The sequence below is a fragment of the Dipodomys spectabilis genome, unplaced genomic scaffold (assembly GCF_019054845.1).
Source record: "Dipodomys spectabilis isolate Male_0828 unplaced genomic scaffold, ASM1905484v1 ptg000351l, whole genome shotgun sequence".
Classification (NCBI taxonomy): Eukaryota; Metazoa; Chordata; class Mammalia; order Rodentia; family Heteromyidae; genus Dipodomys; species Dipodomys spectabilis.
Window position 1 is genome coordinate 3,484,160 of NW_024871028.1, and position 72,089 is coordinate 3,556,248.

At 37.4% G+C, this 72,089-nt stretch overlaps 1 pseudogene; it reads right to left on the reverse strand.

Moving 5' to 3' along the window:
- Positions 1-35,594: 35,594 nt before the first annotated feature.
- On the reverse strand, positions 35,595-40,176 carry LOC122095431 (annotated as a pseudogene).
- Positions 40,177-72,089: the final 31,913 nt, after the last annotated feature.

The following is a 72,089-nucleotide window of genomic DNA, read 5'->3' on the forward strand; positions in this document are numbered from 1 at the left end:
CATTATAGTAAAATAATCGAATCTAATTATTACTTAATGCCTCATTGGTAAGCATTACAGCTGAAGAAAGTTTCTATACTCTTCTTGCCACTGAAATAAGTCTTGGATTAATTCTTCCATGAATTTGCAAGTTCAATACATAATCAAATCATAGTATACGTAAGATCAAAAAGCACAGTAATTTGGTCTGGTTTATAAAATAATAACACTCCTATATTCTTATCTCTTTTCAATAAATTTATTGTAGTTCTTGGGGTTTAAATTCAAGGCCTCATGTTCATTCCTCGTGTTATCTCCACTGGTGCTCTTCTTCAGCCACAGCTTCAGGCCTGCTTTTAGCTGGGCATAGTGTACAATCTCCCAGGAGTCTTTGGCTAGGCCAGTTCCCAACAGTAATCCTCAAGATCTCATAATTCTCTGGTGTCCAGAATTAATAATTTTTTTCTTCCTCATTTGGAAATTAAAATTTTATGGAGGTAGAAGGAAAAATAAGCAAGTGTGTGTGTGGGCGGGGAGTTAGGAAATGGTAATATTAGTGACAATTGATGCAAAGAAAAAGAATTAAAACAAACTTAAAATAGACTTTTTAGATGACGGAAAATGAAATTTTAAGGGGGATTTATACTACCAGGGAAAAAATGTTTGAGCTGAGATTTTCAGTAGAAACACAATTTGCATGAATTATATTAGGAAAAGGACCCCACACAAGGAGAATAGAAATAGGGCTAAGTCAAGAGACTGTTATACATTACAAAGGATGAGCCAGAGATAGCAAATAGTTGGAACTTAGGTAGGCTAGAAATGAAGGGCAAGGTTCTGCACGACTCTAACTCATTTTAAAGTTTGTATTCATCTCTGGATAATATGAGACATAAACTTCTAGCAAGTGAAGATTAAAATTGGGAAAATATTCAGTTTAGTTTTAGTAAACCAAGGCAAAGTGCTTTACAAGGAGGTAATTTTGGATATAGTAAAACACGGTCATTTTCTGGCTATATTTTGAAAATTGGTAACTGACCAGCAGTTGAAAAAAATGCTATTTGAAAACACTAGTAAAATATTTATGAAATTTCCATGGAAAGAATTTTAAGTGACTTCTGTATGCATAGTTTTCCTTCTAATATTTAAAACTATGCAAAAACAAATGAGGTAAATGACATAAATTGCTAATGTGTTTTATTAAATTCTTAGAATCTACCTAAACAGACTTGTTACTTAAGGAAATAGGTGCCAATATGCATTAAAACACGTATATTTAAAAGCTAGTGTATAATAATACAACATGTGTACTTTGAAAAATATCAAATTCAATTTGCCATCTTTCTGAAGTTTGACTTTTCTTAACATTTGTCTATAAGATACAGACTTTACTTCTCATAAGTGAACTGAATATCCATAAAGTTTGAAATGCTTAAAAGTATATTCAAATAAATTTTCTCACTTGAAAAAATGTAAATAAACCCTAATCTTTTATCTTCAACAAGAAGAGTTCCTGAAAAAAAAGAAATACCTGGCTCTTATTTCTAGACTTTATTTCATGCCTTCTAGAGTTAGTACTCATCTGTACTTCAAAATATTACCATGTAATATGTAAAATGACATAAGTTTTAAGGACACAAAATCTTCAGAACACGTTTAAGTGAACATATAAATGAAGAATGGACCTTTCTGTAAGTTGAAGATTAAAGTATCTTGTGATACCCTGGAGTAAAAATGACCAGATTTCAAAATACAAGTTTCTTTAATATCAAATGATTTTCACATGGGTAGCTCATGTATGTAATCCTAGCTAATCAGGAAGCTGAAATCTGAAGACAGTCATTCAATTCCGGCCAGACTAAAAAAGACTCTGAGACTCTTATGTCCAATTAACCAATAGAGACTTAGGTATAGCTCAAGTGGTAGGGTGTCAGCCTTTATCACAAAACCAGGGGTGAGTATAAGGATATGAGTTCAAGCCACAATACTGTCACAAATGTAAATATATATATATATATATATATATATATATATATATATATATATATATATATATAAGAAAATAGATAAAACAGTTTTCATGCTAATAAAATAATACCACATAAGCAATCATATTATTACAGAATTGCTTGTATATTAGTGTAAAATAAAAGAGTGTAGATTATAATACATCAAAATTACAGTCAGCAATTGTTACAAAATTCGACTATTCTAAAGATTCGTTAATTACACCAGGCACCTGAGCCTAAAGCCTGTAATCCAAGCTGCACAGAAGGCTGAGATCCCAGAATCACAGTTTGAAGCCTCCCCTTGTATTTCTTCTTTCTTGAGCCTTCCATTTATTCACTAGATTTTTTTAATCCCTCCTGGGCTTGGCTTCTTTCCAAGAACTTAAAAATCTTCTTGCTACAATACAACTTTGATGGTGGACATACTTTTCTCAGCAAGTATTTTTTTCCCTTAGATATATGACTGGCTTTGCATCTCATTTTCATGGCTATCTTCTACTCACAACATGAAGTCTTCCCTCTCTTTACATGGGCAACCTTTCTCCACATCGTGTTAGTTTTCTAACACCTATCACTATTTGTGAGGAGTTCTACTTGTTTAAATTATTTTTTATCCTCCATGAGAGGAGCAGTGACCTTTTGCTTTCCTGTTTAGTTTCATCTTCTTGCCCTCTCCCACGGTTGGCCACCCTGTAAGTGCGTAGTATATACCTGCTGAAATGAACTGGAATGAACTGGATTAGTAAAGTGGTTTCATGGAGATTACAGGGACAGACTCCATGAAGAGTGACGGCCAATATCTCTGTTTTCTAAAAATGCTTTAAACAAGTGCTCTAAACTTGAGTGTTGTAGAGAAGCAATAGTGACTAATGGAGATTGGTGATATTTGAAACTAAAATCAAGAGTGACTGAGATACAGATGCCTTTAAAAGGATCAATTATTACTTTGAAGATACATTTTTTGCTAACTAAAACCAGAACAATACTAACTGGAAAGCATATTGTTGGTATGCTTCTCTATGGCCATTTCAATAAATTTTCAGTTCACTAATAATTTTCCTTTTACTTCTGGTCCTCCTTCCCCTCCTATTTTACCTTTTTATTAAACTTATAGCAATTCTATCATTAGAAACCTTCAAATTGATAGTTTCAGTTCAATAGGTTAATGAAAACCTCTTCCTTATGTCATATGGTAGATAGTTGCACATACTTCTGACATATTTATTTAGTTGTCAACAAAATCTATAGTATTATTTAAGTCTGTATGTGAAAGGAAATTCTGTCTAGTTAAGGGTCATAAGACATAATCTTGATCTGAATTCCTCTAGCATTGATCTACTACAACTCTGAAAGAGTATTTCTGATTTAAAAAAGAAACAATTGCTGTACAAATTAAAGCCTATAAATGGTTGCAAATGTCATTGATAGTAGACAAATGCACTTTTATATTGACTATAAAAATGATTCATTCCTTTGACCTCTTAATTTTCACTGGTTCCTAGGGAAATGGTTCAAAAATGCAAAATGGATGTCATATCTTTCACCTCCTTCATTTTCTAGTTACCAGATAAAGAATAGAGACTAGTACTCAATATTTTACTCAATATTCCTATAGATGGATTCATCTATTAGATAAATAACTAGGAAAAATTAGAACAAGAAAGATAGGTTGCATTTAAAACTAATGATTTGATCGCTGATATACACATAGCTTTTTAATACAGCGTAAGCTGCTAGCATTAGACAATCCTGACACCACTAGTTGGGAGAAAAAGCCACAGATAAAGTGAACTTCACAGAAGAACAGAATTGCTTATCATAAAATAACTGTAGCAAGAGTGTAGCCATTTAATTTAAAATCTAAATTCTGGTCTTTGGGACCAATGTAAGTGTGTCTGCCCCCAAAGAACCGGTGTTATCAGCTCTTCACAGCCTTCATCATGGTCAGGTGCTGGAGGCTATGTGGATGTTCTATTCTTGCAGCCTGTCTCCTCCAAACATACGCTGTCTTACTTGTTGCTATTTTATTTTTTTCTAGTTATTTATCTATCAGAGCAATGCTGCTTGGGCTCCAATAGGAAGGGTTGAATTAAACCAATACCTTGATAACTGCAATCTGTCTCCTATTAACATTTTACTCTCCAAGGGTATTCATTGTGGAATAGGTAAGAAGCCTACAGGGGAAAATAAAGAAGAGATTTGTTTAGTCACTGTTGGTGTGTAAGCTAGGTAAATTCTACCATCCCCTGAGAGTTACACAGAACTGTATAATGCGATATGGCTTCACTTAGCCATATCACAAATACCAAATCTTTGACTGTATTCCTTTCTTCTCATTACTATATTTCAATTTGTTGTGTAATGAAGTATGAAAAAATGTAAGAACACATTTAAAACATCTTTAAAGAACACCTTTAAAACAATAGGAAAGTTCTGTTTATGAAATGAAAACTAAGGGAAAGCTACAGGACAGTTTATTCATTTTGATTTTGATTTTTTTATTATCTTTTGTGCAGATGACTTTTATTTCTTGCTTTTACATTGTTTCCAAATTATATGTAGTTACAGTGATGGTAGTCAAATATCTGCTAAAAATATGTGGAAAAATGATGTTGTTTTGCGAAATTAAGGATTGTGTATGTGTGTGTGTGTGTGTGTGTGTGTGTGTGTGTGTGTGTGTGTGTGTGTGTGTGTGTCTGTAAATACAGAATCATTTACGTTAAGAAATTGGTCCTCATGATTGGAAAGTCTTGGTAATAGGAAACCTGCAAGGTACACAGCATTTCAGAGACCCCAGGAAAAGCCATGTTTAATTACTTTATATTCTGTGGCTATTTCAGTTTAATGCAACTAAATTACACATACACCCACAGCAATATAAGAGGAAGTATGAGTTAACTTCTGATTACTAAGGAGATGTCTTTTTCTTATAATTTTCTACAATATTCTGAATTATTAAACGCATCAAAAATTCTGAGATATTTGTAAAAGTCCTCAATTCACTTAAACCTACTAACTTTACCCAGATCTAAATTAACAAAGGTGAAGTATATTCCTGAATTAATTTACATTCGCACCAATAATGAAAAAGAGCTCTTTTTTCACCCCACATTCTAATCTACAATTGTTACTTTTTTTGATGCTTAAATGACAGCCATTCTGACTGAGATGTGATGGGATCTCAATGTAGCTTTGATTTGCCCATTTTTACTGATGGCTAATGACATTGTACATTTCTTTGTGTATTTACTGGCCATTTGTACTTTTTTCATTTGAAAGTACATTGATTATTTACCCATTTATAATTTTTGGTATTTAATTTTTTGGTTCTTCATATATGCAGGATGTTAAATTGCCCTTCACCCTTTTCAGTCACTTACAAACTATCATCTCTCTTCTTCTTTATTCAATAGCATAGCAATTACATTTTTTCTCCTCGGGTATTATTCTCATTTCATTTTTTGTTGATTCTAATATCCTAATATTTCCAATACTGTCTACCTTCTCAGTTTAGAGTATTAATAAAATGCCAAATAATATGATCTGCTTGGATGTTTATTTGGTTGATCTTTAATAACTTCTCACTGACTTCTATTTTCCCATGGTTATTCACACACATTACTTGGTTTGTATTGGCTTATACTAAATGAATTACCTTTTAATGGAGGAGAAATGTCTTCATAATTTTTATTAGCAAAAGTGTTTAATTGTGATATTTACGACATAAATATAGTGTACTTCAAATAGTTGGGAGGTTATTACTATTTTTTATCCATAACTGATGCAACCATGAACTTATCACTCTAGCTAGCTCATAGGTTCTTTTAAACTCCCAAGTTTGTAGAGCTGATTCAAAACTTTGGATACAAAATTAACCTTCAAAAATCAATGGATTTCCTGTATGCCAATAATGAGAAGAGCAACTCCTTTTGTAATAGCCCCACAAAAATAAAATACCTATGAGTTAATGTAGAGAATGGAAGGAACTCTATGATGAAAACTTTAGAAACTTTAGAAAGAAAATTAAAGCAAAACTAAGGAAGTGGGAAAACCTTCCATGATCCTGGATTGGAAAAATTAACATCATGAAAATTGCAATACTGCCAAAGACTATTGACAAATTCAATGATATACCTATCAATATTCCAACCTCATTCTTCAAGGAAATTAAAGAAGCAATCCAAAAATTATTATGGAACAATAAAAGAACCCAAAGAGCAGAAAAATTTCTTAGAAGAAATAACAGTGCTGGACGAATATCAATACCAAATTTCAAACTCTACTACAAAGCCATAGTAACCAAAACAGCTTGGTACTGGCACAAGAACAGACCTCAGGACCAATGGATTAGAACTGAAGACCCAGAAATAAACCCAAAGACCTATAGCCGTCTCATCCTCAATAAGGGAACTAAAAACATAGAATGGAAGAAAGACAGCCTCTTCAGTAAATGGTGCTGGCAAAATTGGTTTAACACCTGTAGAAAACTAAATCTATATATCACCCTCACCAGAATCAACTGCACATGCATCAAAGATCTCAAAGTCAAAGTAGACACCCTGAAAACATTACAGGAAGGAATAGGAGAAACTCTAGGACTCCTTGGCATGAGCCAAAATTTTCTTAATAATGACCCCAAAACAAAACAAATCAAAAAAAAAGTTGAACAAATGGGACTGAACAAAATTGCAGAGCTTCTGCATGGCAAAGGACCTAACTAGCAAGATCAATAGATAGCCCACGGATTGGTGGAAGATTTTCACTAGCCATACAACAGACCAGGGCTTCATATCTAAAATATACTGAGAACTCCAAAAAAATAAATCTCCCAACAACAAATCCTCAAAGAAACAACTGCCTCCTTAATAAGTGGGCTAAAGACTTAACAGAGAAACTTCTCTGAAGAGGAAATAAAAAGTAGCCAAATGGCCACATGAAGAACTGTTCAACTTCTCTACCCACAAAAGAAATGCAAATTAAGACAACATTGAGATTCCACCTCACCCCAATTAGAATGGCGATAATCAAGAAATATAATAACAACAGATGCTGGAGTGTGTGTGGCCAAAAGGGGATCCTACGACATTGTTATTGGGAGTGTAAACTTGTTCAACTACTTTACAAAGCAGTATGGAGGTTCCTCAAAAGACTCCACATAGAGCTCCCCTATGACCCAGCAATACAACTTTTGGGCATTTACCCAAATATTCACAAATAAGGCTATACTAAAGCTACCAGAATAACTATGTTTATTGCAGCAATATTTACCATAGCTAAGATATGGAACCAACCCAGATGCCCCTCAGTAGATGAATAGATCAAGAAAATGTGGTGTAGATATAGATATAGATATACACATATATGAATATATATCTATATATATATACACATACAATGGAATTATATTCCTCCATCAAAAAGATTGACATCACCCCATTTGTTAGGAAATGGAAATACTTGGAAAAAATTATCTTAAGTGAAGTAAGCTAGGCCGAAAGAAACATAGGTCCCATGGTTTCCCTTTTTTGCAATAACTAGAATATGTCTAGGACAAGCAGAAAAGGTCAAAAGCTATGTACTTATGATCATATAAGATGATTCTAAGTGAAATGAACCGCAGGATAGGGAAAGAAGAGGTTTTATCTTTCTCACTGTTTGTTTTAATGTACTTATAATGTACTATGTGATTTTTTTGTTTCTTTTATGTTCTTCCCCCATGGTATAACCTCTATTGTCACTGAATTTAATTGTGGTGTCCTGTATCTTGTATATACATTTTTCTAATTTAGGGAGGGGAAGGGAAATAAAATGCTGAAATGAAATAAGTATACAGGATGATCCATTGTAACAATGAGGTGTACAAGAAACTATTTTGAAAATGTAGTTTACAACTTTGTGGGGGGTAGGTGGAGGGAGGAGTGGGGGAGGTAGGGAGGAAAGGGATGGTAGGGGAAAAACAAATTAGAGGGTAACAATGCTTGATTGGAAATGGACTGATTATGTTACTCATGTAACTGTAACCCCTCTGTACAATATCTTTGAATAAAAATATATTTTAAAAAGTGAAGATGTACTCATTTCCTTAATGTGTAACTATAACTCCTCTGTACATCACCTTGACAATACAATTTTAAAAAATGTAGAGGTAGGTATAAGTTTTCAACTTCATTGACTATTAACAATTTATGGTGATAATCACTGAGTTAAATATTCTCTTGGTTGAAGTATAACTTAATGACTGCTTTTATCCAGCCAGAGAATCTTCCTAATCCCTATTTTGTACCTCCTCCTCCTCAGACATCATATTATTGTCCTTAATTCTCAGACAAGATGATGATGATGATGATGATGATGATGATAAGGAGGAGGAGGAGGAGGAGGAGGAGGAGGAGGAGGAGGAGAATTTTTATTATTATTGTCCATACTTGTGTTATAGCTCACGACCTTACACCCTTGCTTTGCTTTTTCCTCACAACTTTCACTCTCCCACTGGAGCCACACCTGCTCTTCCAGCTTCTTGCTGTTTATTCCGAGATAAGAGTCCTATCCATGGATTTCTCTGCCTGGGCTTGTTCTGAGTCAGAGTTCTCTAATCTCAACCTCCCAATTAGCTAGAGTTGTAGGTGTAAACTACTGGTGCCCAGCAGAACACTCAGCATTCTCACCAAGAAAGCTAGCAACTGCCCTATATCTGGAATACCATATTGATCAAAAAAGTAAAGGTTGAAGGAAGTGCCAGCACATCTGTGTGTAGCCATGTTTGCTCCTGGGCACTGGGTATCCTTTCCTAGCATCTGCTCATTAACTCTACCTGCAGTTGTCTGTCCTGCTTCTCAGGATATTAATTAGTCCCTTGCTGTCATCAGCGTGCACCTAAGGAGGTTCTTACCTCATTTTCACATTATTTTCAGCATCTCACAAATGTCCTTCAGAGAGCTCTCATACTAAAATAGTTTGCTATTTCTTTTAATAAGTAGTTTAATCTAAACAAATTAATTTATCTTCATATCCCAAATTTATAACACCCTATAGAATGATGACTGCAATTTTGCCTAGTGTCCATACCCCCAATTCTGACCTATCTCTGCAAGATTTCACATGCAAACTACCAGTAAATACCACTGACAGTTGTTCACCAGTCTCACTCCTACCTACCAACTTCCATCCAAAAATTCATTTCAATCAGATAATTGTGTTAATATACCTTCAAAAATTCTCTCAAGGAAATATGTCTTTAAAATCTGCACTAGACACTGGGTCTTAAACTTGGGACTTGGTTCTTGTCCTTGAGTCATCTACTACTTGAGCCACAGACGCACACCTGACTTTTACCTAATTAACTCAAGTAACTTGTGGACTTGTATTTTTAATTTTTTGCAGAGCTAATTTTTAACCTCAGTCCTCAGACCTGACTCAGCCTCTTGAGTGGCTATGTTTACATCAGATATGAGCCACCATGTATAATTCTGCTTTAGATTTTGACATTCTTCTCTTTAAGACATTCTAATGGTTTCTCTTTCATGTAAACTACAATAAAAACTCTATGGGAAGCTACCTAATGCTTCTTTATCACTTCACAGTTGTGTTTTTTTTTCCTTCTAACTGGATTGCTCTTCTTTCCAATAGAACCTTAACTCACTTTATTTACTAACACATGTAAATTAGTACCCTATTCTCCACATACAATCTTACTCTGATTATTTTTACTCATCCCCCATTATCACTGCATGAACTAATAAATGTGAATGAATGTGTGTGAGTACTGATCACCTGTTGTTCTTTATCTGAAAATAATAGTTTGATTTTCCTATTATGAAACTAGCTCTGGTTCATACTAAGGTTTCAGTATGTATCTCATTGTATAAATCAAAGCACTCATTCATGAACCTATTGAAAAACATCCTAATGTTACATTATAATTTAGCAGAAAAGTTAATGGGAATTGGTTAGAAATTTTTGTCAACTATAACTTATGTTAGAGAGAGGAAGGCTGACACTTTGAAGATACTACTTAAAAAAGTAGTTAATCCAAGTATACTGCAAGATCATTTCAGTTGTGTTATTTACTACAGCCTGTGTTAGAGATTTCATGCTGATTTGTCTACATTAGTGGAGAATAAAGAGAAAGGTGAGAAGTAACTAAGTTTGAAGGTGTAAAACAGATCCAGTTCACACAAAGCTGTGTAAATTGGACCATGTTCTATGTCAATGGCTTTAAGCCATCTGAGGCCATCTAATTCTCACTTGTGCAGGAAGCAATTCATAATGCCAAATTCTTTGACTAATTAGATGGAATGGAATTACTTTTTTAATATGTTTAATGCTTCTATAGATGTTTCCTCAGTGAACTTTCGGAATTTGCTTTCTAATATTGTTATGAAAAACTACCATGCTAACAATTTTTCTGATGAGAGTAACTAAGCTTTCTATTCTCATAATTAACAACCATAACATTCTTAGCAATGTGCTTTCATGCTTGTGGATAATTGCATCCATCTGTTGATTTTTAACGTATTTGACTTCATGTATGCAGAAATTAATTGGCAATAAAACACATAAATATATTAGTTGAATTCAATTCAACTCTATTAACTAAATGAGTTTACTGTGCAAATATATTTAAAACATAGTGATGATTGCTATTTTACCTACAGGTAGGTTCATTCACCTTCATATTTCAAAGTAATATAGCCAAGAATATATCTAATTAATGGTTATTAATTGTAGTCTACATAGCATCTAACAACAAGAGCAATAAGTAAATTAAATAGTCCATTTAGAAATGTAACGTTATGCTATTCACATAGTGTGTAATGAGGAGAAGGAAATATATAGGACCATTTTATAGAAATGTGAAGTTGTTCATTTCATCAAACCTGCTATAGAGAGGAGAGAACTGGAGGTCACCTGATGATCTACCTAGGGAGATAATGCTTTTGTTGTTCTTGTTTTGTTTTGTTTTTGTTTTTCCTCTGGGACAATGGTTTTGATTTAGGAACACCCCTTCTTTTTTTTGTGGAAATACCATACTGAGGGCTTACAATTACATGGGCAAGATAATGAGTGCATTTCTTATCAAGCATTGTTGCCTCATCCTTTGTTGCCCCTTACTATCCCTTCCCATCTCACACCCCACCCCAAAGTTGTAAAGTTCATTTTCGACATAACATCCTGTACATCTCATTGTTGCCATGGGTCCAACTGTATCTTTATTTAAACAATTGGATCGTACTCTGCCATCTTGAGCCACAGGTCCACTTGTATTTTTCCAGTGTTTAGTTGGAAATAATAATCTCTCAGACTGTCGTGCCCAGACTGGCTTTAAACTTTGATCCTCAGATCTCAGCCTTTTGAATAGCAAGGATTATATGAACAATCCATCAGAAATCTGCCAGGATAAAAACTTATACAAACTGGCTATTTGAAATGATGGATGCCCTAACAATATCAAAGCACATATCAATATTTAAAACTGTTTTTCATTTTAGCACTTGCATGCATAGGTTGTTATGCAATGATGTGTGTATGAAAGATTGTTTGTAGTTCCAGGAAGATGGCAGAGGAGAAGCTGGAATCTGAACAAGCTCTCGCATAGAAAGCAGTTTTAGAGTTCCAGTGAACAGTCCTAAGCCAGAGAATCACACGAAATGTGCAATCATAGGACAGAGAGTTAGGCACGAGAGGGGAAGCCAAGGCAAGGAGACACATCTGAGCGCTTGTCAGCCACCACCACGGCGGCCGCAGCGGTCGCAATGGCGACTGCAGGGCACCATACCTGAGCCACAGAGAGTCCGGGACGAAGGAGCCAGACGCAGCGGGTGAGCAGATTCTACTCAACACCAGCAAGAACTGACAAGGAGCGGACATCTTCATCCTGCAGTTTGCAGACCAGAGACGACCCAGGAACCAAGACTCGGCATGAGTAGAGGCCCGACGTCTTCACTCCTTCTCAGGGAGCAGAGGAGGGAAGGCCACCCCTCCCCCCCCAGTACTGGAGATCTCCATCTTGAATAACGACAAAGCTCGGAGGAGCTGCTAGCTCCAACTCAGGCCTTGGAATAAAACGAGTCATTTAGCAGATCACAAGAACTTAATGGCAGCGTGACCTGCCAGACTCAGCTCCATCCAGGGAAAGGTCCCTCAGCTCAGGTGCCAGCCATAGGAGTGGCATTCCTCATTGGGTAATCAGAGCAAGAGGCTGCCCTCCCTCTAGCAGCCTCGACAATCAATTGAAAAACAGAAACCTGAGAATGGCTCCAGGCTGGGCTCTGTGAGTTTTTCACAAAATAGGCCCAGGGAAAAGCTACTGTTTGTTGAAAGGCCTCAACTCTACCCAGAACTTAGCCTCATCACTGCATCCCCCTCTTTTGTGATTCTCAAAGCAGATCACCCTCCCGTTAAACTAACCTGGGAGGGGGATCTCAAGATCTTGGGTAAAGCAGAACATTTTTCTGCCTGTTCGAACAATCTGACTTAAGAAACCAATCAAGCCACAGGACCTCAAGCAGACCAGAGAATCCCACAAGAGACTGGTTACAGACACAAGGGAGATACAGGATTTTTCCGACCCCTCCCAAAAAAAATTCAAAAAAAAAAATCAAAGAACTTTTTTTCTTCTTGTTTTTTTTTTTCTTCTTCTTTTTTTTTTTTTTTTGGTACCTTATACATAAAAATTTTTTTTTTCTTTTTTAAAACTTTTATTAATCTTTAAGTTTTGCCTTTTTTGAAAAAAAAAATGTTTTCCAGTAACTTTTTTTTTCCTCTTATAATTTTTATTTTAGGGATACATGAATGTGCGTTTTTCTTTTTTTTCTTGTCTTCTTTCTATTGTTTTTTTCTTTTTTAATCATTTTTTTGTTTTTTGTTTAGCTCTACTGAACTTCTGATCTTTTTTTCTCCCTTTCTTATGTTTTTCACCTTTTCCTCTCTTTTGTTCTTCTTTATGTAACTTAACTCTTGTCCTGCACATCCTCAGATAAACCTGTAGTTAACTAGTAGACCCTATACCCCATTGTGTACACATTTAATCCACAAATTTATTACTCAATTCAAAACCTCTGAGACTTAAATTCCTTAATAGCAGTACTACCTCTTTATACCTATATAATATTTTAAGCATGTTTATTTTTAAATTTTTCACATCTCCTCTATGTCCCTCCCCTTCTCTCACTATATACACGTTCTTCTCTAAATAGATTGTTTTTGATAACCAATAACATTATTAATTTTTACTTTTCTATTTTTTCTGGTCGCTTTTCTTTTCCCTTTCCCTTTCTTCATTTTTTCTCTCTCTCTACTTTCATCCTACCCAACCCATTACCTACATTGAGATTAGGACTTATTTAACTCTCCCTGTGCCTCCCCACACCAATCTATTCCTATTTTTTACCCACATCTCTCCCTAACCCTAATATTTTCTGGTTTTCCAAATTCTTCTCTGAGGTTCGAAGCCCATTAACATATAGTTGTATGATGTTGAATAGATGTATATGTTGAACTAGATTGTATCTGTAGACTATTGACAGTACAAATTCAGACTTTGGTTGATGGCTGCCTTAAGATAGTGTTTGAGCACAAAACTGGTGCTATTTTCATCTCAAACGGGCAGAGTAAGCCGGAAAAACACAAGAAAAATGGCAAATGCGGGTATCTCATTTCCCAATCTTGTTAATCAGGGGACAGAACAGATAATGAATAATCCAGAGGAGAGTACCCAAATAGCTCTACAAACACTGCTGGTAAACATGATAAATGAAAAGATAGAAAACATACAAAGGACTCTGTATGAGAATGATAGGGAGAGAGAGGAGGCAATCCAAAAATTTATACAGGAATATCATAAGCATGAGGAAGCTACTCAAAAATTGATACAGGATTTGCATGAGCAGCTTGAGAATACTCAAAGAGAAAGGCAGGAATGGCGTGAGCAGGCTGAGAACACTCAAAGAGAACTGCAGGAATCCCACAAACGGGAGGAAGCTAATCAAAGAGTAATACAGGAATTGAGAGAGCAAGAAGAGAGTACACAAAGATCACTAAAGGCATTCATGGAATCCATTAACAAAGAGCTGAAGGAAGTCAGGGAGACCACAAAGGGAATGCTGAATGGAACCCAACAGAAGGAATGGGATTCCAAAGAAACCATAACCAATCAACTAAGTGAGTTGAGAATAAACACTGAACACCAAATTAAGGAAGTAAAGAAATTCATACAAGATCGGAAACAGAGCTTCAACAAAGAATTTGAAGCCATCAAAGCTGACCAATTAGAAGGAAAAGAGATAAAAAAACAAAGTAGAAAGTCTTGACAGCAGGTTAGACCATGCAAAAGATCGAATCTCGGGGATTGAAGACAGCCTAGATATTATAGAGAAAGAACATACAACCATCCAAGCCAAGTCCAAGAAATATGATAGATCTATCCATCACTTCGAAGACACCATCAGAAGGCCTAATCTAAGGATAATGGGTGTAGAAGAGCACCTAGAAACAGAAGTTAATGGTCTAGGAAATTTGTTAACATGATCCTAGCAGAGAACTTCCTAAACATACAAAAAGGTAGGCCTATTAAGATACAAGAAGCTTTTAGAACCCCAAATAGACCAGACCAGAGTAGGACATCCCACCGTCACATTGTAATCCACACAGGATCAACTCAAACCAAGGAAAAGATTCTTAAAGCTGTCAAGGAGAAAAGATTAATCACCTATAAAGGGAAAACAATTAGAATCACCTCAGATTTCTCAGCAGAGACAATCAAAGCAAGAAGAGCCTGGAATGATGTATGCCATGCCCTAAAAGCAAACAACTATCAACCAAAAATACTGTACCCAGCTAAATTCTCCTTCATAACTGAAGGCCAAATAAAAAGCTTCCATAGCAAAGAAAAATTGAAACAATATATCTACACCAAACCAGCCCTACAAAAGATTCTTAAAGATGTCCTACACATAGAAAACCAACAAGAGCACAATAAAGGCCAAGAAACTGCACCCAAACTGAGAATCCAAGAACCATAGGAAGAACCCAGTTTTCGCTACCCCCAAGAAGGTGGATAACATGGCAGGAACTCCCAAATACCTCTAAGTCATCTCTTAACATTAACGGACTGAACTCTCCAATTAAGTGAAATAGATTGTCTGGTTGGATTAAAAAACAAGACCCTTCTATCTGCTGCCTTCAGGAGTCACATCTTGCCCGTAAAAACAAACATAGTTTCAATCTTAAAGGCTGGAACAAAATCTACAAAGCGAACGGCCACCATAAACAGGCGGGATTTGCAATCCTAATATCAGATAAAATAGACTTCAAATTAAAATTCGTGAGAATTGATAAATAAGGTCGCTACATACTAATTAAGGGATCTCTCCTTCAGGAGGATATTACAATTCTAAATATCTATTCACCAAACAATGGAGCACCCACATTTATCCAAGAAACACTCCTTTCCCTCAATTCCCATATAGATCCAAAGACATTAATTTTTGGGGATTTTAACACACCACTCTCCCCACTAGAAAGATCAACTCGGCAAAAACTCAACAGAGAAATCGCAGATCTAAACAACAGCATAGATCAACTAGACTTAAAAGACATCTACCGAACATTTCATCCAGCAGCATCAAAATACAAGTTTTAATCAGCAGCACATGGAACATTTTCTAAAATAGACTACATTTTAGGCCACAAATCAAACTTGTCTAAATTCAGAAACATTGAAGTTAAACCTTGCATTCGCTCTGACCACAAGGGAATAAAATTAGAACTCAACATCAAAAGCCACCAAAGAATATCCGGTATTACATGGAGGCTGAACAAAACACTGCTGAATCAAGAGTGGGTCATGGAAGAGATTAGAAAGGAAATTCAAATGTTCATGCTATTCAACAAAAATAAACACACAAATTACCAGCTCCTCTGGGACACAGCAAAGGCACTGAGTACTCTGAGTACTCAGAGGCAAGTTGATAGCTCTGAGCTCCTACATCAACAAATTAGAGAGATCTGAAACCAACAATTTAATGACACATCTAAACCTCCTTGAAAAAGAGCAGCAAGATAAACCCCAATCCAGTAGATGGAAAGAATTAATTAAAATTAAATCAGAATTAAATGAATTAGAATCCAAAAAAACTATAGAAAGAATCAACAAAACAAAGAGTTGGTTCTTCGAAAAGATTAACAAAATTGACAGACCCTTAGCAAATCTTATCAGGAAAAGAAGAGAACACACCCAAATTAATAAACTCAGAGATGAGAATGGAAACATCACCATGGAAACAACCAAGATTCAGAACATTATAAGGGAATACTTCTCAAAACTTTATGCTAATAAGTTTGAGAACTTGAAAGAAATGGATCTTTTCCTAGCAAATATTGACATGCCAAAACTAAACCAAGATGAGTTAAACCAGCTTAACAGGCCCATATCAAGCATTGAAATAGAAACAGCAATAAGAGACCTCCCAGCTAAGAAAAGTCCAGGACCAGATGGTTTTACAGCGGAATTCTACAAGGCCTTCAAAGCAGAGCTCACACCAATACTCCTCCAACTCTTCAATGAAATTGAAAGAGAAAGGTCACTATCGAACACATTCTATGAAGCCATCATAACCCTCATCCCAAAACCAGGCAGGGACTCATCAAAGAAAGAGAACTATAGACCCATTTCTTTGATGAACATTGATGCAAAACTTCTCAACAAAATTTTGGCCAATCGACTTCAACAATTCATCCAAAAAATCATACACCACGATCAAACAGGATTCATTTCAGGGATGCAAAGCTGGTTCAATATACGCAAATCAATTAATATTATTCATCACATGAACAGGAGCAAGAATAAGAACCACATGGTTATCTCAATAGATGCAGAAAAAGCATTCGACAAGATCCAACACCCCTTTATGATGAAGGTTTTGGAATAACTAGGAATCCATGGAACATTCCTCAATACAATAAAGGCTGTATATGACAAACCGACAGCCAGCTTTATACTTAATGGTGAAAAACTAAAGCCATTTCCTCTTAACTCAGGAACAAGACAAGGATGTCCACTGTCTCCACTGCTCTTCAATCTAGTATTATAATGCCTATCTACAGCAATAAGACAAGATGCAGCCGGGCGCTGGTGGCTCACGCCTGTAATCCTAGCTACTCAGGAGGCTGAGATCTGAGGATCGCGGTTCAAAGCCAGGCGGGGCAGGAAATACCATGAGAATCCTATCTCCAATAAACCACCAGAAAACCAGAAGTGTCGCTGTAGCTCAAGTGGTAGAGCACTTGCCTTGAGCTGAAGAGCTGAGGGACAGCGCCCAGGCCCAGATTTCTAGCCCCACGACTGAAAAAAAAAAAAAAGACAAGATCCAGACATAAAGGGTATCCAAATATGAAAAGAATAAATAAAACTCTCCCTCTTTGCAGACGACATGATCTTGTATTTAAAGAATCCCTTAGAATCCACTCCCAAATTACTCAAGGTGATTCAAAACTTTGGCAAAGTAGCAGGATATAAAATTAACCCCCAAGAATCAATGCCTTTTCTGTATGCCAACTATGAGAAAAGTGTGGCTGAAATTAGGAAAGAAACTCCATTTGTATTAGCCCCACAAAAAATAAAATACCTAGGAATTAACTTAACCAAAGAAGTGAAGGACCTCTATGATGAAAACTTAAAAATCTTGAAAAAGGAAATCAACACAGAACTTAAAAAATGGTAAAACCTCCCATGCTCCTAGATTGGAAACATTAACATCGTGAAAATGGCAATACTTCCCAAGGCTATCTACAAATTCAACATGATACCTATCAAAATTCCAACCTCATTCTTCAAGGAAATAGAAGAGGCAATCCAAAAATTCATATGGGACAATAAAAACCCCGAATAGCAAAAACGCTCCTCAACAGAAAGAACACTGCTGGAGGAATATCAATACCAAATTTCAAACTCTACTATAAAGCTATAGTAATCAAAACAGCTTGGTATTGGCATAAGAACAGACCTCAGGACCAATGGAATAGAATTGAAATTCCAGAAATGAACCTACAGACCTATAACCATCTAATCTTTGATAAGGGATCTAAAAGAATAGAATGGAAGAAAGACAGCCTCTTCAGTAAATGGTGCTGGCAAAATTGGTTAACTACTTGTAGAAAACTAAAGCTAGATCCTTATACATCACCCTGCACCAGAATTAACTCCAAATGGATTAAAGACCTCGAAGTCAAAGCAGAGAGTGTGAAAACATTACAGGACGGAATAAGCGAAATCCTAGGTCTCCTTGGCTCAGGCCAAAATTTTCTGAATAGAGACCCGGAAACACAACAAATCAAAGAAAGGTTGGACAAATGGGATTGCATAAAGTTGCAGAGCTTCTGCATGGCAAAGGACATAGCTAGCAAGATCAATAGAAAGCCCACGGACTGGGAGAAGATCGTCACTAGCCAAATAACGGACAAGGGCCTCATATCTAAAATATACTTGGAACTCAAAAAATTACATCCCCCAACATCAAATCCTCAAAGAAACAACTGCTCAATAAATAAGTGGGCTAAAGACTTGAAGAGAAACTTATCTGAAGAAGAAAGAAGTATGGCAAATAGACACATGAAGACATGCTCAACCTCCCTAGCCATAAAAGAAATGCAAATCAAAACAACATTGAGATACTACCTCACTCCAGTTAGAATGGCAAAAATCAAGAACTCTAACAACAGATGCTTGAGGGGATGTGGACAGAAGGGAACCTTACTTCATTGTTGGTGGGAGTGTGAACTTGTTCAACCACTTTGGAAATCAGTATGGAGGTTCCTGAAAAGACTTCACATAGCGCTCCCCTATGCCCCTGCAATCCCACTTTTGGGCATTTACCCAAATGTTTACAAACAAGACCACACTAAAGCTACCAGCACAACTATGTTTATTGCAGCATTATTTACCATAGCTAAGATATGGAACCAACCCAGATACCCCTCAGTATATGAAGAAAATGTGGTATATATACACAATGGAATTCTATGCCTCCTTCAGAAAGAATGACTTTGCCCCATTTGTTAGGTAATGGAAAAATTTGGAAAAAATTATATTAAGTGAAGTAATCCAGGCCCAAAGAAATATAGGTCCCATGGTTTCCCTTATTTGCAATATCTAGTATATGTATGGGTCAAGCGGAAAAGGTCAGATAATGTGATGTTAGGAAAATGAACCCTTAGATATGTATTTTAATGTTTTTTTTCTTTCATGCATGTGTTTCTAATGCATTTATAAGATTATTTATTTGTTGCTTTGTATGTCTCTCCCCCACAGTATAACCCTGCTTTCACTATATTTGATATCAGTATACCTTGTGGAGGAGATGGGGAAAAACAAGTCGTTTAAGGATACAGGTATACCTGTTGCATCAATGAGAAGTACAAGTTGTCATGTCAAAAACGAGCTTTACAAGGTCGGTGCGGGGGGTGTGGGAGAAGGGTTGGGTGGGATGGGAGTGGGGAGGCTGGGAAGGGATGTGAAGGGTAAACAAAGGAGGAGGCTGCAATGCTTGGTAAGAAATGTATGCATTATCCTGCCCATGTAATTGTAACCCCTCTGTACAGTATGTTCACAAATAAAATAAAATAAAATAAATCTGAGGTGATTCTGATTGGTTTCCCTTTATAGATTGTTAATCTTTTCTCCTTGACAGCTTTAAGGATCTTTTAGTCGGTCTTAATTGATCTTGTATGGATTATAATGTGACAGTGGGATGGCCTCTTCTGGTCTGGTTTACCTGGAGTTCTAAAAGCTTCTTGTATCTGAATAGGCCTATCTTTTTGCATGTTTGGGAAGTTCTTTGCTACGATCCTGTTAAAAAAAATTTCCTAGACCATTAATTTCTGTCTAAAGGTGCTCCTCTTCAACAATTATGCTTATGATGGTGTCTTCCGAATGTTGAATAGATCTATCATACATCTTGGATTTGTCTTCGATGGTTTTAGGTTCTTAATCTATAATATCCAGGCTGTCTTCAATCCCCAAGATTCAATCTTCTGAATGGTCTCACCTACAGTCAAAAATTTCTACTTTTTTTTTGTCTATTCCTTCTAATTGGTCGCCTTTTATGGCTTCAAGTTCCTTGTTGGAGCTTTGTTATAGAACTTGTATGAACCATTTTACTTCCTTAATTTGGTGTTCAGTGTTTATTCTCAAATCACTTAGTTGATTGGTTATGGTTTCCTTGGACTCCTATTCATTCTGTTGGGTTCCATTCAGCATTCCCTTTGTAGTCTCCCTGACTTCTTTGAGCTCTCTGTTTATGGATTCCATGGATGCCTCTATTGATCTTCGTCTATTCTCGTCCCACTCTCTCAATTCCTGTATTACTCTGATTAGCTTCCTCACATGCACCCAATTCCTGTAGTTCTCTTTAAGTGTTCTCAGCATGCTCACTCCATTCCTGATTTTCTCTTTTTCTGTTCTCAGCCTGCTCACACAATTCCTTTATTTCTCTTTTAGTCTTCTCAATCTACTCATGTAATTCCTGTATCAGTCTTTGAGTAACATCCTAATGCTAATGAGATTCCTCTATTGATCTTTGGCTTGCCTTCTCTTTCTCCGTATCATGCTCTCACTGAGTCCTTTGCAGGTTTTCAATCTTTTCATTTACCATGCTTACCATTAGTATTTGTAGAGTTTTTTTGTGGATTATTCATTATCTGTTCTGCTCCCTGATTATAATGAGTGGGAGTTGAGCTCCCTGGACTTGCCATTTTTCTTGTTTTTTTTCCAGCTTGTTCTGCCCATTTGGGATAAGAGTAACACCAGCTTTGTGGTAGAACACTATTTTAAGGCAACCATCAACCAATGTCCTTAGTTGCACAGTCAAAATTCTGCAGATACAATCTAATTCAACAGATACAATTTATTCAATATCAAACAGTTATGTATTAATGGTCCACAAACAGCAAAGAAGAATTTGGCAGAAATTAGGGAGAAATGTGGGTAAAAATAGGATTAGAGATGTGGAAAGGTAAAGGGAGAGTGAAATTAACCAAGTACTTATCTCAAAGAGGAAAATGGATTGGACAGGATGATAGTAGAGAGAAAACAAGAAGAAAAAGAAAAAAAAGACAAGAAAAAATGGAAAAACAAAAATTTAAAATTAAAAAGTGAAACACTTAAAATTATGCAAGTTTAAAGAAGTAGTATTCTGAGAACGGGGATAGGAAGAGAGGAGGTGAGGGATAGAAAGGAGACATGAAAAACTAAAAAATAAAAAATGTTTAAAATATTTTATAGGTATTAAGAGGTAATACTGCTACTAAGGAATTTAAATCTAAGAAGTTTTGAATTGAGTAATAAATTTTTGGATTATGTGTGTACACAACATGGGATAAGGTCTAATAATCAATGTCGGGTATATCTGGGGATGAGCAGAACAGCAATTAAGTCATGCAAAAAAGAACGAAAAAGAAGAAAAAATGAAAACAATGAGAAAGAAAGAAAAAAGGATAAAAAAAAATTTCAGCCTTCAGGTGATCTATTGAGTGTTTTCCTGTCCTCTTTTGTGAAAATACACACCCCCCTGGCATCAAAGGTAAAAGAACAACTTAAAAGTTGTTATAATACTCCCAACCCAAAGAAGATACCTGATATACTTGATTTAAGTGTTAAGATATAAAATTTGGATTTGTGGAAAAACTGAGTCTCTTTAGTGTCATTTTGGGAAAAGTGAATCAAATATTCATAGCATTCCTAGATAAAGGGAATAAAGTAAACCTCTTTTCATGAGGAGTATTAATGAGAAGAAGAGTAGTTTTTGTCATTAGTTTAGCTTACTTGAAACAGTTTCAAAGTACAGATACTCAAGTATATTTTCTGTGTAATAATCACTGAATTCTAAAATTATTTGTTTTCCTTAGCATTTCCTGTTTGTCCTCATCTTCTATCTCATTTGAGACATACACCTTGTACAAGGGCCTTCTGTAGTCAGTTTACATTTTATAAATAAATAATTTTAGGTTTTTAAAATTATAAATAATTTTAGGTTTTCAAGAATTAGAAAAGCTAATAATAATAATAATCATTTTCTGATGTCCTTCACATTTCTCCACATTTCATTATATTGGTTTCATATGCTATCAGTATATTTATAGGCTATGAAGTATGATTTTGGTTTCAGTTTTTGTGCTGGTATTGGGGCTTGAAATCAGTACATTGGTCTGTCACTCATGCCAGCATTGATGGCGCACATTCCTGTGATTCAGGCTAATCAGGAGGCTGAGATCTGAGGATAAAGGTTCAAATCCATCCTGGCCAGGAGAGATTTTGTTGCTCTTGTCTTCAATTAATGACTAAAAAGCCAAAAGTTGAGTGTGGCTCAAGTGGTAGAGCACCAGGATTGAGCAAAGAAGCTAAAGTGTAGTAATGTGTAGTTCCTAAAGGATAGTTTCCAAGTCCTGATTTTAAGTACCAGTACCAACACACAAGCACACACAAGCACACAAGCACACACACACACACCCACACACACACACACATGTTTTCTTTGTCCCCAAAACACTATGGTTCTCTTTATGTGCCCCTGAAATCCACTTTGCTTTATTTTTCATTCGGTTGGTGATGTTTCCACAGGGAGAGCAAAGAAATGGCTGTTACCTGAGTCTTGGCTGTCTGTGCTTTTGCTGGGATGACCGAGGTCTGCCTTATTGAGCATTGAGTCCCAGAGAAAACTCCATGAAGCACATTGAGGGAAATATATGAGAAGACATTCATTCAGGTAATTCTTCAGTCTATCTTTCTCCTGCCAAGGGTTTTTCTCTCTGTGTAGGGTGAGTTCCTTTTTTTCCACGTAAAGCTGAACATTGTATAGCTTTCTGTGTGTGCCCACATGCAAATAAGGCTTTTGTAAAATATCAGCCATTGAAAACTTGCTCTTTTTTCTCCTCTCACCATTAGTGAGTTTCTTGGCAGCCTTCATTGTTCTGAGAAAAATGGAATGATCTAGAAATTGTCATGGGATGTTTATAGTTGTAAGTTAGAATTTATAGTTCTTTTGCTCTAGTGAATTGAGCAACATCTATGTGAATTTATAGACAGCCTTTAGGGAACTTATTTATATGGTATGGATGAAGTTTTGGATATGATATCTCTATGGAAGTCCAAAGATATCTTTAAATACTTTGTCCAAATTAAACAGAAATTGAAAACACTTAAAATTTTTTTTGTTTTAACCAGAGTCTTCTATTAATTTGGGATGTAGGATTTTTAAGTGCTGGAATCAATTAATTTTCATTTGTAGGAAAAGTGGCAGAAAGGAATATACCTGAAGATACAGTATAAGTTTTCCCTTTTGATGAGTTACGAAGTTTAAGTTTGATTTCAGATAAAGTATTGTGAGAAGTATCAATATACAAATCCAGTTTCTGACATTAAAATTAGATTAAATTAGTAGGAAAGGTACTTTGTTTGCAGTAACAATTACAATATGCTATATTGAAAAGTGTGTGACCAACATGTTTGTGTAGTTGTGTAGTTAGATATCATTAAGGTGGTGTTATAGATTTTAATAAATTTCTTCAAGCACAAGAAAAAGTGTGAGAGATGTTAGAGTTTTACACAGAGCAGAGAAAATACCAAATGGTCTTCAATAAATGCTCTCATTTTTCCATTCTTTTTTGTGTATGTGCTGGTATTGGAGTTTCAACTTAGGGTCTTGGGTTTTACTTAGCTTTTCCCTTAAGGCTGGTGCCGTACTACTTAATCCATACTACCATTTCCAGTATTTTTGATTTTTATTGGCAATATGAATATCACAGATATTGCTGCTTGCTGCTTGAGATCTCTTCGAATCTGAATCCTCAGATCTCCGCCTCCTATGTAGCTGGGATTACAGGTGTGAGGCACCAGTACTCTGAGAAATGCATTCATTTAGTCATGATATGTGGCAAATCACCACAAATGTATTTGTTTGTCCATTAAATACCAACAATAGTAGGACATAATTTTGGTAGCTTGAGTGTAGTTTGTCTCTAGCAGCTGCTCACTTTCTACCAAGGGCCACCAGGCTATAGTCTCTCATGGAATGTAGGGATCTCTTCCAAGCTTAAGGGATGCCTGGTATGCTTTAGGTTCTGTGGTTGTGAGTCTGTGTTTCTGGTCCCCTATCATACAACCACTTTTGTCAGCTCCTAGACACCTCCATACTTTATTGACAAACATATTCTCCTTACTGTTTGATTCATTCTGTTGACGTCACTGACTTCTAGAAAGGCCTTATTTTGCACTCACTCCTTGGAAGTAACTCACACCCAAATCTTGTGGGAACTAATTACATTTGTAGAATCTCTTTAATTTTGCTGTCTAGCAGGGCATATTGTGGGGTTAGATCCTTCCCAGACTGGAAGATAAAAGATATCCCAAGGTTCTGACTTGTGTATCACCTGATACACATAAAAAGCTATTTATTAGCTGGGCAGGGGTGGCTCATTCCTGTTATCCTAGCTACTCTGGAGGATGAGATCTGAGGCTCCCGGTTCAAAGCCAGCCATGGCAAGAAAGGCTGAGAGACTATTATCTCCCATAAACAACTTAGAAAACTGGAAATGGCACTGTGGCTCAAGTGGTGGAGCACTCGCCTTGAGCTGAAGAGCTGATGGACAGTGCCCAGGCCCAGAGTTGAAGCTCCACGGCTTAAAACCTACGTAGAAAAAGCTATTTACTATTCTAAGTGTCCTCAATTTCAGACACTGGTAATGTTGAGTTATTCTTTGATTTTTAGCCAATGAAGTGTGAAACTTAAGAAAAGGAAAGATAGTTCCTTTGGTGGAGTGGAAAACAATTCAGCAGTTATAGGGAATGAAAGGCAGTTAGGAGTAAAACTGAGGATAGATTAAAGAGCAGTGGCAGTGACTTCAGAGATGGGACAGAGGTAAACATGACAGATATATTTTAAAAAGAGATTATGTGGCTGAGAATGTGGTTTAGTGGTAGAGTGTTTGTCCAGCATGCATGAAGCTCTGGGTTAAATTACATACTACCACATAAAAAGAAAAAGCCATAAGTGGCACTGTGGCTCAAGTCATAGGGTGCTAGTCTTGTGCAAAAAAGAAGCTCAGTGACAATGCCCAGGCCCTGAGTTCCTGCCCCACGATTGTCAAAAAATAAAAAGAGAGAACATGTTAATAATGGATGAGAGAGGGATGCAGAGAACAAATTCATCACTGAATTTTTCCTCTATTTCAAAATCAAGACATCATTGCAGAGACAAAAATGGAGCATAAAGATGGTCCAGAGAGAACATATCTTATGGAGAAATACAAGAATTTTACTGCAACTGTCCTGTACAGATAATCCATTAGACATAATTGCGACTCTAAATAGCACAAGAGCTCATTGTAATAGCACAAGTGTTATCTGTAGATTTTGTATGGGTGCTGGTCCTTAACCTTGATAAGAGTCTAGGTGCTATTCCTATTTTTTCCTCGAGAATATTACTGTATTACTTAAGCCACAGCTCCTCTTCTGACATATTTGGTGATTAAGTGGACATAAGCGTGTCATGGACTTTTCTTGACTCACCTGGCTTAACAGTGTTATCTCAAAATCTCAGCATTCTGAAGAGCTAGGATTACAGTTGTGAGCCACTAGCACGCAGAGAACCATTTCTTTTTCAGTGAAAGGAATTAGAATGCAGAATCATCAGAAGGATTCACCCTCAGTACAAAATAAATCATCAAGACCAGTTCACGAATACACACACACACACAAGCACACAAACACACATAAGCTTCTCAGGGGTCTGTATCTCTTTCCCCAAAGGAATAGTATATTCTAAGGGTTAAATTGTGGTGTCACAGGCTCTAATCCCAGATATTGAGAGTTAGAGGTATAGGAGGATGGGGTAATGAGGGGGGCTTGAGTGAAGTTAGCACAAGACTATATGAAAAGCCAACTGAAAAAGAAAAAAAAAATGGTTGGGGGAATGCAGGCACAAATGGTAGCGCATTTGCCTAGTAAGTGTAAGGCTTTCAGTTTATTCCTCAGTTCCATGAAAAAGACAAAAAGAATAGCATCTCAGTCCATTTTGTCATGGTTTAACAAAATCCTTGAAGCTGTATACTTCATACGGAAAAAAGGTCTATTTCAATCACAATAATAGTGGATGCAATGTCTAAATAGCATGCTAGCACATGGGCTATGGCCCCCTAGGTGCATCATATCACAGAGGACCTTGGCATCATGCATGTGCTAGAATGACGATGATGCTAGTCCCTTCAGAGTTGATGAGATGACATTAATCTATTTATGACTGAAACCTCTCTTAAAGGTTCCACCTCCTGACACTGCTACATTGAGAAGTTAAGCTTCAGTGTGAGATTTGATGGTGACAGACCATCAACAGGCTTCTGACAGAGGCAGGTGCGACCATTGGAAGCCGAAGTCATTCATAAACTAGGAACCTTGGACAACTGCTTCAATCTCTTTGATTCTGATATTTTCTGTATTTGGGACCATCTCACAGCTAGGATCCATCGAGTTCATGTCTGTTCCATGTGCCAGCTTGTTATGCTGAGTGTGATATAAGCTGTTAAACAATAGGGAGAACAAGGACGGAGATGGACACAAAAATGGAGGTTTGGCATTCTTCATGACACTTAATTAACCTTAATAGAATTTATAGGTAAGTCATTAGAAAGCTGTATGTCATTATACAATACTTACATAGAGCCATGTAATACCTACTGTATGACATGGAAAGATACCTTGTAGAGCAGCCTGTTTACACATAATACAGACAATCCTATGAACACAAAGGATGGGGAAAAAATAAGTTCTGGCCTACAAAATTAATTGTCAACCTCAGAGTCAAAGCACACACCCTGAAAACATTACTGGAAGGAATAGGAGAAACCCTAGTTCTCCTTGGCACAGGCTGAAATTTTCTTAACAGAGACCCAGAAACAGAACAAATCAAAGAAAGGTTGCACAAATGGGGATTGCATGAAAGTGCAGAGCTTGTGCATGGCATAGGACATAGCTGGCAAAATCAATAGAAATCTCGTGGATTAGGAGAAAATCTTCACTAGCCATACAACAAACAAGGGTCCCATATCTAAAACATGCTTGGAACTCAAAAAATTAAATACCCCTACAACAAATCCTCAAATAAACAACTGCCTGATAAATAAGTGGGCTAAAGACTTAAAGAGAAAATTCTCTGAAGAGGAAATAACAATGGCCAATAGCCACATGAAGAAATGTTCAACTTCTCTAGCCATAAAAGAAATGCAAATCAAAACAACATTGAGATTCCACCTTTCCCCTGTTAGAATAGCTATAAATAAGAAATATAATAATAGATGCTGGAAGGGATGTGGCCAAAAGGGAACTCTACTGCATTGTTGGTGGGAGTATAAATTTGTTCAATCACTTTCGAAAACAGTATGGAGGTTCCTCAAAAGATTCCACATAGAGCTCCCCTATGACCCAGCCATCCCACTTTCGGTCATTTACCCAACTGATCACAAATAAGGCCATACTAAAGCTACCAGCACAGCTATGTTTATTGCAACATTATTTAATGGAACCAACCCAGATACCTTTCAGTAGAGGAATGGATCAAGAAAATGTCATATATATATATATATATATAAATTCTATGCCTCCATCAGAAAAAATGACATCGCCCAATTTGTTAGAAAATGGAAAGTCTTGAGATAAAAATATATTAAGTGAAGTAAGGCATGTCCAGTGAAACATAGGTCCCATGGTTTCCCTTATTTGCAATAACTAGTACATGTCTAGGACAAGCAGAAAAGGTCAAAATCTATGTACATATGACCAGATAAGATGAAGTTAAGTGAAATAAACCTCAAGATAGGGAAGCAAGGAGTTTTTCCTTTCTTGCTATTGTTTCTAACCTATTTATAAGGTATCATGTGATTTTTGGTTGCTTTGTATATTCCTCCCCTATGGTATAAACCCTGTTTTCACTATATTTGATTCTGGTAACCTGCATCTTGTACATATACTTCTCTAATTCGGGGACGGTAAGGGAAAACACAAAATAGTTAATTAAGGATACAGGTTGACCCATTGTAAAAATTTGATGTACAAGACACTACCTTGAAAATGACCTTTACAACTTTGTAAGTGGTAGTTGTTTAGGTGGGAGGGAAGGGATGGTAGGGGAAAAAAAAAGGAGGAGGCAACAATGCTTGATAGGAAATGTACTCATTACCTTGCTCATGTAACTGAAACACCTCTGTACAGTATTTTTATAATAAAACACATTGAAAATTAATTTTATATATGGTAATGGGTCAGTACTAGGACTTGAATTTATGGGCCTTCCACTTACTTTCACACTTCCACCTGGGATCTGTATCTGTGTTTAAGTTTTTATTAATCTTTTTGTAAACGATAAATCTAGTAACACTGTCCCCTAATGTTTGTATGAAATAAGTTTTGGAACTTTTGCAAGGACTTAAGTCTTTTATGTTACATTCATCATTCTACTATCTTTCACTTTCTAATGTTCCTTGGAAGTTAAAGACAGGCTCTCTGTTGCATTTATTAGGAAATGTTTTGCCTGGCCCCAGTCTAATATCCTAGCACCTAAGGAGGCTCAGATGAGGAGAATGTTGGCTTGAAGCAAAAGCAGAGAATTCCATGAAAGTCCATCTCCAAAATTATGTATATTTACGCATATATAATTACATATAACATATTTAATATGTAATATATTTGTGAGATATATACATATGTACATACTATATATCTGCAGAAAATGGGCACACTGAAACAATTGAAGGCACTGATTTAATTTCACTGCTGTCATTCTACTTTAATGATTTCCTTGAATGTCCTGTCCAATATAGATTTGTACATATCAGGCAGGCTGTACCCCATCACATATGAGTGCAAGAATAATAGGGTTTAGCTTATTACATAGTAGCTCATCAGGACAGAGGAAATATTCCTCAACTTGGTTGAGCCAATCTTTATTGTTTGTTCCATACTGTGCCTCTCCTTTGGGTCTGCAGTTTTCAGTTTCAAGATAATATTTTGTTCTTTTGGAGACAAGTGAATGGAGAAATGTATGTGACCTCCAAGACAATTACCTCTATCTGGCTAAAATTCATATATTCAAATGGGAAATGTGCCATCCCCATAGAATACAAATGAGGACTGCCAAACATCAGATGTCTCCATTGCAACCATTGTAATTTCCATGCAGGAATATTTTATAGGGACAAAATTAAGGTACCAAATATGTCCTTCAGCAACTACCCTTGGGAAATCCTCATGCTCATGCTAAAGTCATTGACCTTCACATTGCCTTTGTCATCCAAAACGATGTTATTGGGTTTAATGTCTCAGTGTTCATTTATATATTCATTAAAGTAATGCACAGTACTCTCAATCTGAACAATCTCGTGACTTCGTTCTTGAATAGGTGTTATGATTTTCACATATATGTCAGGAGGTCTCTAGATGGTCAGTTCCACTGCCAGGTATTGATGCTCATCCTTTTCCCTCACCTGGTATGACCTAATCATGTGTGAGTGATGGAAAAACGTAATAATATCCATCTAATTTTTTTATTTTTTTGTGGGTCTTAGGGCTTGAAGTCTGGGCCTAGGCACTGTGGCTGATCTCCTCAGCTTAAGTCTAGAGCTCTACCACTTGAGCGACAGCACCACTTCCAGCTTTTTCTGTTCTTGTGGATGCGAGGCAATCATCTACCACTGATCCACAATCCCGGCCTGTCCATCGCATATTTGATCTGACAATTGTTGAACTCTCCTTTTAGGATTATTTTCATTACCACCTTAGTGTCTATGAGGTGGTGCTAGGCCAACTTTACATATCCATAGCTACCATAGTCAATGATCTCCTCCTTCACACTGTATTGTTCAGGGAAAATCTCCTGCTGTAGCCAATAATCTCCTTCATACTGTCTTGTTCAGTGACAATCTCCTTTTCCTAAGAGCTTGAGGATAATTCAATGTGTTCCCCCATCTTTTGCTAGGATGGCAAGAAGTAAATCTACCTAAATTTAGCTAAGCAAATAACAACACCAGAGCAATAACCAAAAGGAAATACTCAAACCCAAACAAAACATAGCCCCCCTCCAAATAAAAAAAAATACCACACACTCAATGTAGAACTGAGTCCAGCAGGTCACCAGGAAATCTCAGCACTTTAATGGACTGCAGAGACCACCTACAATGGCTGCAATGGACCAATCACAGGTTGGCATGAACCCACTGGCTCTTTTAGTCTTGAGCCTTTAGGACTGTTGCCAAGGTTTCTACAGGTATGCGAGGCGCAATTGCTATAGCCATGGCAGTGTTGCAGGAACTACAAGGGCATCAGCCAATGCCTTCTGTCCTTAGTGGCTGCCAGGTCCTAGTGTTTGATCCCAAAATTTTGTCCTTCAGTACTATCCATGTCCTCATGTGTGATCCTGTTAGAACGCTGGCTATGTGCAGGAGCCAAACATACACCAGTGGCTTCCATTCAACATATGTGCAGGTCTTGGAACTTGCTCCAACAATTTAAAAACAAAGTGAATTCTTATGTATTTTTAGGTGCAGAGGGCACATGACAAAGGGTCCAATTGGAAATTTTCACTAAAGTGGATCCAGATTTTTTTTAACTTGACAATAAAGAGAAAATTCAAAGAATTAGTTAAGGCATATGAGGTTTCCGTATTTGTTGAATTATAACCCCCTTACACAACTGCTTAAAATAACATTAAAGTCTTTATTTGTTATGGACTTTATGTATTGTTGGAAACATACAATAGATCATTTTTGGTCTTTAAAAATCGTAATATCAGAGCCAGCCACTGGTGGCTCACGTCTGCAATACTAGCTACTCAGGAGGCTGATACCTGAAAATCACGGTTCAAAGCCAGAATATGCAGGAAAGTCCGTGAGACTCTTTTCTCCAATAACCCACCAAAAAACCGGAAGTGGCACTGCGGATCAAGTGGTAGAGTGTTTGCCTTGAGCTGAAGAGCTGAAGGATAGCTCTTAAGCCCAGAGTTCAAGCCCCATGACCAACAAAAAAATAAATAAAAAGTTATAATATCAGTATGCACTTTGGTGTTTTCTTAATGGAATCCAAGATTAGCCCTATAGCTCTTGAGAGGAACTAAAACAATAACACACGTTTGAATAATAACATATAACAATAACATGCGTTTGAAAGAAGGCAGGAAGGATCAGCCTACTGCAAAGTGACTATTGCCAGAATGAATCCCCTATAGAAATACTTTTTTTCCTTTTCAATATTTACTAATAAAATCCATCCTTGTATTAATGGCAATACATTACTACTTTAATATAAATTAAGCACGTTCTCTATTCAACTCAGTAAATTTTGACAACTATTTAATTATGTAATCCTGAGTCCCTTATAAAGTCAATAAGTTGGCACTTTTGTCATTTACCTTAAAATGCAATGTAACTAAGACCAAGAAAGTTTTATAGTTAGGTGGGTCATGAAAGCAGCTGTTTTCTCACTTAAAAATTAAATCCAGTAGGATACTTCATGGAATCCAAAATCTGAACAGCTGCTCTAATTTTTGGATTTTAAAGACCTCATCAATTTACTCAAGATATTCAAGGTCTTTTTCTTTAAATCTAGAATGATTGATGTTAAAAGAATAGTGATATCACTTCAGAATCATCTGATACTGTAGCAAAATGCCTTATGCCATACAGCTCCATGAAACGGGTTATTAACATCTATAAGAGTGAGAGAAAAGAGAGCATCATCCTTTCCAAAGACAGTTTCTTAACAGATAGTTTACATCTGCATTCTTGAAATCCATAAGGCAGTGTGCTGATATGCTCAAAGTGAAGAACAAAGGTTGGAGTAGGGAACTTATGTAATAGAACCTCTGCCTAGAATATTGGAGGTCATCAGCTTGAACTCTCCTACGGCCAAATCCATCAGTATTCCTTTAGAGAAAGAGTTATAGCTGTGTATTTCAATTTCATTGTGATGTTATAAAAAATTCCTTAAGCCGTAAGAAAGCCCCCATTTGACCACAGGTGTGCATTGTAGTAAAAAAGATAAATCAATAAAAGCAAATTCAAGTATTTTGAGACACTTACAAAAGTTCTGGACATCATTTTCTCTTGGGCTGCTGCTGTGCAGGCCCAATATTTGATCTGAAGTGAAACTTGGAATTACAAAAGTTAAAACCCAAAGTCTAGTAACCTGTAAATGCCCTGTGTAACTCCTTAGTTCTCATACCTGACACTGTGACTTAGTGGGAAAGGCAGAGAGCAGATTTCCAGCTATTGCAGACTTCTTCCATAGTGAACAATGAGCTACCAACTTCAGTCATGTGGTTCCAGCACAGACTTGGTTCAGGTCTTTGAACCTGAGTGTAGAAGTTTGACTCTCCATAGTGTGAATTGGAAATTTGGCCTCTTAGTAAGATAGGTTTGGAGGACCTTGGGTAACTGTGGGCTAGTCTATTTTTAATAGCTTCTCCTTTGTGCACATTTGGTTTAAATGCAGAGATACATAACTAACTAGTAGGAGTGGTCAACCTAGAGTAGAGCAAGAGAGCCACAGAAGAGGGACAGAGATCAAACTCATGCCGTCTGCCATTTTATGCTGCTTGAATTGACATGTTCTGCATGAATTTTAGTAATTCAAGAATAAAAACTATGGGTTGGGAAGGTGGCTCAGTGGTAGAGTGCCTGCCTTGCATGCATGAGGCCCTGGGTTCCATTCCTCAGCACCATATAAGCAGAAAAGTGCCCGAAAGTGGCTCTGTGGCTCAAGTGGTAGAGATCTAGCTTTGAGGTGAAGAGCTGAGGGACATCGTCCAGGGCCGGAGTTCAAGCCCACGACTTCCCCCTCCAAAAAAAGAATAAAAATTAACATTACATATAGATTTTTTTAATTGCCTCTTTGCTTCTGACAAAAATTAAAAGTAAAAATGAATTTAAATGGAAAGGCAGTATGGTAAGAGCAGGGAAAAGTAATGGAGAAATGATTGTGGATAGTTCCTGAAGTCCAATCAGGAGGCTTTATTTACCAACAATGGGAAATAAAATGAAACTATGTAACAAGAGAGGGCCTGCCTGCCTTTTCTCAGCAACAATGCAGCCCTGTCTGCTTTCCTTAGCAACAGCCCTGCCTGTCTTTCCTCATTTATGCCAGAGCCAAAGGGCTCAGTATACCATGACTAAGGGAAGATGTTAGAGCTGTCTTTGTAAGATGAAAAAGAACAAGCCCTGGATCCCTGGATATGTCTGGAAACCAAAACAGAATCACACACGACCTTAAGTCCAACAACATCCTATTGGACACCAAAGGCAATATCAAGGTCAGTGGTTTGAGTCTGAGCATCTGGCTCACCCCGGGCCAATTCCTAACAAATGTATGTGGTGCTGTGCTATTCTATCCTCCTGAAATATTCCTCGAAGGAAGAAATGATGCCAGGTGCAAGGGAGACTGAGATCTGAGGATCAGGGTTCAAAGCCAGCCCAGGTTGGCTCTACCATCTGAGCAGATTCATACTGATACCAAAGACTAATTTGAGGAGGAGATGGCAGAGGACAGAGTTGGCTAGCAAAATAGCTACAACTCTTCTCAGAACAAGCTGCTGAATTTGGGCCTAGGAACAGAGCAGTTCCAGCCAAGAGTGGAGAGCCCTAAGAGATATCAAAGATAACCTCACTTGAAAGCCAGGAGGCTGTTATTGGGATGGGAGAGAATTGTTGGGGGTCTACTAAAAAAAGATTTGTAAGTGGGACCCAAGAATGGAGATCAAAATATAGTTTGCCCAGCAACGCCCTCAGTCTATCCCAGAAGACAGGTGGACCAACTGTCTTAGGATGGATTCCAGACAAGGGGCCCCTTGTACTGCACTGATAAACTGACATTGTAGTTATTAAAGCATATAATTTTTGTGCATTATATCAGTTCCTTGCACATGCAAAACGATTTGAATTATATTTAAATACACCTTAGTCTTTAAAAATGTAGTTTGATTTATTTTATTCTATGTTATTCAAGATGAGTCTCATTATGTAGCCAAGACTGTTCTTAACTTCATAATTCTACTGCCTTGGTACAGATGTGTACCTCCATGTCATCCATCATACTATAATATGCACCTTTTCTTAAGTGTTAATATTTTATTTATCCCTTGGCAGTACTGGGGTTTTGATTCAGAGGCTGCTTGGTAAGCAAGTGCTCTACTCCTGCCCCAGTCCTTGCTCTTCATTTTACTTTAGATGAGCTCTTATTGTGTTATTTCGCTTGGGTCTTTATCAGACTGTGATTGTAATGTATTTTTCTGCTGGGAAGCTGACATCTAACTCAGATAGTTCAAAACCTTTTTGTCTTTTTATAGTTTTAGTAAATATATTTTTTATAATAAAGATGGTACACAGAGTCATTACAATTATATGTCATTTTAAAATTCAAAACCTTATTTTAAAAGAGTTAACATGCATATAATCACTAAAATTTATCTCTAGAAAAAATGACTACCAGAATAAATGTTTTTGGAGGCTGGGTCAGTGGCATTTGGTATTGTTCTCACTTCAGCTCTAGACAATGCTACATAGTTCAAGACCTGCATGGCCTAAATAAAACCAAGTAAAAAGTAAAAAAAAAGATCCTTTAGGGCACAGCTGTGGAAGATTTGAAATACTTTTGTACATTTTACTGACCATTTGTACATTTCTGTGGTGATGAAAGTGATATAGCAATTATGTTAGAATTTGACACATTCTTCTAACATAGCATAGCATTACCACATGATCCAGCAATTCCGTTGCTCATTGTATACCCAAAAGAACTGCAAACAAAAACCAATAGCTCACATGCCAACGATAACATCAGCAATGTTTACAATAGTCAGGAGTTGTAAACGCCTGGAGTGTCTATCAGATGAATAGGTTTATAAAACGTGAGGTATGCATAAATGATGACTCATCCACAAAAGGCTGCAATTAATATATATCTGTCATCGATGGACACAAAAATAATCTATTGTGTGAAATATATTGACTAAACCATTTCATAAGAGAAAAATGGAAGATTAAAAGTTTCTGGGGCAGGTCATTGGGGGTGATTAATACTCAATGATTGTGTGGATTCCATCATTATTGAAAAGAAAGTTCACGAACAGAGGTAATGGTTACAAAGTAGTGTGGATATAATTAATATCACTGAATTGTAGTCCTTCCAGGCAATCATAAGGCCCTGTTTTCAACCCCTGCACATCCAAAAAAAGAAATGCCAAATCTTCCTTCTGTTACCTGCCTTGAATGGTCGGTGCTCTTCTACTGTTATGATTGTATTCCTCAGAGGATCTCTGGTGGATCTCTGATGTTTATTCATTCTTTTACATATGACCAATCATTTGAATATTGAGGTTGAGTTTTAAAGGATTTGTGAATTAAAATGAGGGCAGTGGCTGTAGTTTAACTCGAGGCTAAAGAAGGAAGATCCCTATTCAGACAAGGCTGCATAGAAAGGTCATTTCCAAATCACCATACTAGTGCTGAAACTGGAGGGACAATTGCTTGTAAGCATTTACAAGTGAGAGAAAAGTAAGAGATAAGTTTCTGATAACATTAGATTTTGGTCCTGTCAGTTTAGATTTAATATTTGCATGAATTTTAAAAATTTTCCTTTCCCCTTACTTTCAGTATATTATTTTGAAATTTTGTAGTGTGTTCTTGTTTGCTGCATTTAAAAGAAACATAGTTTTCCTTTGCATCATATTAACATTTTTTGTATTACATTGTGTTATTTATTTTTGAAAGTTTTTATGGTTTTTTTTTCTCAATCTAGAGACTGGCCACTGCCTCAGAGATTTTGCTCAGTTCTGCCAACTGAGTCACAGCGCAACTTCCAGCTTCTTTCTTTTTGAAAAGTCTCAGGCAAAGCCCAGCACAACTAAGGAAGTTGAAATCTGATGCTCTTGGTTTGAAGCCAGTCTGAGCAGCAAAGTCTGAGGTTCTTTTATTTTCCATTGGTTGTGGGGCCTGAACTCTAGGCCTAGGCATTGTCCCTCAGCATTCCAGCTTAAGGTTAGCGCTATATCAATTGAGCTGCAACACCATTTCCGGCTTTTTTTGTATATGTGGTTCTGAGGAAACAAATCCACGTCTCATGCATGCAAGGCAAGCACTCAACCACTGAGCCAACTTCCCAGCCGGAGTCTGAGATTCTTATCTCCAATTAATCAACAAAATGCTGGAGTGGTAGGACTCTAGCCTTGAGTAAAACAGGGCAAGTTCAATTCCTCGTACTGGTAATTACATGCACAAGTCTCATGGACATTTGGTAGGTCTAGCTTTGAACTGCAGCCCTTAGATTTCAGCCTCCTGGGTAGCTAGGATTTACAGGCATAAGCAACCAGCCTCTGCCTTATTTTAATATTTTTATCCAGCTCTTCCCTTCAACCTCAATGCTTTTTTATTGCGGTCAGTAGACCTAATCTTTGGGCCTCATTGCTGTTTCTTACCTATTTTTACGGAGGTTAGGGTTTGAACTCTTGGCCTGAGTGCTGTCTTTGAGCTCTTCAGCTTAAGGTGAATGCTCGAGTTCTTCACCCACAGTGTCACTTAAGGTTTTCTGGTGGTTAATTGGACATAAGAGTCTCATGAACTTTCCTTCCCAGGAAGGCTTTGAACAGTGATCTTCATACCTCAGCCTCCTGAGTAGCTAGGATTACAAGACAGAACCACAAGTGTCCTTGTGTTTGTTAGCTTTTTGGCTCAAGGATGATATTTTACAACTTCCACAGCTCAGCTTTTAGCTTTTTTTCTGGCTTATGGACATAAGATTCTAATGTACTTTTCTGTGTAGTCTGGCTACACAGAAAATCTGATCCTCAGATTTCAGATTCCTGAGGTACTCCAATTATACACATGAACCATAAAACCATTGCTCATTTTTAAAATGTTAATATGTTCTTTTTTCCACTTAAAATTTTTTTTTGCATTTTTTAAAAATTTTTATTGTATATGTGCTAGTCATGGGGCTACAAATCAGAGATTGGATACAATGCCAGAGCTTTACCTTCAAGACTAGTGGCTTACCAAATGAGCCAAAGGAAAGCTTGTAGATATACTTGTTTTGTCTTGGTGCTTGAACTAAGGCCCTAGGTGCTGTCCTAAAAAGTGATTACCCAGTTTGCCATTTAAGTCACAGCTCAACTCCATTTTTTTTTAATTCTTGGTAGTTAATAGGAGATGAGCCTTCTGCGAAGCCCCGAATGAATCAGTTGCCTGAAATCTGAGGATCATGGTTCAAAGCCACCCAGGGCAGGAAAGTCCATGAGACTTTTAGCTCCAATTAATCAATGAAAAGTTGGGAGTGGTGGAGCTCTATCTTTGAACAAAACATTCTCAAGCCATAGGATAGCACACAGATGCACACAGAGAGAAAGCCTTATGGACTTTCTTGTATGGGCTAACTTTGACGGATGCTCCTCAGATTTCATCCTCTATTCATCCTCAATCCGTTTAAAATTTTATTGATCCTGCGGCTTCACCTCTGACTCTGTGACCTATATCTTAGCTTTCACAATCAATGCTGGTGTTTTTAACACCTCTGCTACAGCTCAAGGTTTTGTGCTGTGTAACTGGAGATAAGAGTCTCAAGCAGGTTCCTCCCCTGGCTGACTTGACACTGCAATCCTCACATGTCAGCCTCTTGTGTAGTAAGGATTACACACATGACCAGCAACATTTGGGTCATTTTAAAACTTTAATATGTGCTTGCTTCCACCTCCTTTAATTTTTATTATTTTTTTCATTTTTGCTTGGCCTGGGAGTAGAAATTGAATTTCAGATGCTCTCTCAGTGCATACATGGGACTAACCATAACGTTTGGCATTTGTGGGAAAGTTAATTGGAGAGAAGAGCTATGCCAGATTCAGGAGGCTGAAAATTGAAGAAAGTCCTTAATGCTCTCTTCTCTAATTAACCACTAAAGGCTAACTTGGACTTCCTATCACTGTACAATCACTCACGACTCACTTGGTCATCTACAGACACTTTCTTGTAAATGTCATCCTTTGAAAGCATGTACAATTCTATTTGTTCCTCATCTTAAGATCTAAACCTACATAGCGCTGATCTCAATTAGTCATGGAATACCAAAAACGATAGGAAGACAAACCTGAGAGAGAGACATGCAATACAAAAGCAGTGCTTGCTCAGTTCCTCAGCACTCAAAGAGGGGAGGATGTGGAAGGGGGGGAGAACTTCATGAGCCTTTCTACTCTTTATTTTAGCAGTGGGTTTGTGGGAAATGTGTGGTTTTATTTCAACATGAAAATATCTCAATGCATGGCGATCTTGCCTGATGGGTTTATATATTCTGCATAAATGTTATGGAAACTCATACATAACTCTCTTTTCATCCTGCAGTAAAGGTCAAAGCAGCAGCAAATGGAGATGAAAACAGATGATCGCCAGAGTCACAACTTAAGAAGGTTTCAGAGGATGGGGATTTCCCCTTGACTCCTTTTCCACTTTCTTCTGATAGCTCGTAACTGTAGGGGTGATGTTGACAGTTGTTTGTAGGAATGTTTGTTTTTCTCCAGATTCAAGTCTTATCTCTGCTTAGTTTGCTTCTCTATACAGTATTTGACTTGCTCAGCTCCTGCCTGATTGCATCAACGAACTCCTCTTTCAGCTTGGTTAGTTCTTTTCTCATCTCATCTAAAATATCCTGCTTCAGTCTGTCACAGTCAAGGCTTTCTGTCTGGACCCGGTCAGCACTGGGCTGGGACAAGGGTGTGGACTTATAATGGCTCATAGGACCTGTTGTCAAAAACAATCTGATTTTTCCTTGGAGAATCTCATCTGGAGATGACGGGTGACTTGCTGCCATTCATTGTATTTGTTCTTTCCCAAGGTTTCCTGGTTGGTTCAGGTGTACTTGTTGATGAGACCTTAGAAGTTACAGGTTCTGATTCTTCATTTTTTGCTTCTATTGTTGATCCCTTTTCGTCCATTCTCCTCCTTCTGGCCATCAGGAGAGTCATTTCCTCCATTAAGCTGCTACCTGCCAAGGGAACGGGTCCATTTCCACCACCCATGTCTGTTTTAGCTGGCACGGAGTTCACATCTGTGAACACCGTGCAAAGAGGCATCTTCCACCCGTGACAATTTCCTAAGCTTGGCTCCAGCAATCACAGCTGCAAGTCCAGTTAAAGGACGATTATCTTCTGAAAAGGATCCTTAAAAAAAAATCCGGATGCAGGAAGGGAGGGGCAGGAGGTGGTACAGGAGAGGGGCTTGATTAGGAAGAGGGCGTGGGGGAGGAGGGCCAGAGGATAGCAGTGGGGGTGAAGGAGGAGGTTCTGGGGGAGGAGAGAATACAGAGCCCTGGGCTGGACCTGGTGGGAGTGTTGGAGGAGATGGAGGTGCAGGTGGTCCCAAGATAACACCCTGCGGGGCTGGAGCCTCTGACAGCTGAGAGGCTTCCTGAAAGCCTGGCTCAGAAGCAGAGGGGTCTCCCAGCTCAGAGTTTACAGGGGCCTCCACAAAGGCAGAGGTGGCATTACTCGGCACTCTGCTCTCTTGACCCCATTCCACTTGCTCCAGGTGCTCCATCTGCTCCCGCTCCAGCTGCTCCACCTCTCTCTTTCCAACCTCTCTCCAGCCTCTCTCTCTCTACCTTTCTCTCTCTGGTCTTTCCCTCTCCATTCTTTCTCTCTCCAGCCTGTCCCTCTCCAGCTCCTTCTGACGTTTCTGTTCTTGCAGTTGTCTTCTTTGGATGTCCAACTCTTCTTGGGATGGGCCATTTTGAACTTGATCAGGCAGTTGTGAATTTTATCTAGGCAATTTTGGTCCTGCCTCCTGTGAATTCAGCACTTCTAAGGCATGCATCATTGCACTTGCGAAGACATTAGCATCCTCTTTGCTGCCATAGTTAAGACTGTACACCTGCCTGGCATCTCGCCACTGGTGGAAGGTCTGTGTTGCTTGATTATACTTTAATCCTTTGGGGATGGCACAGCTGATCACCAACTGATGATCCTGGATCTTCCTGCCCAGCACTCTGAATGTGTTGTTGCCTGTATGGTGATAGATATGAACTCTGCTGAACCCAGTTGAACCACAGCTGGCACCCACTTTTATTGGCATCATCACAAACCAATGCAGCAGCTCTTCCCTGACAGATACTCTGTTCACTCATTGAGCCGGCGGGCCTGATGGATGCGGCACTGGAGTGAGCTCCTCTGGGACGGCAGGGTTGGCTCATTCAGTGCTTCTCTGCTACACTGGCGGCCAGCTACTCCATCACCTGCTGTCGCGCCGGCCAGGCCTGGGTTGCAGGGTAGGTGGGCCGCTTTGGCTGCCTGCTGCTGCCGCTGCTCCTGCACAGGCCCCTGAGGACCGCGAGGACCAAGAAGACTGCAGCCGTCCCAGCCATGGGAGGAGAGTGGGGCGTGCCACTAGGCGCTGGTGCGGGATGTGTGGAACACTCAGGCTCTGCCCTCGCCCTCGCCCTCCCCTACCGCTGTCGCCCTCCCCCTTTCTTCCCCTGTATAAGTAAACTTTTATATCTTACAAAAATAACTTTTAGCTGGGGACTGGTGGCTCATGCCTGTATCCTACTCAAGAGGCTGACATCGAGGATCACAGTTTGAAGCTAACATAGGTAGAAAAGTGGGTGAAATTCTTATCTCCACTACACTACCAAATATACTAGAAGTGTGGCTATGACTTAAGTAGTAAAGTGCTAGGCTTCATCAAATGATCTCAGAGCCCAGGCCACGAGTTCAAGCCCCTGGACTGGTACAAAAAGAAAAGTTTCATTAGTTTACATTATACTAGGATTATGGTGTGAGATACCAGTGCTGAGATTAAGAAACAACTTTTGTAGTAGCTGCCACTTTTGATCTTTTCCCTAGGAGTTTTTATGATTGTTTTTATCCATGCCTTATATTTACATTCCACTAATGGAATTATTTTTTTGGTTGGAGGCACATTTCAATAATTCAATAACATATCAAAAACACATTTTTCATTATTTTAAATAGAGAAGGGAAACATATGATGAGTCTGAGCCCAGCAAAGAATGAATGATGGTTTGATTGCAGATATGTGGAATGTATTCCAAGATGTGGGAACCTACCAATTTGGGTGCTTCAGTTATCAGGTCTTCCTGAAGCTTCACAATAAATTTCTATGATGTCATAGCTACCTTTGCTATCACAACCGATAGGTGTCAGGCACTGATCTCACCCTTAGGTGGACTTAGATACACAAGGAGAAAAACATAATATTTAGAAGAAATGATGATTTACCATAAGACCATAGCTTGATGAGCTTTCCTGATTGAACTTTGAGATTTCATGAGCAGAACAGGCTTATCTCCACACAAGACTACTAAGCACTGAGGACCAGGCACTATTGTAGGCAACTAGAGAGAAAGATGTGAATACAGATGTGAATGGCCTGCCTCCATGCACATGTCATACTGTTGGAGAAAACCATAAATCAAAAAGTCAATGTCAATAAATCAGAAGGATGGTCATGTGGGGAGACAGCTTCACTTTGAGGATTGGAGGAAAAGACATGATATAATAGTAGGAGGCATCATCCATGCAATTATTGCTTTTCCAGGCTGGCTCCAATCTCAATCACAGATCGCATCCTCCTGAGTTGCACACTATAGGTGTCAGGCACCTGCAGTGGGCTCTTTGATATAAATATCTATAACAAATGTGTGTTAAGTTTCTTGGGATTTTTTTGTGAGAAAGGTTAAAAATTAAACATATTATGCACCCTAAACTTTCTTTTCACTATCTTCTAATTATTTCAATATGAGCCGTCTTACTCACTTTTTGGAAAAGTCAAGACATTTTTTTTCATTGTTCAAATCCTGCGGAGGGAATAAAAATGACAGCTTCTTTGCCAAAGTACTAGAATGTACTAGTCATTTTAACTGACCAGTTTTGCCAAATAATATGTTTTGCCCTTCATGGATTTTTTTATTTTCAATAATGTTAGATGAATAAAACTATAAATAGGAGAAAAGCAACCACATAGTAGCAAATTTATCACAATGACATATATAAGCTGTCCACTTTTTACCAAATGAAAACAGTTACCACAAGCATTAAAAATTTGAATAAAAACTTGGAGATTATTCCTCTTCATACAGTTGGTTTTTTTCTTTTTTTCTTCTTGTTTTGTTTGTTTTGGTTGGTTGTTGGCCTTGACCTTTTGGTCTGGGGGCAGTCCCTCAGTTATTCAGCTCAAGGAGAGCACTCTACCACTTGAACCACAGCACCACTTCTGGTTTTCTGGTGGTTTTTTGGAAGTAGGTCTCACAGAGTTTCTTGAAGACTGGCTTTCAACTGAAATCCTCAGATCTCAGCTTCCTCAGTAGTAGGATTGCAGATGTTAGCCACCAGCAACTGGTCAAAATAGTATTTTTTTAATTTGGCTAGCTTGAACGATTGCCAAGGAAATAAATAGAACGTAAAATTGTTAATTTGTGCTAAAATTTGCAATAGTTTTACCTTGAAGAGTAGTGAAATATTTAGAATTACATATTTTGAGAAAATGTAGCTGATTAGCTTTTATTGATTTAAAATACTAATATACATCTCTTTTTTATTTAAAATACTAAAATATATCTCTCTTTGTAGACACTGAATTCTGAGTTCAAAACTTGTACTTGTTGGCAGTCACTCTGAGAGTTAATTCTGTCAGCTCATTTTTAAATCAATCATAGATTAAATAACTTGAAGTTTAGAAGGTGTCTTTTGGTAAGAATAAGTGAAATAAGCCTAAACTCCTGCCTTTCGAGTAACAGAAGAAATCCTAACGTCTAGAATGTATAGACTCAAAATATGAAACACACAAAGAACATTAAGGGAAAAGAACAAATAATCTTATCAATAAATAGGTAAGTGAATTGACTAGATAGGTCCCAAATTAAATATAGATGTCTACAGAATACACGAAAAATATTCAATGTCTTTAGCAATCAAGGAAATGCAAATCAAATATATGTTGAAGTTCCATCTCTGCATAATGAGAATGCCTATTATCAAAGAAAACACAAATACTGGCAAAGAGGTGGGGAAAGACACTCTATACAGTGTTGGCAATTAAGTGAATCAATGTAAACACAACAGAAATCAGTGTGGAAATTCCACCCAGGAAATCCTACATATACACCTGAAGAAATTTAAGTCAGCGTTATAGTAGAGCTGTGTGCACACACATTTTTTACAGCAGGATTCAAAATAGTCATGTTTTAGAATAAGCCACCACAGGCAGGAAAGTATGTACAACTGTTATCTCCAATTAACAATAAAAACAAATCTGGGAATAGAGCTTTAGATCAAGTGGCAGAATACCAGCCTTGATGGATAAAAAGCCAAGCAAGAGATGAAAACCCTAGGGTCAAGCCTCAGGACTGCCAAATGTGCATGTACACACGCATTGCCCCCCTCCCCCGCACAATGCTGCCTATATTTTTTAGCCAAGCTTCTTATTCCCCTTTGATTCATGCACCTATGACAGAGCTAAATATAATGGGAAAGTGATATTTAAAATGGTAAACTTATACTGAATACCCAGGTATATTTCTCATTTTTTTTGTAGTCACTGGGCTTGATCTCACAACCTGAGTGCTTTCCTTGAGCTTTTTCACTGAGGTTGGCTCTCTACAACTTGGAGCTATAGTTCAACTTCCAGTTTTGTGATGGTTCATTGTAGATAAAGAGTCTTAAGGACTCAGTCCTCCACACACTTTCTAACGGCAATTCTCAGATTTCAGCTTCCTGAATTGATAGAATTACAGGCTTGATCCACCAACACTGGGCTAGAACCTGAGTATTTTCACCATTGCTCATTGGAAGAATTCAATTCTTTTTCCTCCGGAATGCTTGCCATGCACATTTCTCTCTGGATAACAATTGAGCAAAGAGAGAGGTTCCAGTAGCTCACACCTATACATAATACCTACAGAAAAGTCTGATATCTGAGGATAGTCTTTCAAAGCAAGCCCAGACAGCAAAATCTGGTAGACTTTTCATCCCAATTAACTACAAAAAAGCTGTATGCTGAGCTGTGCCTCAATCAGTAGAGCTCTATGTTGATCAAATACCTCAGGGATAGACCTCAGTCACTGAGTTCAAACCCCAAGATCAGTGAACACGGGTACACACATGATGTGCATACACACACACACACACACACACACACACACACAATTTTATAACAGAGTTCTCAAACCTAACAAGGTGCCATTCTAATCCCTTGATGTCATGCTTTGCCTGGGCTGCAATCCATGGGGGTAAACAGCATCTACAGGGATTAAGAAGCTCAGAGCCAATCTGGACCCACCCAGACCAGAAGCAGGAGTGAAGTAACACAAGCATGAGGCCCCAACTCACTCACACTGGAAGGAGGAGTGAGGTGACACAGGCATGCACCCCCCACTCATCCAGAGGGAACATAGGAGTAAGGTGACACAGACAATGGCAACTACCCAGCCAGACCAGAAGCAGGAGTGTTGTGGTGAAAGCCCACAGCCCCCACTCACCAAGACCAGAAGCAGGAGTGAGGTGGTGCAGTCAAATGGCCTTACCCCCCCAGACCGGAAGTGGGAGTGAAGTGACACAGGCATGTGGTCAGACTTATCCTTCCAGGAAGCAGAAGTGAGGTGACGGTAGCATGCCACACCAAAGGAGCCTCACGAACCATGGTGGCCCCCTGAGAAGGAAGGTATGGTTCTATGTCAATCCAGCCTTCTCTCCTGGCCTTTTGTGAAGGGCTGCTGGGTTCAATGGTGCACTCAGTAGGTCATAGGGCTCAAGCTATGGAGCCTGCTGTCCTCTCCCAACTGGTACTGCACCTGCTGCAGCTTTGGCAGCAAACTTAATAAGTTCTAATTCACAGAATGTATACCATGAACCATTAGTGTCTTCAGGTACCATGTGACACTTGCTAGTCACTTAATATTACAGTTGCCAATGTCTTAAGTGCTTTCTGAAGAGAGGGAGAAGGGGTCATAGATCCAACTGTTCAAAAATGCCTTTGGATGACACTGTATTGGCCCAAGAATGAGTCGACACAGCTGGTATCCAGGTATTTTGGGAAATTCTTTTTGGCCATGCTTTCTGTTTGGCCTTGGAGAGTCTTAGGCTTTTCTTTGTTGACACAGAAGATGGGAAAGTAATTGCTAAGGCTTATATAGTCAGGAGCCATTTCCTTTCTGCCCTTCTGAGATGGCATCTCACTACATAGCCAAGACAGCCTTGAACTTAATGTGTTTCTGCCTCAGCCTCCCAAGTGATGGAATTACAAGCTTACACCACCATGCCCAACTATCTGTCATGGGCCATTTGAAATAGAAAAATCATGACATGTGTTCTATATCTACTAACACTCTCGTGCAAAGATCAAATAACTTACAGCCTGGTTGTTAAGAATATAGACTCAGATTCAACTGAATTTCAAATAAAATTCTGGTTTCTTACCTGCTTTTGGTTAAAGAGGAAGACACTATATCACTGAGCTTTATTCACTTGTATACAAATGTGAATGGAGCCAAGAACAAGTGGCTCATGCCTACACTCTTACTCAGGAGGCTGAGATGGAAGGATTGTGTTTCAAAGCCAGCCCAGGCAGAAAAGGTCATATCAGAGTCTTAGTTCCAATTAATCCCTCAAAAACCATAAGTGGGCTGAGAAGGTGGCTTAGTAGAAGTGTGCTTTCCTTGCATGCATGAGGCCCTCGGTTGGAATCCTCAGAATCACATAAGAAGAAAAAGCCTGAATTACACTATGGCTCAAATGGTAGGATGCTAGCCTTAACCTGAAGAGATGAGACACAGCACCCAGTCCCAGAGTTCAGGCCCCATGACTAGCAAGAATAACAACAACAACAAAATAAAACAGAAATGGAGCTGTGGCTCAAGTGGTGGAGTGCTAGAAAGTGGATCAGGGAGAGCCCCCAGGCACTGAGTTCAAGCTCCATGACCAACTAAACAAAAACAAAAACAGAAATGGAGCTGTGGTTCAAGAAGTAGAGTTCTAGAAAGTGAATCAGGAACAGGACCTGAGTTCAAGCACCACAATATACAATTGGATACTGGTATTTCCCATCTCCTAAGGTTGTCATGATTATTCAATGAACAGAATTTTTTGAGCATTTCCTATTGAAAAGAGGGGTTTTTAATGACCAGCAAGTGATTTATGATGCTGCAGAGCATGCAATGGATACCCTCTACTTCAGTGGAGAATTGAATGTTAATTTTGTGAGTCCAGAAGCCAAACTGATGAGCCAGATACTTTTTTGGAAAATGGTTTCATATGGTAGACACAGTTTCCCACATGTCAGTTTGCTGTTCTGCTTCTAGTCAGAAGATCTCTAAGACTCAGGAAAGGATTCAAGCTCTCTGTTAAACCATGCTGTAGCCATTTTATTTTTATTAAAGGAATAAGTAATCTAGATATTGGTGGCTCATGCCTATTATCCTCGCTGCTTAGGAACCTGAGATCTGAGGATCATGATTTCAGACCAGCCCACGCAACAAAGTCCATGAGACTTGTTTCCAATTAAGCAGTGATAAACCCAGAAGAAGAGGTAAGGGTTAATAGAATATCTTTCCTAAGAAAAAGCTCTATTTAAGCTGTCCCTTATGTTGGGACATTGCCACCTACAATACTTCCGGACCATGTCTTCCTTTAGTGTGTTGGCCTATGGCTTGGCTTTCACTCCTGTGGATATAGGCTGTTTGGCCATCCACCTTGGGGGTGGAATGATCCGTTTATCGAAAATACTGCCCAGAAAAAACAACTATGATATAAACAATGTTTGACAAGTTGTTAAGTCCAAAGTTACAGTGGTAAGGATGATTATTGTTTAGCTTTTTTCATTAAATAGTTAATTACTTTTTAAAGTTTATCTGCTTATTTAATGCTATGTAGGAAACCAAAAGTTAATATTTGGGTTTTTTGGTGAAATTTGAAAATAGGCAAGTAAAAGTACTCATTGTCCCCAAATTCAACATTTAAAAATATTAAAACATTGTTCATATGTTTTAGTCATCAGAAATTTGGGACAGGCATGGTAGCTCACACTTGAATTGCTAGCTGCAGAGAGGATTATTAGGATTTGAGGCTAGCCTAGGCAAACATTCACATTATTGGATCTCAGTCAATATCTGGACCAAAATCATTGTGCTTTTAATTTCATCTACTCAGAAAGGGTAAAGAGGATTGTGATCCATTCTTGCCTGCTCATAAACAGAAAACCCTGCCATAAAAATGGCTAAAGCAGAGCTGGCCACAGGTGGTTCATGCCTGTACTTTTATTTACTCAGGAGGCTGAGGTCTGAAGATCACAGCTCAAAGCCAGTCTAGGCAGGAAAGTTTGTGAGACTCCTGCCTCCAATATACCAATAGAAAACCAGAAGTGGAATTGTGGCTCAAACAGTAGTGCACTCGCCTTTAGCTGAAGAGTGAAGGTACAGTGTCCTGGCCCAGAGTTCAAGCCACATGACTAACAAACCAGAAGTAACCAAAGCAAAAAGCGCAGGTGTATGGTTCAGCTTGTAGAGCACCTACCTAAAATGCATGAGGCCCTGAGTTTAATTGCTAGGATAGAAAGGAGGAAAGGATGTGAAGGAATGGAATGAAGAAAAGAAAGAAGGGAGGAGTTATGATATAATCAAATACTAGACTGACCTGAAGTATTAAAGGGATTACAAGTAGTTTATATAAAAATATACTGATTGTTTACTAAAAGGCAAATTTTAAAATGTGGAATTCAGGTTAAAATACATGTACAACTTTTGTTTTTCTGTACAACGATACTTATGTGCTCCTTTAGTTTAAAAGTAGTAAATGAGTTTAAAACAATACAAGAGTGGTTAGAATGAATAATTATTTCTTATCACTTTCTCTGCTACATCCACTACTTATAAAATCAAAACAATGTTGATCATTTTAATTATTAATTCATTCATATAATCTTTCATCTTTAGTGTATAGTCTATTGCACACATCATTTAAATGTTTGAACACTTTTTGTTGTTTGTTTGTCTTTTGTGGGTCATGGTTCCTAAACTCTTGGCCTGGGCACTATCCCTCAGCTCTTCAGCTAAAGGCTAGCACTCTACCACTTGAGCCACAGTGCCACTTCTGGCTTTTTCTGCTCATGTGGTACTGAGGAATTAAACCCAGAGGCTCGTACATGCAAGTCAAGAACTCTACCACTGAGCCACCTTCCCAGCACTGAACTCTTTTTTTTTCCTTCAGATATGGGGCTTGAATACAGGGCATGGGTGCTGTCCCAGAGCTCCTTTGCTCAAGGTTAGGAGTATAGCATACCAGTTTAAAACACTGTGCCATTTCTTGTTTTTTAGGGATTAATTGGTAATAGGAGTCTCATGGGAACTTTTCTGCCCAGGCTGGCTTTGAAACACCATCATCATTTCTCAGCCTCCTGAGAAGGTAGGATTACAGGCGTGAGCCACCTGCACACAGCTGCTCATTTTTTTCTTTTAACAGTTATACAAGTTTAGTTACACTCCGAATAAGTGCAAACTGAGATGCAAATTGGCTTTAAATAAACCACGAATTGAGGATGTTGAGATCACAAGTGATTGCAAATTCGTTTTTACTTATTTTTTTTATGTGGTGCTTGAACTCAGGGCCTGGTTGCAGTCCCTGCTCTTTTGTGCTCAAGGCTATCACTCTACCAGTTTGAATCTTAGTGCTCCTTCTGGTTTTTTGGTTAGGGTTAGGGTTAGGGTTAGGGTTAGGGTTAGGGTTAGGGTTAGGGTTAGGGTTAGGGTTAGGGTTAGGGTTAGGGTTAGGGTTAGGGTTAGGGTTAGGGTAAGGGTTAGGGTTAGGGTAAGGGTTAGGGTTAGGGTTAGGGTTAGGGTTAGGGTTAGGGTTAGGGTTAGGGTTAGGGTTAGGGTTAGGGTTAGGGTTAGGGTTTAGGGTTAGGGTTAGGGTTAGGGTTAGGGTTAGGGTTAGGGTTAGGGTTAGGGTTACGGTTAGGGTTAGGGTTAGGGTTAGGGTTAGGGTTAGGGTTAGGGTTAGGGTTAGGGTTAGGGTTAGGGATCATAGTCTCACAGACTTTCTTACACAGGTTGTCTTTAAACCTCGATTATCAGATCTCAGCCACCTGAGTTGCTAAGATTACAGGCATGAGCCACTGGCACCAGCTTGTTAAAAAAAGAATGACAACTCATAAGCCAGGTACCTTGGCTCATGGCTGTAACCCAGAGGATGAGATTTGAAGATAATGATTTGAATCTAATGATGGTGAAACGTCTCTGTGATTCTTTTATCTCCAATAAACTGCACAAGAAAATCCAGAAGTGAAGATTTGGCTCAAGTGGTAGAGTGCACTCGAGCAAAAATAAAGCTCAGGAACAGCACTTAGATCCCGAGTTCAAGCTCCATTTCTGGCACACACACACACACACACACACACACACACACACACACACACACACACACACACACACAAAACAAAAAGTAAATAGAAAATGTGAAGAAATCAAGGGAAAAAATTGAATATTGTAAGGACTTTTTGGTTTAGAGGTATGACTCAGTTGGTAGGAAAAAAGCTAATGATTGAAACTATCAGGTACCAAGGACTTACAAAAACATGATTATCTGCTCTTTAATTCCCTTTTCTCGTATGTTCTCATTTGGGAGCTCTCTTCTTTTTGAAAAAATATTGTTTTAGCGGTGATATACAGCAAGGTTATCTTTCTGCATGTCAGGTAGCTAGTATATTTCCTTCCTTTTACATAGTCTAATCTGTTCCCCCATTCTGTTCCATTCCCTCCCTCCCATGTCGATCTGCAAGTTGCATGGTTCACTTTCATCAATGTCCAGTAGAGACAGTGGGCTCCGCGGCTGCAATTTTTCATCCACTTTCCACTGATTCTGTGCCCTTCTCCCATCTTCCATCAGATATGCATGCATATATAGTGTATATTGGGTAAAGAATACAGAGTCATCAGAAAATGAAAAGAGAAATTGAGAAAAGTTCCTTGTTTCTTTATCTTTACAATTCAATTTAGTATATATATATATGCATATATATATATGTATATATATATATTGTTTTATATACATAAGAAGAGGTGCTTGTGTATTATAACTTGGTGATTTTCTACAAAGGCTTTCCCCTACTCTACTCACTGTACATAATGCCTAGAATCCTGTACAGTTTTCATATCCCATTGTGTTTTAAATCTAACTTCCACATAATCAGGAAGAAAATGTGCCATTTGTCTCTTTGATCTTGGCTTAACTTTATTAACATGATTTATTCCAGTTCCTTCCATTTCCCTGCAAATGACATTATTTTATTCTTTCTAGTGTCTCTGTCTGTAAAATTTCATTGTATATAGATAGCATAATTATTGGATACATTCATTTATTGTGGGGCATCTGGGTGTATACATATCTTGTCACTGTGAATTGAGCAGCAAGGAACATGGTTGTGCAAGTGTCCTTGCCATATTCTGGTTCATGATGCTCAGGGTAGATGCCTACAAGTGGTATGGCTGTAGGGAGGGTATTAGGGAAGGTCTGTGTTGTGATTTTTGAGCAACTTTCACACTGCTTTCCAGAGTTGCTGTATTAGTATACATTCCCACCAGCTGTGCAGTAGGATTCCTCTTTTCTCCACTTCCCCATCAGCATTTGTTGTCAGAATTCAGAATATTTGGGTAAGATTGTATCTCAGGATTGCTCTGATTTACATTTTCTTTATGGCGAGGGATGAGGAACCTTTCCTAATATGTTTCTTTCCCATTCTTTACTTTTTCTTCTGAGAAGTCTCTTCTTGGCTCCCCTGCCCATTTAGTAATTGGTTTATGAGGTTTTGGAGGGGTACTTTCCAGAGATCCATTTATACATTGAATATTAGCCCTATGTCTGATGTGTTGCAGGTAAATATCTTTTGCAAATTCCGTGGCTGTTTTTTTAGTTTAGTGGCTATGTCCTAGCCTGTGCAGAATTTTTTTTCCTTTAATGTAGTCCCATTTGTTGGACCTATCTCCTATCTGTTCTGCCCCAGGAAGTCTATTCAGGAAGTTCCTGCCTGTACATATAAGTTCTAATATCATCCCTATTATGTCTTACAGTAGTTTGGCTGATTTTAAGGTAGTTAATCCATTTTTAGTTGATGTTAGTGAAAGCACAGATCCACTTCTAGTTTTCTGCATATGGCTGCCAAGTTGCCCCAACAGGAATATTTGAAGAAGCTGTGATTTGTGTATGTGTGTGTGTGTGTGTGTGTGTGTGTGTATGTGGTCGGTCGTGAGGCTTGAACTGTGGGTCTCGGCGCTGTCCCTCAGCTATCAGCTGAAGGCTAGTGCTTGAGCCACAGTTCCGGTTTCCATTTTCTTGTGGTTTATTAGAGATAAGAGTCTCATGGACTTCCCTGTCCCTGCTGGCTTTGAACAATTATCCTCAGATCACAGCAGTTACATAAGCTAGGTAATGAGTATATTTCTTATCATCATTGTTACTTCCTCCTTTGTTTTTCCCTACCATCCCTTTCCTCCCATCACCAAAGCTACACTCTCACCCCACCCCCGGCCTAAATTATAAAGGTCATTTTTCCACATAGTGTAATGTGCATCTCATTATGACAATGGGTCAACCTATATCTTTATTTAAGCATTTTGTTTTTCCCTTCCCCTCCCCAAAATAGAAAAGTGTATATAAAAGTTGCAAGGCACCAACATCAAATAGAGTGAAAACAGGGGTTTTACGATGGGGGAGGAACATACAAAGAAACAAAAAAAAAATCACATGGTATATTGTGAATACGTTAGAAACAATAGAAAGAAGAAAAAAAACCACTTCGGTCCCTATCTTGAGGTTCATTTCTCTTAACATCATCTTATTGGGTCATATGTACATAGCTTTTGAACTTTTCTGCTTGTCCCTCAGATCTCTGCTTGATGTATACTAGTTATTAGAAATGAGGGAAACCATGAGACCTATGTTTCTTTAGGCCTGACTTACTTCACTTAATATAATCTTTTCCATTGGTCTTCGGATCTTTTTTATTTTTTTGTATTTTTCTTTTTTTATTGTGAAAATACCGTAAAGAGGAGTTACAATTACATGGACAAGATAATGAATACATTTATTAACAAGCATTGTTGCCTGTTCTTTGTATCCCCTTTCCCATTCCTTCCCATTCTCCCCCCCACCCGCTACTACCCCCCCCCCCACCAAAGTTGTAATGTTTGTTTTTCGACATAACTACTTGTACATCTCATTGTTGCAATGGTTATGCCTGTATCTCTAGTTAAATGATTTGTTTTTGCCCTTCCCCTCCACAAATTATACCACCATCAAATACAGTGAAAGCAGGAGTTATATCATTGGGGAAGGACATACAAAGCAACATAGAAATCATCTTATAAATACGTTAGAAACAATTTTTATACCGATAACAAGCTGTTTTTGTTATTGTGGCTCTTTAGTAGAACTTGAAGTCTCGTATAGTGGTACTGCCTGAATGGCTTATTTTGCCAAGAATTGCTTTGTCTGTTCTTGGTCTGTTTTTTTTTTTTTTTTTTTCCATATGAACTTTTGGATTCTTTCATTTATCTGAGTAAAGTACATCATTGGGATTTTGATGGGGATTGCTTTGAATTTTATGTCAATTTTTTGCATTATGGCCATTTTCACAATATTCTACCTATCCATGAACATGGAAGGTCTTTGCATATTCTGATATACTCTTTGATTTCTTTCTTTAGATTTTTGCAATTTTTACATCTTTGGTTACGTTAATTACTATTTTTTGAAGCTTTTGCAAATGGTGTCATTTTCATTATTTCCCTTTCTGCTTGTATATTCTTTGCCCAAGGAATGGTTCAGTAACCATTTGTTGTTGTTTTGGGTCGTGGTACTTGAACTTTGAGCTGGGCGCTGTCCCTCATCTCTTCACCTCAAGGCGAGCAAAAGCGCCACTTCCAGTTTTCTGGTGGTTAATTGGAGACTCATGGACTTCCCTGCCTGGATTGGCTTTGAACAACGATCCTCAGATCTCAGCCTCTGAGTAGCTAGAATTACAGGCATGAGCCACTGGTGCCTGGCCAAGGCTACTGAATTTTATGGATTGATTTTGCATTCTGATACTTTGCCAAATGTATTAATTAGCTGTAGGAGTTTGGGAGTTGAGCTTTTGGGTCCTCAAGTATAAGAAATGGTCATCAGCAAATACCGTTAGTTTAAATTTTGCGTACTCTGTGTGGCTCCTTTAATGTCCTTTTCTTTCCTTATTGGTCTGGCTAAGAATTCCAGTTTAGATTGAAGAGGAGGGGAGTGAAGGGGTAGCTTTGCCTTGTTCCTGATTTTAAGGAAAATAGTTTAATTTTTTCCCCATTTAGTATGGCCTGTTGTCTATGGCTCGTAATGTTTTAAGGAATATTCCTTCTATTCCTTGTTTCTTCAGAGCTTTTAATGTCAATGCGTGGTCTTTTGTCAAAGGTTTGTTCTGCATCGACTGAGATGAGTATGTGGTTCTTGATATTGGCTCTACTGATGTGAATTATTGATTTGTATATATTAAATCAACCTTGCATCTGTGGGATGAAGCCTACTTGATCATATTTTTATGACTTGTATTTGTTTCTGGGTTCTGTTGGCTAATATTTTATTGAGGAGTTTTGCATCTATGTTCATGAGAGAAATTGATCATTCATTCGCTTGTTTTGTTGGATCCTTACCTAGTTTTGGGATGAGTGCAATATTGGATTCATAGAATGAGTTTAGGTTTGCTCCCTATTGCGTCTATTTCACAGAAAAGCTTGAGGAGGATTAGTATTACTTCATCTTTAAAAGCCTTATAGTGGGCTTGGAAGATAGGTTAGTGGTAGAATGCTTGCCTAGTATACATGAAGCCGTGTGTTCCATTCCTCAATGCCACATACACAGAAAAGCCAGAAATGGCATGGTTGCTCAAGTGATATATCACTAGTACTAAAACTAGTCTCGAGCAAAAACAGCTTTGGGACAGGTTCAGACCCTGAGTTCAAGCCCTAAGACTGGACAAAATAAAATGTCTTATATAATTGAGTAATGAATCCATCTGGTCTTGGACTCTTTCTTGTTGGAAGACTTCTGATTACTTTTATGTTATTCCTTTGTTTAGTTTGTTGGTATTTTCTTGGTTCAGTATAGGAAGTTTGTATGGGAAACTCTATTTATGGTCATGGGTCGTTGTCCCTCAGCTCTTCAGCTCAAGGCTAGTGCTCTACCACTTGAGCCATAGTGCCACTTCCAGCTTTCTCTGCTTATGTGGTGCTGAGGAATCAAACCCAGGGGCTCATGCATGCAAGGCAAACACGCTTCCACTGAGCCACCTTCCCAGCCCAGAAACTCCATTCTAGGTGCTGGCACCCAGACAAAGAGGTTTGTTGGGCTTTTTGTACTGATGATGGAAAAGTGGGATTGTATGACAACTATTTCAACAAGTAAGAACTTGATAATGCTTACTTATTACTCAAATGACTGAGGAAAATATCAGCATGAATTAAATTTTGAGTTAATAAACATATATGCACATCATTATTATCTGAAAGACTTTCAAAAAATCTACCATGCTGACTAAGATTCAAAACTCAAAAATAAATAAATTTACTTACTTATTTTGGTGCCAATCCTACGACTGGAACTGAGGGTACAATGGTAAGCACTTACTACTTGATCAACCACTCCCATTCCAGGTTTTCATGGATAATTGGAAATAAAGATTATTAACAAATGTTCTGGCCCAGGATGGTTTTGAAAATCTACGCCCAGGTCTTAGCCTCCTAAGTAGCTACGGTTATAGGTAATTGGCCAGAGATATTTATTTATTTATTTATTTATACAACCAGACTTGGGACTTGAACTCATGTTCTGGGTCATTACCTGGACTTTTGCGCTCTAATACTTGAGACAGAGCTACAATTCCTGTTTTTTTAAAATAATTAATTGGATATAATTGGCTCCCTGAGTTTTCTTCTGGGTCTGGCTTTAAACCTAGATTATCTGATCTCAGCCTTCTTGCTAGCTAGTATCACAGGCCTTAGCCACTGCTGCCTTGCTCAGAAATTTATTTTTAAAATATCTTGTCATTGGGTTTTAGGGGGAAACAGAGAAATGTATACATTTCCTGAATTGTGAACACCTTACAATACCTTAATAATAACAATATATTATGGGTTTTTTTTCATTTTGTAGTAATTTGGCATTTGCAAACCACCAAAATGAACTCATTCTCTTTCAAAAACTATCATGCGTTTATGAAGTTGAAAGTCGCATATTAAGTTAGGTTATGGTGGTTCAAATCTGTTTTCCTAGCTACTCAGGAGGCTGTGTTCAAAGCTAGCCCAAACAAGAAATTCTGTGAATTTGTAGGCAGGGGCTAGGTCTTCCTCCTTTCTGATCACAGTGAGCACAGTCCTTCACGTACTTGGTTCTTAAAAATCATACTTAGGCCAGGCATTTGGTCACTCATGCTTGTAATTGTCACTGGCCAGGATACTGAGATCTGAAGATAAAGGTTCAAAGCCAGACCCTGCAAGGGTTAGAGTCTTATATTGAGCTAAGCATAAAAAGTTTGAAACAGAGTTGTGTTTCAGATAATAGAGTGCTATCCTTGAGTAACAAAACCAAGCAGGAGCAAGCAGACCTGAATTCAAGACCCAGTACTGGTATATATATATATATATATATATATATATATATATATATAATAAAATAAAATACAACCACCAAAAAAGTGCCTTTGTTCTTTTTAAAATTTTTGACATTTTTTCCTTACTTTTTTATCTGTATGTTCTTATATAAACACACAGAAGTTTATGGAACAAAGTTAAATTTTAAGAATATTCTTCCATTATTGACCATTATACCTTCATTATACTTAAGAAAATTAATGATATTTTCATAATACTGTTATTATATCAAATACAGATACATATCTCTTTGTTTGAGACAGATATTATTCTTGCTATATTTCAAATTAAATTTTCAAATTGATTTTTCATTAGGGTTCATTTCATGTTGCTATGTCTCTTTTGTTTTTAGTACTCTAAAATATCATCCCAGCCAGGCATTGGTGGCTCATGCCTATAATCCTAGCTACTCAGGAGCTTAGATTTGAGGATTGTGATTCAAAGCCAGCCCAGGCAGGAAAGTTAGTAAGACTTTTTTCTCCAATAAACCACCAGAAAAGCGGAAGTGGTGGTTTGGGTCAAGTGGTAGTGCACTAGACTTGAGCTTAATAGCTTAGGCACACTGCCCAGCCCAGATTTCAAGCCCTATTCCACTCCCAAAATAAATAAGTAAATTAAAATAAAATAAAATAAAATAACATGCCACCCCAGTCGTTCCTTTTCATGATACTGCCCTTTAAGTCAAAATATTCTAAATTAGTTTTTAAATAAGATATTCTTTATATTTTACTCGCCTAGCTATTTCGTTAAGGTGGATTCTCATTCGTTTTCCTTTTTTGTTGGTTGTGGGGTTTGTACTCAGGTCCTGGATCCTGTCCTGAGCTTTTGTGCTCAAGGCTAGTGCTCTACCACTTTGAGTTACATTGCCACTTATGGTTTTCAGTGCTTAATTGGAAATAAGAATCTCATAGATTTTCTTCCCAGTCTCATATTGAACCTTGATCCTCAGATCTCAGACTTCTGACAAGCTAGAATTACAGATGTGAGCCATTGGCTATGGATGCCGATTTGTTTTTCTTTTATTTAATTTTTTGTCAGTCTTAGTGCTGTCCCTGAGCTCTTCAGCTCAAGTCAAGTGCTCTATCATTTGAACCAATGCCCACTTTTGGTTTTCTGGTGGTTAATTGGAGATAAGAATCTCATTAGCTTTCCTACCTGTGCTAGCTCTGAACTGCAATCCTCAGATCTCAGCCTCACGAGTAGCTAGGATTACATGTGTGAGCCACCTGCACCCAGCTTCCTCATTTATTTTCTTATGGTGAGTTCTATCTGATTTCTCTACTTCTTGTATTTCCTACCAACTACAAAGTAGGCCTAGAGTTCCTCATCCATTACAGTAGTTCTTAGGTCCAAGTGATGGCTGAGTGCAGGAATGGAGATGAGTCCAATATAAAATACAATGCTGTCTTGGTATTTAAGAAAACTAACAATCACATGCTAGTGGTTCACATCTGTAATCCTAGCTACTCAGAATGCTGATCTGAGGATTATGGTTTAAATACAAGATAATTTATGCTGAATTTCGATAAAAGCTCCCTTGGTGTTTTTAAATCTAGGCTTTTATTTATTTATTATTCTAGTTTTTCCTATTGTGACTACCAAAAAGCTGAGTGACTTCAATGGCTTCTATTGATGGCTGACTTTTGAGGTTCTTTAGAGACTTCATCAGAAGCCAGACATGTTATAATCAATTGAGTAGCCTGCCACAAAGCTGTAAGTGACAATACGTAAAGTAAGCAAAATTACATAAAACCAAACATTCACTCAGTTTCAATAGCCATATTTCAAATAAAAATAGAATTCAAGTTTCAGGGAATGTTAGTAAAGTTTTAATGCACTCATTCTATTTGTGTCCTCTGTCATACTGCTACAGCAGAATGGAATACTGACAGCTTACCATGTGGCTCCCAATGTCTGGACATACTTACTCTGATCTTTACAGAAAATGTTTGCCTGAATTTTTTCCCTAGTGAACATCATTTATTATGCAGAGCTACCTTCTTTTCTATATGCAGTTATCTCTCTCCTTTCCTCCTTCCTTCTCTCTTCCCTCCCCCAATCGCTTCCACAATCCCTCCCTTTCCTTGTTTTAGGGATCAAAACTCATGCATGTTAAGCTGCTAACCTGAATCCCAGCCCTGTGTATGATTTTGTTTTTGGTGAGGGTATAGCTTTCCAGGGGCTTAAACTTTGATCCTGGACACTTTCTCTGACCTATTATCCTCAAGGTTAGTTCTCTGCCACTTCAACCATAGCTTCACTTTTGTGTTTTTGATGGTTAATTGGAGATAAGAGTCTCACTGGTTTTCCTTCTTGGGCTGCGTTGGAACCACGATATTATAAGCTTGTGATTACAGGAATGAGAATTGGCATCCACCTTACATTTTTTTAAGTTTTCAAGTAGAACCTATATCCAAACGAATTCTATACCTTTTTTTAATTTAAAAAAGGACCAGTATGGGAACCATTCCAGAGAAGTAAACAACTTAAAACAGTGTAAATTTAAATAATTCTGTAAATATGTTAGAAACAATGGCAAGAAAGAAAAAAATTTGAATACTTATCTTGGGGTTCATTTCACCTAACATCAACTTATCTGACCTTTTCTGCATATGTCTCAGACACATCTTAGTTATGGCAAATAAGGGAAACCATGGGACCTATGTTTCTTTGCACCTGGACTACTTCACTTAATATAATTTTTTCAAAGTCTTTCCATTTCCAAACAAAGGGGCAATGTCATTCTTTCTGATGGAGGCATAGAACTCCATTGTGTATATATACCACCTTTTCTTGATCCATTCATCAAATAATTCTGTATCATCACAAAATTGCTAAATAATTTTATTACTAAAATATTATACGGTGAATTTTCAGGACTAACACTAATAATGTAAATGGGGAAATGATATTGCTTTATTTTTAGGCATCCAATCCAGATACTTTATTCTATGTGTTAGCTGAAGAAAATCTGGGTCATTGTATACAATGATTGCTATCAATTTGTGAGGTACATAAAAATAATGACAGAGCTGGTTTAGTCATTGATTTTAGAGTTCTAAAACGATACCTACAAGATACTCTGTATTTTAAGTCATATAGTATAGCGATTTTGTCTAAAGCATGCTTTACTGACACACATCACTAGAAAAAATTTCCTTAAAAAGATAGTCAATTTGGAAAATCAGTCTATACTCAAATCTTGTCAAATTAAGAATATATTTGAATAGTGATGATATATGGCTAAGCAATAACTTAAAATAATTATCACTGTCCTGACAGGTAGGATTAGTAGCTTCTTAAATTTCTAGTTGTCATAGTATTTATACTTCAGTAATGCTACAGCTGTATTAGAATACTGGGTAATTTTGAAATAGGCTGCCTCCAGGGACAGATAAGCAAGACACCAGTGGCTCACACCTATAATCCTAGCTACTCAGGAGGCTGAGATCTGAGGATCGCCATTCAAATCCAGCCCAGGCAGGGAAGTTTGTGAGACTGTTATCTCCAACAGACCTCTAAGAAAACAAGAAGTAAACCAGAAGTGGTGTTGTGGTTCAAGTGGTAGAGCACTAGCCTTAAGCTGAAGAGCTGAGGGACAGCACCCAGGCCTAGAGTCCAAGTCCCAAGATGGATAAAACAAACCAAAACAATACAAAACAAAACAATCCCACACTGGTGGAGAACTGACTATGTTTTCTAGATAAGGTATATTTAGGGTTAGTTTTTCTATATTTTGGCTTACTTCATATATTAAATTTTTTTTTCCAATCAACTGAAGAAGGTTCTGAAATGATTTTTAAATGAATAACTGAGTTTGTAGTAAAATCATTTTCGTAAAACATTGTTTATTTTCACTATTGCTTTTTAACTTTTAAATCTTCCTCTGTTCTGCACCACCTTCCCCTCCAAAGACTTCCACAGATTTCCAGGGTGTACAGAAGTCTGTGTACACTTTAGCCTGGGGTTCACCAGTGCCTCCCATTTCATTTGGTAAGGCTATGCAACATTCTTTAACAAATATGTAGGGTGTTTCTTTCCCTTTAATCCGAATGCATTTAAATTAGAAGAAGTTAAAATAGTTCTAATTCAGTGACTGCACTTGTGTTTTGTTATGTACCCAGAGATCAATGGAAGCAGTAGTAGCATGTGATAATGGAGCATCTAGGAGTTACTATTTACCTGTAAGTAAGCTCCGCTAACCTCTAAAGCACTGATAGGGCAGGTATTTTTCATTTTACACATGTTTCTTTTTAGTGTCCTGACCTTTGATTAATACATTTGGTCGCTTTTTCTCTTCTAGCCAGTGTAAACATTGTCTTTGTTATTTTTTTATTGTGAAATTACTGTACAGAGGGTTTACAATTGCATAGGCAAGGTAATGAGTACATATCAAGCATTGTTACCTCTTCTTTTGTTTTCCACTTCCCATCCTTTCCCATCTCCCCATTCTGCCCTACACTCCTGCATCCACCCCTTCCCTCGCCAAAGTTGTAAAGTTCGGTTTTTGACATAACATCTTGTACATATCAAAGAAATAAGTCAAACAGAGCATCAGTAGCTCATGCCTATAATTCTAGCAACTCAGGAAGCTAAGATCTGAGCATCATGGATCATGGTTTAAAACCAGCCTAGGTAAGAAAGTCTATGTGCTTCTTATTTCCAGTAAAATTATGGTATTTCTTTATTACAATGAAACATCTTAAACATCTATAGTTCTTTTCTTAGATAGAGGAGCTAGATTATTAAGTCATCAAAACTTAATCAGTTAGTTTTTTCCAGCAATATAAGAATTGCTGTATATATGAGGGAAATACATGCTTTAGAAATGTTATAGTTGCTAGGCACTGGTGTCTCATGCCTCTAACGCTAGCCACTCAGAAGGGTGAAATCTGAGGATCATGCTTCAAAGCTAGCTTGGGCAGTAAAGTCCATGAGACTTTTATCTCTAGTTTACCACAAGATACCTGGAAGTGGTATTGTGGCTTAAATAGTAGAGCACTAGTCTTGGGCTGAAGAGCTGAGGGACAACGCCTAGGCACAGAGGTGAAGTCCTATAACCAACAAAAAAAATCTTATTGTTTAGTCATAGCAATTTTTGCAGTTCTGTATATTAAAATACCCAAAGGGTAGAATATATATATATTTTGTGTGTGTGTGTGTGTGTGTGTGTGTGTGTGTGTGTGTGTGTGTGTGTGTGTGTGTGTGTGTGGCCTTAGTGGAACTTGACCTCCGTGGGCTCCCTAATTTTTTTCCAACCAAGACTGGTACTCTACCCCTTGAGCTACACTTCCACTTCTGGTGTTTTTGCTGCTTAATTGGAGATGAGTCTCAGGATTGAGTTTCCTGCCCATGCTAGCTTTAAATTTCTATCCTCAGATGTCAGCCTTCTGAGTAGTAAGGATCACAGGCATGGATTTCTGGTTCCCAGCTTAGAATGCTGATTGGTTTTCTTGTAAATGAGAAAATTAAAGCTTGGTTTGCTAAAATTTTAGATTTTTTTATGAAAATTGAAATAACTATTTTAGAAAGTCTTAAAAGTTTTAAAACATACTTTTAAATAAAGAGAATGCTCAAAGACTGGTTAATTCATGAGCAATGAAATTTTATTTGGCTTATTTTATTAGAAATTTCAAGAGCATGGTGTTCACATATGTGACTGAGGTATTTTTTCTGTCTCTCCCCATGAAGGAAGGTAGAAAGGAAAAAGTCCATAAATGAGAGACTGAGAGGATAAGATGGAACTGATTTTGCAATAGGATCATTTTCATAATGAAGTCATCTGTCTATGAGGGCAGCATTCTCCTCCATGATCATCTCTTAAAGATTCTACTCCTTTTTTTCTGTTCTTTTCTTTTTTCTGGATATAGAGCGAGAATTCAGGGCCTGGATTTGTCCCTGAGCTCTTTTGCTCAAAGCTAGTACTCTACAAGTTAGAGCCACAGTCCACTTCTGAGAATGTCTGGGCATTGATGTCTCACACCTATAATCCACGAGACTCTTATCTCCAATTAATCACAGAAAAATCTGGAAGTGGCACTGTGATTCAAGTGGTGGAGCACAAACTTTGAATAAAAGCAGCTCAAAACCCAGGACCAGAAAAAAAGAAGAGAATGCTAGACAGATACCTTGAAGGAAAATATAGGAATGTCTAGAAATAAAGCAAGGCTTTCAAAAAGCAGTGATGATTAGGCTATGATCTAATATATTAGATATGAATTATCTGACTTAATACTGAAGCTGTCTAAAATCTTAGACTCTTTTCCCAAAATAACAAACAAAATTGAAATGAAAAAGGCTTTGATATCAAATATGATATGATTTTAAAAGTATGAGTCTTTATATATTGGCTGATAAACTGCATGACCAAAATAATTAATTTCAGGGGATGTGGAGTATGGGTTACCATTCTCAATTTTTGCTTTAGGAACAATGTCTTTTCAGATTCCAGCTTTGATGTCCCAGAAAAAATGTGTAAAGTAATCATTTTCTGTCATAGAAATTATCACAGAATTAAGAATATCTCTTTTAATCTCTCTCCAACTGCGCAGAGCATCGTAAGGATAGTTTATTCCAGTGTATTAGATTACTTCAGATTTTTATTTCTTTATTTTCCTAGTGTTATAGTCATACTCTAAAATCAAATCCTTAAGATGTTATAAGCATTTTTTGTGCTACAGGAGTAGGACACAGAATTTGTTTCACTTTATACAGCTGTGGAGGGGAAGGGATTGTCTTACATCATAAATTTTGAATGCTTAGTGGGGAGGTCTTTGACATCAACATTCACATCAGGGACACCAATTCAACCAAAGTGAGTTGCTGTGATCTGAATTCTCCCCTCCCCTTCCTCTGTTGCCATTTTGCAAGCTACATTTCCCATGTGATACCCTCCATGCTAGCCAAACTACTTAAGATTTGTTGAAAGGCTATGAGTGAATGAAGGTGTTATCTTATGGTACTTTATCATTGAGTAACATGAACAAATTAAACACAATAGAAATCAGTCCTCAACTGCAGTGATTTATGAAGAGATTTCATATCTTAAAAATAAAGGTTTCTTTTATGCCAAGTACTTTAACTTGAACAAAATTATGTCATGGCAAGTAGAAATTATCACAGGGTTTTTAAATCCAACCAATAAGTTTCTGCACATGACAACATACAGTGAGCTAGCCTCATTTCCAGATTTAATAATTGTTTGACCATATGAAAATTCTTCATTATGATTAAAATTTTAATCTATTTTTAAAAATAAAAAATAATTTAAATTCCCATATTTGCATCCCATTAGGAAGTTGAAGTGAGGACCAGAAACACTCAGAACTGAATTTATGTCACTTAGATTTTTTTATGTGTGCTAGTCTTCTTTTTGTTGGTTTTGTTTTGGTTTTACTTTAGGCTAGTGCTCTACCACTTGCCATAGATCTACTTTCAAATGTCATTTTTTTCTAGTGGAGGTATAGAATTCCATTGTGGATATATACCACATTTTCGTCATCCGTTCATCTACTGAGGGGCATCTAGGTTGGTTCCATATCTTAGCTATTGTAAATAATGCTGCAATAAACACAGTTGTGCTGGTAGCTTTAGTATGGTCTTGTTTGTTTTAATTTGGTTAAATGCCCAAAAGTGGGATTGCTGGGTCATAGAGGAGCTCTATGTGGAGTCTCTTGAGGAACTTCCATACTACTTTCCAAAGTGATTGTACAAGTTTACATTCCCACCAACAATGCAGTAGGGTTCCCTCCTGGTCACATCCCCTCCAGCATTTGCTGCTATTAGAGTTCTTGATTATAGCCATTCTAACTTAGGTGATGTGGTATCTAAATGTTATTTTGATTTGCATTTCTTTTTATGGCTAGAGAGGTTGAGCATATCTTCATGAGTCTATTGGCCATTTGTATTTCCTCTTCAGAGAAGTTTCTCTTTAAGTCTTTAGCCCACTAATTTATTGGGCAGTTGTTTCTTTGATGATTTGATGTAAAATGAAAATTACTGTTATGAAATGGTAGCCATTCTATACAACACATTAACAATATCATAAAATTATTATTATTATTGGGAGGAGAAGTAGTAGTAGTTTGTATGGGGCTTGAACTCTGGGCCTGGACATTTTCCTTGCACTCAAGGCAAGTGCTCTTCCATTTGAGCCACAGCGTCACTTCTGGTTTTCCAATGGTTAATTGTAGATAAGGATCTCATGTAGTTATGGGAAGTTGGCACAGTGGTAGTGTTTGTCTGGCATGCATGAGGCCCTGGGTTCGATTTCTCAGAACCACATAAGCAGAAAAAGCCGGAAGTGGCACTATGGCTCAAGTGGTAGGTCTCTAGCCTTGAGTTGAGGAGCTGAGGGACAGAGCCCAGGCCCGGAATTCAAGCCCAGGTCTGGCAAAAAATAGTTTCATGGACTTTCTTGCCAGTGCTGGCTTTGAACTATGATCTTTAGATCTTAGCCTTCTTAGTAGCTTGTATTACAGCCATGAGTCACTAGTGCCAAGCTAAAATTATTTTTAAACCATAATTAAACTTTCTTTTATCATAATGTGGAAATTGCTATGTATAATGCTTGTTGTGGAGGCTGATGGATGGCCTCTTGTTCCAAAAATGCAGTTGTTTCTGTGCCAAATCTAAAAACTTTATTTTATCCTGGATTCAGTAACTTCCCATTCTGAGATTTGGTTTTTAGTTCTTTTAGGCATTATTATTTCAAAAATTACATTTGTTTTACTTTAAAATTCACGCATGCCAAAATGGTTAATGTAGAAAGTTGCTAGTCCCTAGTGGCTCATGTTTTTAATCCTAGTTGCAAGGGAGTCTGAAATTTGTAGGTTCTCATTTAAAGCTTGCTGGTCAAAAAATTTGAGACACAATTATATCTGATTAACCAACCAAAATCCAAAAATAGAGATGTGACTCAAGGCGTAGAGTAATAACCTTGAACAAAAACACTAAAATTACTGAGAAGACTAGTTCAAACTCCATTTCTCACTTATGGCAAAGTGCATGCATGCACACACACACACACACACACACACACACACACACACACACATACACACACACACACAAAACACTTTTCTCTTATAATCTCATCCTTTAGTAGTAATCAATGGTATAAACAACACCAATTTTCTGCAACTTTTTCAGATATTAACCTAAATATATACATATGATAATATGTAGTTTTACATTTCTGTGTACTAATGTAAGAGAACATTCTGCTTCATTTGATGAAGAAGTCAATGAATTGTTTTGTCCTTAACCTGTCCTTTACCCTGAGGGTTCTTTCCTATACATTCAAACCTAAAAACTAAGGAAACATCAAATTCTGTCTCCCTTTGGCCAGTTATGGACATGTTCTACCTCCCTTCATGTCATCAGCTCTGCGCTCTAGAAGCCATTTTGCTTCTTCCAAACCCATAAAGTAAGTCTGGATTTTATACTTAGAAAAAAAGAAAGGTTGTGATAACTATAGCATCCCTGTAAATCATCTTAAAAATAAATAGAAATTAAAAAGGATGCCAGAGCTGGAATTTCAATAAAAATCTGATAACTGCTAAAGCTAAGAGGATAAACATTGTAATTTATGGCTATTCAATATGGATGCAGAGGACTTTTATTCATCTACAAGGAGATATCAATCAATTTTTCAATATGGTGATAACATTGTATAGGTTCACACACCACTATTGGGTATGGATGCTCCAAATCACTTGGATATATAAACTTTAATTGTTTCTTTTTTCATCTTCTCATAAAAAAAGAAATGTAGTGATAAAGTATTTTTACACATTTCATTCTGATTTTCTTTTTTGCCAGTGTAGGGGCTTGAACTTAAGGTCTGCACACTGTCCCTGAGCTTCTTTCACTGAAGGCTACCACTCTACGACTTGAGTCCTAACTTGGTTAACAGCTTTTTTAGTTTATGTGTTACTGAGGAATCAAACCCAGGACTTCAGTGTAGAGCCCCAGTGGGAGCGAAGCAGGAATGGAAGACAAAAGCTACATCCAAGAGATGCTGGAGGCAATGACTCAAGAATTAAAGCGAGAAATAGACCAGAAATGTAAAGAACACTGGGTCAAAATATCAAAAGAGATGCAGGATATCAAACAGGAGATGCATGCGAAAATAGAGGCAGCACACACTTCACTAAAAGGTGAGATTAGTGTAAAAATAGAGGCAATAGACACCTCATTAAGAGAGGAGATTAGTAGTTTGAGAACAAACATCGAATGCATAAATGAGTCCATTTCCTCCATGCAAACCACAATGGAAGCCATAGATAACAGAGTGAACGAATTGGAATTTAGTGTCAGATCCAAAAGACAGAATACACCAACTAGACCAAAAGATGACAGATATGGAAAAATCACTTAAATTATGCCAAAGGAAATCCAAGAGCAAGTGGATAGTGCCAAGAAATTTAACTTTTGTATAATTGGAGTGGACAAAGTTGAGGACTATCAAAGCAAGGGACTGCAACAACTATTCACCAAGATAATTGGTGAAAATTTCCACCATCTCAAAAAAGAATATCTTACCTACATAACAGAAGCATATAGAACACCAAAGATGCAAGATCCCAGGAGAAACACTCCTAGACATATTATAGTAAAAATGATAGATCTGAATAATAAGAAAACAATTTTGCATGCAGAAAAAATGTAGAAGGAGCTATACTAGAATGGGAAAAAAATTAGAATCACTGTAGATCTCTCCACAAAGACACTGAATGAAAGAAAGGCCTGGGAAAGTACCATGGGCCCTGAAAGGCAATAACTGCCAACCCAGGCTGATATACGCGGCAAAGCTATCATTCACATTTGCTGGAGAACAGAAAAATGTTAATAGCAAAGAAAAACTAAATGAATACATAAACATTAAGCCAGCATTACAAAGAATACTAATGAAGGGAAACACAACCTAAAGAAAGCAACCAGGAACAGGGACCCGCACCCAGACAGGCATTAATAGAAGTCTAACTGAGCAAGCACAGGAGGAAAGGTATGAAGAAAAACTGAGGAAAACAGGAATGACAGGGACCACAGTGCATCTCTCCATACTATCTCTTAATATTAACAGTCTTAATTCACCAATCAAAAGAAAAAGAACTGCAGATTGGATAAAAAAAAAATGACCCATCCACCTATTGCCTTCAGGAGAACCAATTCTCAGCCAAACATACAAAGAAACTCAGAGTGAAGGGTTGGAAAAGGATCTACCAATCAAATGCCCCCAGTAAGAAAGCAGGTGTAGCAATCCTGATATCGGACAAAATAAACTTTTCACTAAAATCAATAGAAAAAGACAAGGAAGGACACTACATATTAAAACAGGGAACAATCCAAGAGGAGGATATTACCATTATTAACTTATATTCCCCAAACATTGGCAGACCCAAATATGTTAAGCAAATACTCTCAAATTTACAGAATAAAGTAGATCCTAACACAATAATACTAGGAGACTTTAACACCCCACTCTCACCAAAGGACAATCTACCAACCAGAGGATTGGCATAGAAGCTACCGAATTAAATGAGGATATACTTCAAGCAGAACTGACATCTATCAAGTATTTCCCCTAAAACAAGACAGTGCACATTCTTCTCAGGAGCTCTAGGAACTTTATTCAACATAGACCATAACATAATTCATGCAAGGAACTCAAGCAAATAGAAGGGGATTGAAATAATCCCCTGTATCTTATCTGACCACAGTGGAATCAATCTAGTTCCTAAAAACAAAGCATACCGCAGAAATTACTCAAATACATAGAATTGAACAGCACACTTCTAAGTAATACCTGGTTAACAGTAGAGATTAAAGAAATAATTTAAAAATTCCTACAACTCAGTAACAATGAAAACACATCACAAAGAAACTTGTGGTACACAGCAAAAGCAGTCCTGAGGGGCAAATTTATTACCCTCAGTGCCCCCATCAAGAAAATAGAGACAGACCAAGTATATAATCTCATGTTGCAATTAAAACAGCTAGAAAAACATGAAAAAATGGAATCTAAAGTTACTAGATGGAGCCAGAAAACCAAATTAAGAGTGGAAACTAATGAAATAGTAGGAGAATCATAGCTAAAATTAACAAAACAAAAAGCTGGTTCTTTGAAAAAATAAATCAAATTGATGGACCATTGGCAAGATTAATTAAGAAAAGAAGAGAGGAAACCCTTATTAAGGGGTGCCACGGGGAAAATCACAACAAGTACCCAAGATATCCAAACAATTTTAATGGGCTGCTTTCAAAAGTTATACTCTCTAAAGAAAGAAAACCTGGCAGAAATGGATGCATTTTTAGAGAAATACAAGTTGCCCAAACTGAGCAAAGAAGAAATAAATCAATTAAATAAGCCAATATCTTACAACGAGATACAGGAAGCAATCAGAAGTCTTCTAACAAAGAAAAGCTCAGGACCAGATGGATTCACAAGGGAATTCTATAAGACCTTGAAAGAAGAACTAATATCCATACTCCTTAAGCGCTTCAGAGAAACAGAGAAGCAGGAAACTAACTCAAACTCATTCTATGATGCCAATATCACACTCATCCCCAAACCAAGCAAAGACCCAACGAAAAAAGAGAAGTACAGGCCAATTTCCTTGAACACAAATGCAAAGATCCTTAACAAAATGCTAGCTAACAGAAGCCAGAAACATATAAAAAAAATCATACACTACGACCAGGTAGGCTTCATCCCAGAGATGCAGGGATGGTTTAACATACGTAAGTCAATCCAACACATCAACAGAGCCAAGGTCAAGAATAACATGATTATCTCTACAGATGCAGAAAAAGCCTTTGATAAAATTCAACATTCATTCATGCTAAAATCTCTGGAGGAGATAGGAATAGAATTTTAAATAATGAGATTCATCTACTCACTCTTGTCTGCTCAGTTTCCAAATAAGGAAGCGGAAGTTCTCACAAATATGGTGATAAAGTATAATCAAAGTGAAGAAAGTTCCATTGGATCCTAATTGCATGCCTGTGAATTATCTGAGCTTTGTGTCTTATAGAATTCAGTCATCACTCACCGAGCTTCACTGTCTTTTTTTTTTTGTCGGTTGTGGGGCTTGAACTCTGGGCCTGAGGGCTGTCCCTCAGCTCGCTCAAGGCTAGAGCTTTTCTGTCTTATAGAATTCATTCATCACTCACCTAGATTGACAGCTGGGAAGAAAGGGGTGGAGATAAACACAAGCTGCTTGGGATACAGAGAATTGCTCCCTGAACGTGAGGGTTGAGCATGAATTTTTGTATATTTAGTGGACAGCAAAATGTGAAGAATCCTGTAGGTAGAAAAATAATGTTTGTATTTCAATATGCAAACAGGTGCTTAGTGTATCAAAATGGAGAGAAGTCAGAGAGGTGAATTCTATGAATATACAAATAAATACAGAAAATTTGCTACATTCTATTCCATGATAGGGACTGGAATGAACTTTGATTCTTTGCACATACTCTGTAAATATGCACACACTAAAAAACAGAAATGTAATCCTTTATTACTGTTAAAATGCATAGAATATCTTCTTAAAATATATTTGTGGATGTATTTTTCCCTTAATTTCTTCCACACCTGCATTAAGAAATGGGTCTAAGAGAAAAGTTTCTAGATGTGTAAAATTTGAACACCATCAATTTCTTTTGTTGAATTGTACTCTGGATAGGATTGAAGTCCCTATTTCAACTTAAGGCTTAGAACTAGAAAAAGAATAAGTATTCTTAATAAATTGTCATGTCTCATTTTTAAAGAGAGCTATGTATTTAATAGGAGAAATATGTATTGGTCTTGGTAGCTAGGAACCTTCAAGAAACAAAAGAAAAACAAAAATTCCATGGCAGTCTCAAGTACTTGCATATCTAGACGTGAACACTAACTCCTCTATATTCTATATTACATTTTTAAGAATATTTTTACAAGCTATTCCTCAGCTATTGTCATTCTCCAATGTAAAGTTCAGGCATGCCTATTGCTCATTATAGAAATCGTAGTTGCTCAAAGTCACAATCCATTGTTTGTACAGGTTTCACATGGCTATCTTTACTTAGTGGCACTGAGGGCTGGGAAATTCACTTCAAATATATAAATACACACACAGACACAAATATACACACATCAAAAATCCTCTAGCATCTTTAAAAATGTGACAAGTTCATTATTAAATTTCAAGTAGCTTAGATCTCTAGCTTCACAAAATTCTAAATACTCATATGAAGAAAAATATATACCTAGAATTTTGGTGTGATTCTATATTATGAAGCTCTTACTTTTCATTTTATTTGCCCGGAGGAGGCAACAATGTTCCATAGGAAAAGTACTTATTACCTTGCTTATGTAACTGTAACTCCTCTGTATTCTTACAATCAAAAATGTACAAAAAGGAAAAAAATGTAATTGAAAGTCACATACTTCCCATTAGAACTAACTAAATTTTAGGGCTGTAACGTTCTACAGGTTTTTAAGTACCTAATAATTTGTGGATATTCCCCATGTCCTTTACTAAAAGCTGAATGAGAGAGATCCAAAAGTGGAAGTAGACTGACAACCAGAGCATAATTATGTAGCTTTAGTTCACTGTTACAATAACAGAAGTGTAAATCAATATGATGGTTCATAGTTAGAGGACCAGAAGCCATACAGGAAACTGACATCAGAGAAGGGTTATTCATTGTAGGGAAACACAAATAAGAATGCACCAAAGGATTTAATCAACAGTGTCCCAAAAAGAATTTATGTTGTGACAGATGATACATTATGGATGAATCTTTGTGACACTCTGCTAAGTGAAATAAGCTAGTCATAAAAAGATCAAATATTACATGATTCTACTTATATCATTTACACAGAACAGTAAAATTGATAGAGACAGGAAACAAAATCGAACTTGATGCATATCTTGAAGCAGAGGAGAGTGGAAAATTGTTTTAATGAATATAGAATTTGCATCGTGGAAGGTGAAAATAGTGTGGACCTTGAACTTGTACAATATTGTACATTTACTTACTACAACTATGCAGTATTCTTAAAATGATTAAGATAATAAAACCTGGGAGAGGAGAATGAGAATGATGAAGTGGTGAGTATAATCAAGGTACATTGTATGCCTATGCGGATATATCAAAATGAAATCCACTTATTTATCTAGCTAATGCTAATACAGTGTTTATAAAAGATAATAAATTCTAAGTTGTTTGCGTTTGAACACAAATATGGATAAAAAGGAAAAAAAAAAAAACAACAACCACAGGCTGGGAAAACAATTAAAATTGCCAGCATTCACTAAAACTGAGTTCAAAATTATATCTTAAGTGTGTAAGGCCATTTGTTTAAACATGTTTTTATTTTTATTATCTTTAAGCCGTTGCATAAACAAGTTCCCATTCTACAACACAGCCTATGAATACAAGGGGGCTGACAATATTATCACCCATCCTTCTTAAACCAACCTTTCTCCCACTGTTTTTTTTTTTTTAATTGCGATAAGTAATTACATTTTACTCATATATTTCACAGTATTGTGGAAGCATGATAGTTAGTTAATGTCATAAACATGTTTTAAACTACACAAGGAAAATTATCATTTTCATGCTCAATAAAGTTTGTGAATTCTATGAGCTTTGACAATACAAATTATTATTCTACATCAGGTTATGTTTACGTTTCTTGCCTTATGCTTAATGTAGGATATTCCTTCTTTCACTCTTATTCCTCCCTTCCTATCAGTGTTTTTGGATTGCTTAGTTCTTTTCCTTCTATGAGCAATGCAGCTGATGGGCCTCTTGGTTGTATGTTGTTCTGTTTCCCACTCATCCCTTCTCCTGGCTTCCCTCCATAGAGTGCGGTGAGATTGTTTTTTAATGTAAAAAAAAAAAAAACACCTTTTGTCAAAATACATTGTAAATTTGCTGTAATTTGGATGTTATAATACACATTTTCAATATATTATAGCATATGTAACATATAAGGTACCTTCCTCTTTTTCTTATACTTGAAAGTAGTTTCTAATTGCAAATAAAATGCATCGTCTATTCCCTATGAAAAATAGTAAAATATTACATATGAGGTCTAGAGCCCTCGATATACATAGCAAAACATCTCAGGTGCCTACCATAATATCCACTCTTCTTTTTTGAATCAACAGAAAAACCTTGATCGATATCACTCCTTTTATCATTTTTCTTTCATTTGTTCATCAAAATGTCATTACCAGTTATATATTGAACATACTGTTCTGCTACTAAGAACTTGCTTCATCTGCAGTTTAGACTCCTAGGTATATGCTTTCAGATGCACAAATATGATCTTTTGCCTGAATGCAGCTCAGAATGTACCTTCTGGAGAA